The 66,025-nt window shown below is 47.1% G+C and overlaps 2 protein-coding genes, 1 long non-coding RNA gene and 1 pseudogene across 3 annotated transcripts in view; 1 reads left to right on the top strand and 3 right to left on the bottom strand.

Annotated features, from left to right (window-relative positions):
• Positions 1-263: 263 nt before the first annotated feature.
• On the bottom strand, positions 264-1,597 carry LOC118980778 (uncharacterized). The gene is made up of 2 exons (XR_005065219.1): positions 1,534-1,597; positions 264-583 (listed from the first exon to the last, which is right to left on the bottom strand). It is a non-coding gene; the product is annotated as an uncharacterized LOC118980778 (long non-coding RNA).
• Positions 1,598-20,026: 18,429 nt separating this feature from the next.
• TRIM25 (tripartite motif containing 25) lies at positions 20,027-38,710 on the bottom strand. The gene is made up of 9 exons (XM_037037427.1): positions 38,008-38,710; positions 33,835-33,930; positions 32,797-33,030; positions 30,164-30,326; positions 28,574-28,639; positions 25,924-25,950; positions 25,507-25,590; positions 25,330-25,428; positions 20,027-24,698 (listed from the first exon to the last, which is right to left on the bottom strand). The coding sequence occupies exons 1-9, from the start codon at positions 38,599-38,601 to the stop codon at positions 24,166-24,168; spliced, it is 1,896 nt and encodes a 631-aa protein (XP_036893322.1). The 5' UTR covers positions 38,602-38,710; the 3' UTR covers positions 20,027-24,165.
• A 13,002-nt stretch (positions 38,711-51,712) lies between these two features.
• LOC118980942 (60S ribosomal protein L29-like) lies at positions 51,713-52,158 on the top strand (annotated as a pseudogene).
• Positions 52,159-58,189: 6,031 nt separating this feature from the next.
• Positions 58,190-66,025, bottom strand: part of COIL (coilin) — a 14,581-nt gene continuing 6,745 nt past the window's right edge. The window contains exons 3-7 of the mRNA XM_037037436.1: positions 65,861-65,947; positions 65,378-65,425; positions 63,285-63,354; positions 60,689-60,777; positions 58,190-59,136 (exon numbers count right to left, since the gene is read on the bottom strand). Of these exons, the coding sequence (XP_036893331.1) occupies positions 59,053-59,136; positions 60,689-60,777; positions 63,285-63,354; positions 65,378-65,425; positions 65,861-65,947 (378 nt within the window). The 3' untranslated portion in view covers positions 58,190-59,052. The remainder of the gene's footprint in view (positions 59,137-60,688; positions 60,778-63,284; positions 63,355-65,377; positions 65,426-65,860; positions 65,948-66,025) is intronic.

The raw sequence follows: 66,025 nt of genomic DNA on the forward strand, positions 1-66,025 counted from the left end.
ATGCTGGTACACATAAGACTTCAGTAGATAAAATTCTTCTTTTCAAAAAAAAATGACAAAAAAGAAATTCCACTCATTCCCCAAGGGTTCGGCGGCCACCACCCGAAGGACACTGTCACATGAACAATTTTCCCCTGATTTTTACATGAATTCAGAAAACTCGTGTTCTTTGGTAAAAAGAGTATTTTGGAGGTCTCTATGGCTGCTTGCCCTATGGACACTTGGCTATTTCACGACTTTTAACGGCCTTTTTTCGGCCTGTGTTTCTCCTCTTAGTTAAGCATAGAGATGGCCAAAAAGAATAACCAATTACTGTTACCCAGAGGCAACCTGAATGAAGGTGATTTCTCAGCAAGGAGACCGAAAAAGTTGTTTGGGGTTTGCTATGAAATGTGTGTCTCTGCCTGTCCCACATTGTCCCTTTAAGGCCTATCCCTTGTTTCTCAAAGTCCAATGTGCAGGCTGTCTGGGACATCGGAACCAGAAGCAGCAAACTAAGGGTTCTAAACATAGGCCAACAGCCCCTGACTTGATGTATCAGTGTACATGGGACAGAGGCATCTCCAACTTCACTTCTAAGCACCTGGGGTACTTCTGATTCACACTGAAATTGTAAAAGCCATGGTCTACCACTGTTTGCCCAGGACTCTCTCCAGATGGACATGATGAAGAAAAGTGGAGTTAGTTGGATGTGCTTAAAGCTGTTTTTTCTTCAGTATACTAAATGCCCCCTTCCCCACAAACCTGGTTTCATGCAACTGTATTGAAAAACTTGCTCCTGGCCTAGCCCAATTGACATGTTTCGCTCAACTCTATCACATGGGATCGCCTGCTTCAGATTCTTTGGTTGCTGACCATCACGTACCAGGCTCTGAGGGGACAAGCAGCACTCCAGGGGCCTGTGGAGTAGACAGAGCGGCGCCTCCACCCTCACTTCAGTCATTGCGGCCCCCTGCTGGTGCACATAAGACTTCAGTAGATAAAATTCTTTTTTTCAAAAAAAATGACAAAAAAGAAATTCCACTCATTTCCCAAGGGTTCAGTGGCCACCACCCAAAGGACACTGTCACATGGACAGTTTACCCCTGATTTTACATGAATTCAGAAAACTCATGTGCTTTGGTAAAAAGTATTTTGGAGGTCTCTGTTTCTGCTTCATATATGGACACTTGGCTACTTCAGAACTTTTAACGGCCACTTTTGGGCCTGTGTTTCTCCTCTTAGTAAGGCATAGAGATGGCTAAGAAGAATAACCAATTATCTTAACCAAAGGCAACGTGAATGAAGGTCATTTGTCAGCAAGGAGATCGAAATAGTTGTTTGGGGTTTGCTTTGAAATGTGTGCCCCTGTCATTCCCACATTGTCACTTTAAGGCCTATCCCCTGTTTCTCAAAGTCTGATCTGAAGGCTCTCTGGGACATCAGAACCACTAGCAGTAAAGCCAAAAGTTCAAGCACATAGCCAATAGCCCCTGACTTCATGTATCAGTGTCTACATGGGACACAGGTATCTCCAAGTTCACTTCTATGCACCTGGGGTGCTTCTGATTCTCACTGAAATTGTAAAGGCCGTGGACTACCACTGTTTGCCAGGACTCTCTCCAGATGGACATGATGAAGAAAAGTGGAGTTAGTTGGATGTGCCTAAAGCTGTTTTTTCTTCAATATACTAAGTGCCCTCTTCCCCACTTACCGTGTTTCAAGCAACTCAATGGAAAAACTTTCTTTTGGCCTAGCCCAATTGACCTGTTCGGCTCAACTCTATCACATGAGATCGCCTGCTTCAGATTCTTTGGTAGCTGACCATCAGGTACCAGGCTCAGAGGGGACTAGCAGTGCTCCAGGGGCCTGTGGAGTAGACAGAGCGGCGCCTCCACCCTCACTTCAGTCAGCACCGCCCCCTGCTGGTGCAGATAGGACTTCAGTAGATAAAATTCTTTTTTTCAAAGAAAATGACAAAAAAGAAATTCCACTCATTTTGCATGGGTTCGTTGTCTGCTACCCAAAGGACTCTGTCACATGGTCAATTTTCCTCTGATTTTTATGTAATTTCCTAAAATCACATGCTTTTGTAAAAATAATTTGGAGGTCTCTTTTTCCCCTTGCAATATGGACAGTTACCTTTTTTCCACGTTTTTTTGCAAATTTGTTGGGCTTCTTCTATTTGCACTTTTAATGTTACTATTCGGAGATAGGCTGTGTTTATTTCATTTTTGTCTTGTGGATTCTCACACAGGAGTGCATCCAGGTTTATCCCCCGGCCTTCTTTTGTAATTTTTGCTCAAGTCTTACAATTCTTATAAAGGGTACATTCCAGGTTGCAAAGAAAGCATCAAGAAGCATGTCACCGTCTAATACAGGAGATCAAGTGTATCTGAGTCCTGACACTTCCTCAGTCTTTGCAAGCACACCCTGGGCTACCTCACCTTTGAAGGACAGTGTCAAAGGCAAATCCACTTAACAGAAGAGTGCATATAATGTAGGAAATTTCCACCAGGTGGTGCTTTTTGATGACTAATGTAGAATGAAGAGAGAGATGTCAAGTTAGGTTGCATTTCCTGTTCCCCTGGCATAGTCCAGGGAAGCTGGCGTGGAGAACAATGGAGCAGACTTTGCTGTCAGGAAAAGATCCCTGGAGGAAGGAAGGGCCCGTGTGTGGTTGGATGACTATGATGCAAGGATGTTTGCTCTGATTACTCTAGTTCTGGGCTCTGCCCACAGTCTTTCTCTTGACACTGATGTGCTTAAATCAGCTTTGCAGGCAAACTAGCATCTGACTTGGAATTCTATTTTATGCAAGTTCAGAGTAGCCTGTGTCCTTGGCCCTGAGCACCCTTGCAGGTGAACTGGCGGAGTCAGTTCTCTGAATCCATAATGCGGAGGACACCTGTAGATCTGCACATAAGCAGCCCTCTGGCCTCGAACTTTCAACCCCTCTGGCCGCCAGGCTCATACCTACCACTTAATTACCTGTGTTTATTGCTTTTATCATATTGGGTTTGTGTTGTGGTCATTGCCTATAGACAGAGATGGAAACTAAAGCATTTGATATGTTGAAGGTATTTGCTTGTTTTTGAATAAAATTAAAAACGGAGCACTTAAAAAGTAGGATTCAGTGTTTTGGGATGCAACAACAAGAAAATAAGTGGCTTTGAGTTAGTTTCACAGTATATAGTCCTTGAACAAACATACAATGTGTGGCAAATCCCAAACCAGATACCTTTAGACAAAAAGGAGAATATAACTCATTTTGTACGGCTTTTGTAGCCTAGGGTCATAGAGTACATACCCACTTGACACATAGGCGAAACATACATTCATTCCCACACTTAAAGACTAGCTCATGTCACAGCAGAGAAGTGGAATGATACAGATGAGGTGAATTCATCTCATTTTCAGTCAGTACAGAGAAAAGAGTATAGAACTTATTTGAATTATCCAGGTTGAAAACCCAGCCTCTGCCACTGTTTAATGTTGGGCAAGTTACTTGTTCTTTCTGAACCTCAATTTTCTCTGTAAACTGGTAGTGAATGCCCACCTATGGGTTGCAAACTCAGGTGCTCAGAGGAACTGGGTTGGAGTGTGAGGGACGGCAGTGAACTAGGGAGACGTGGTGACAGGAAGCAGGGCCAGTGTGAACAGAACTAATCCTTCTAGAAAAGGCAGAAACTTAGACTTTCATCATCTGATTTTTATCTGCTGATTGTCAACAACTGATCACCTGTAGTCTCCCACGGGGTTGCATGAAAATTATAGTACGGGGTGGCAGGGAGAAATGAAGGCATCTTAAGATACCCAGCAAAAATGTGCATCTCCTTCCATTTAAATTTTTATACGTCATGATGGTTTTATCCGCTGCGATCAGGATTTCGTGTAACATTTTGCAGCATGTAAATGTTTCGATTCATTTCATTAGTGTGGAGTAAATGGAGGCAGTCTGGCTTCCTCACCCAGATATCTGGGCACCTGAGGGAAGCAGTTCCCCACAGCCTTGAGTGGGCTCACATGCATAGAATCTCACTACATTGCACAACTTGTGTTGGCTCCCTGCCGGCTTTGCTGGTCTCGAGCATGTAAGGGAGCACGGGCTTCCTGCTAGACTCCACACTGGGGAGTCCACCTGGGGGACAGGCGACATGCAAAGGCACGTAGGGTCATGCAGGGAGACACGCAGCTTGCAGCATGCATGAGCCACCCACTCACGAATAAAGGCACATCGACTATCCCCACGGCTCCGTGAATATTCTTCATCTTCCTGAACACCGTGAACCCATCCAGCCCCGCACGGTCACCACACGATTAGGTATTACAGGAAGGAGACTCTGTGGTCCAGCTTCATTCTGTCATCTTTACTCAGAAGTCCATTTCTATAATTTTTTTCAAGTAACTTAAAGTTCATTGCTCACGTTCCTGCTTTATTTTTTAAATGATGCCGGGTATAATACACCTTTTCTTGGTCAATAATTGTAAACATGAATCTTCATGCTTGGCTGTGAGGCCCACTGAAGTTCACCAAAAAAGCTCTCTCGTTGTGTAAGCAGCCCCTGACAGCTCTGTGTTCCGACTTCTTGAGCAGCTTTGCCACACACTTAGTGAGCACTCGGGTGTCTGCCAGATGCTTTTACTTACTTTAATCTCTTGGAGTGCACAGTTCGGGGAGAGAAGTGTTATTAACTCCATCTCATAGATCGGTCACTAGGAGCTAAATGTCAGCCCCAAGACCTCATCGCTGCTGCGTTTTCATCATCAACACAACCACCATCCACAGTATAAAAAAATAATGTTGAGCTCTGGCTGGTGTGGCCCAGGGGATTGAGTGCCAACCTACAAACCAAAAGGTTGCTGGTTCAATTCCCGGTCAGGGCACATGCCTGGGTAGTGGGCCAGGTCCCCCAGTTGGGGGCGTGCAGGAGGTAACCGACAGATGTATCTCTCACACATCGGTGTTTCTCTCCCTCTCTTGCTTCCTCCCTTCCCCTCTTTCTAAATAAATAAATAAAATGTTTTAAAAAATCATGTTGAATCAGGCAGGCATGCTATTGAGCTGGGTAGTAGGGGTGCTGGGGTTTATTATATAGCCCTCAAAGAGACGCCCCACACAAGGAAACTGATCATGCAAAGTTAAATTACTTGTGGAAGAAATTCAGACATTTTTGAGGGGCTGAAAGTGTTACACATTGCCTATAAAGAGTTTAATTTCTCGGTAGGGTTTGGGACTGGGAAATACAAACAGCCTTCTTCTCGTGTGAGTAGATAGAAAGGTAAATCAGTCTATGAAAAAGCTCTGAGTACTGAACTCTTGGGGACAAACAACTTTCCCTCGCGCAGCTTTGCTTTCACTCACGAGCGCTGCAGATTTTCGTGTGAAGATCCTGTTCTGTGTGTCTCGGAACATTAGCTCTGTAATATTTACTTTCAGCCTCCGCTTTCCAGACTGTGGGGATGGGGTGGGGACACTCTTGTTACCAGCTGAACAAATCAAGCGGCCGAGGCACTAACATCCATAGGGCAGAGCCGCACAGGGCCGAGCGGCATGCTCCTAGCGTGTGCCTGGCTGTATCTCATGCCTCAGTCTCGGGAAAGTGCCCCCCGCCAAAGACGCTGACAAAGGGGCCAGTTCCTACCACATGATCATTCCTCTCTTGTAGCTGACTGGTCCCAGGGAGCCCATCGATTGACCAGCAACCCACCAGAGACCCCCGCTGGGCTTCATTTTTTCGGGTACCCTTTATGTCTGCAGTACTCAAACTATGGCCCAGGAGCTGTTTGCTTTCCATCCACCCAGAAATCAGTGCAGAAATTGAGCGTAAGAGTTTAGAAACGTCTACCGCTATTCCGATAGTCAACTATTGAATCTAATACTAGTAAAATGTGACTTGTCTTTTGTATGTCTTTCTCATGTCATTTTCTTCTATTGCATTTTAAAAAATATCAATAAGTGTGTTGGAAATTTTTAGAAAAATAAAACAAAACACCCAACTCTTCGCCACAGAGAGTTTGACACGCTGTGAAGGAGAGAGTGTTCCATGAGGTGGCCGCTGCTGGACCGGAGCCAGAACAGAGACTGCTTGCTGGTAAAGCCGCTGGTAGAGACTATCTGGTCCTAACGTTCATTCCAACGACAGTGCCCTTCCCCGGCTTCCCACCGCATGCTGGCTCCTGGGAGAAGCTGTTGCCTTGACCTGGCTGAGCATGTCGTTCCCCATATGCACCTGGTACACTCACAAATGACTTAACCTGCGACGATTCCCTCCCTGGACCCTACAAGTAATTCTTTGGCACCTGCAAGGAAGACGGGGATCCATGTTATCTTCTAACCGCCCAAGACATGCCTTAAATGTAAGTTTCTATTTAAAAACTCTGTAATTACCAGAGTAGAGTGGCCAGCCTCTGTCTTGAGTCTTTCCCTGTCCTCCACTTACAGAGGTATATTTGTAGTCCTGGGACCCTTCCCGGGGTCTACATGTACTGACACTGCGGGGCAAGGCAGAGAGGACAAGGTACACAGCAGCGAAGTCATCCTAAGTGGATCAACGGAAGGTGACCTATGACCTGAGGAGGCAGAACCTTGGGCTACGCCAGATTAAGCAAGCTGGTGAGGTTTCGGGTTTGTTTGTTTTTGAATTAAATATTGTTACTTTGTTAAGGAAAACAGGGGCATCATTGGTGGCACAGGAGAAAGGAACTACCCCACAGAAAGGGGAAGATCAAAAAGACGAGAGAAGGGACAGCTGCGGAACACAGCTCCAGCATCTACTCTGCACCTTCTTTTAGCCGCCACCTGGCCATTAGGCGAGGCGTGGTCGCTTTGAGTGTTCTCTCCTCTTGCCCACAGCAAAGGTGCTCTTCCCCAAAAGCGAGCAACAGCGCCCGGTACTACCACACCTCCTTTCTGGTCATTGGCTCCCTTCTGGAGCGTGACAGATGAAAGGTCAGTCACTGTGCGTCATTCTTAGAATGGGCTGCAGGAACCCTACTGGAGGCCTATTGAACAGTCAGACACAGTCAGCAGCGTCTCATTTTGAATCATTACAGAGTAACAAAGCAAAACAGAAACCACCCCGCCTCCTAGGTGGGGCTTCTGTTAACAGAGCAAAAGGCTTTTCCTAGAACAGCCCTTCCCAGACACGGGCAGAGCCCACCACGGGGAAAGAAATGCAGAAGCTCGAGGCTTATGTTTCATAGAATTCTTGTAAGATGACATTGCTGGCACTGACTCCTAAGATAGTGTAGGAGTAAGTGTAGTCGGCACTTCCCACCTCTTTGTACATTTAGATTTGCGTTTTAAAACTTCCCAGAGAGGAAGCACAGCACAGATTGCATTCAGAGCCTTTTCTTTGGGTGGGGGAGAAAGAGATACCACTCCTCCGAGAAGCAAGGAAAGCTTTATAAAGTGGGAGTAAGTTTCTGAGATGTTTTTTTTTTTTTTTTAAGAAACCACTTATGTTAAAACAGCACCAAAATGGTTTAGCATTTGAAGAATTTCATTTCTGGGCCCTAATCAAGTCACACCGCTCTTTGTGTCTTTTCATGGGTTCTTGTACCTGAGAGTGGTTAACAATCCAACACCATTCATGGATATTGGTCCTGAAGTGCAAATGCTATTTCTGTATGCCCGTGAATCTTTTACACACACACACACACACAGATGAATGTTAAATTGAGCAAACTGAGTAGTTTTTTCTTATGAATATTCTCCTAACCAAGAGTAAAACAACAGTAATTTCACAGAATAACAGTAAATTAACACAGATGCTGGCCAACCTGAAATCGGTATGTAAGTGTTCAAAGGGGAAATAAAAAAGACTGGAGAGAATTATGGCTTATTGTTTTCCAGATATTACTACAGTGTCATTTCCTATTGTACATGCTTAGTTATGTGGGAGAGGGAGAAACTGTCCTCTGCCCTCTTAGGTTTTTTCAGCTGGTCTAATAATCAAATTGACATGAGACTGATCAACAGGAGGAAATAACCCAATTTAATGACACATGTAATATGGGAACATCACACACATGAGAATCAGAGGCCCCCACATTTACAACAGGTTCAGAGATTAGAAAGTCAAAATGACTTATACATGGCAATCAGAGGTAAGGATGAGGCAAGATGCCTTGGCACTTCAAAGGCAGGAATATAAGACAAGCAAATGTTGAGTAATTAGTTGTTTGCTCTGTCTTATAGCTAGATCATAGAAAGTTATTATGGGCAAGGCCCCCAATTTAAATTCTTTAAGGGAGCAATGAAAGTTTCTCATGAGCCTGCAGGCTATCAATTGCCTTCAGTTCAAAATAATACACATGCCAACTTCCCGTTGAGATGGCAGTGGAGGCAGACATGGTTTATCTCTTTGCACACACAACCGCATCAAGATTACAACCGAAACATAGAACAACCATCAGTCAGGACCAAGCTGAAGGAAGTCTGGTAACTATGGAATTAAAGAAACCACATCCATCCAGACTGGTAGGAGGGGCGCAGATGCGGAATGTGTTTGCCCCTCACTTAACATGTGATGGATAACATTTGGGAGGGGTATCTCAGGAGAGAGCAGTCCCAGTCCCACACCAGGCCCCCAGCCCAGGGTCCAGTGCCAGGAAGATAAGTCTCCACAATTTCTGGCTGCAAAAGCCAGCAGGGATTAAGCCGATGGAAGAAATTCCTGGAGCCCCAGTAGTTCCTCTTAAAGAACCCACACACGGAGTCACCTACTCAGACTCACTCCCTCTGAGCTCCAGCACCAGGGTAGCAGCTTGAAAGGCACCAGTGCAATACGAGGAGAAACTGAAGTGGCTGACATCAAGGCCAGCAGAGGCCATTGTCCCTTTTCTAATAACGCCCCCCCACCCCCCACACACACACAGAGCTGGCAAGCTGGTGCCACATCTGAGACTCCGTCAACCTGGTTAACACTGTTTGACCCACCTTAGAGATCTCAGGAGACTCTGCCCAACCCAAATTATGGGCCCACTCAAGCTGCTTTTCCACATGAATGGCTGGTCTTGGCTCTAGCTTCACAACGTCCCAAGTCCTATCAAACAATCAACAGCTGGCCTCAGTGAGTCACAGCATTGCATTAGCATGGCCTCCGGCCCAGCACTAGCAGTAGCCAGCCTAGATTCACAGCTGGGCTTTGCCTGAGAATCTCCAAGCCCAGCACAAGTAGCAGCCATCTGAGATCGCTTTATAGCTCGGGCAGGGTGAATGGGGCAAAACACAGGTAGGGACTGAACTTGGCCTGCAACACTCAGGAAACCCCAGGACCAGCACACCCAGTGGACAGCTACAGACCACACTGGAACATCACCATGCTGCCCCTGCACAGCTGATACTCCACGGCGGGTGGAGGGTGGTGATAAGTGGTCACAGCCAATCGTTGCAGCTGACTGGCCTGGGTGAATCCCTCCCATTGACCTGCCAGAGGCAACCAAGACTCAACTACAAGAGGTGGGTGTACCCAGCTTGGGTGATAGGGGCAGCTGTGCCACTGGACCGTACAGGACACCCACTACATTAGGCCACACTACCAAGACATGAAGTCAGAGCAGCTCTTCCTAATACATAGAAACAAACACAGGGAGGCTGCCAAAATGAGGAGACAACCAAACACAGCCCAAATGAAAGAACATATCAAAACTCCAGAAAAAGAGCTAAATGAAATCGAGATAAATAATCTCTCACAAGCAGAGTTCAAAACATTGATTATAAAGATGCTCAGGGAAATTAGTGAGGACCTCAACAGCATAAAAAAGATCCAGTCAGAAACGAAGGATGCACTAATTGAAATAACAATTTACAGGGAAACAACAGTAAAGTGGATGAAGCCAAGGTTCAAATCAATGATATGAAGCATAAGGAAGCAAAAAACAACCAATCAGAAAAATAAGAAGGAAAAAGAATTTTAAAAAATGAGGATAGTGTAAGGAGCCTCTAGGACAACTTCAAGCAATCCAACATTCGCATCTAGGGGTGCCAGAGGGAGAAGAGAAATCAAGAAATTGGAAATCTATTTGAAATATAATGAAACAAAACTCGCCTAATTTGGTGAAGGAAATAGATATACAAGTCCAGGAAGCACAGAATCCCAAACAAAATGGATGCAAAGAGGCCCACTCCAAGACACATCAAAATTAAAATGCCAAAGGTTAAAGATAAAGAGAATCTTAAAAGCAACAAGAGAAAAGCAGTCAGTTACCTATAGGGGAGTTCCCATAGGACTGTCAGCTTATTTCTCAAAAGAAAGTTTGCAGGCTAGGAGGGATGGGCAAGAAGTATTCAAAGTCGTGAGAAGCACAGACTTAGAGCCAAGATTGCTCTACCCAGCAAAGCTATCATTTAGAATCAAAGAGGGCAGATAAAGACCTTCCCAGACAAGAAAAAAACTAATGGAGTTCATCACCACCAAACCACTATTATATGAAATGTTAAAGGGACTTATTTAAGAAAAAGAAGGTCAAAACTATGAACAATTGAATGGCAACAAATAAATATCTATCAACAATTGAATCTAAAAAACAAACTAAGCAAACAAAAACAGAGACAGAATCATGGATACAGAGAGCGTTTTGATGGTTGCCAGATGGGAAGCAGGGTATGGAGAAATGGGTAAAGAGGTGAGGGGATTAAGAAGTACAAATAGGTAGTCACCGAATAGCCATGGGGACATAAAGTACAGTGTAAGAAATGAAGTAGACAAGGAACCTATACACATGACCCATGGACATGAACAGAGGTAGAGAGAATTGCCTAAGGGAGTGAGGGATGCTGGGTAGAGGCGAGGCAAAGGGAAAAATTAGAGCAATTGTAATAGCATAATCAATAAAATATAATTTTAAAAAATAATACACATGCCAATGTAGCACATCTTGGGGAGGTGTCTTCCCACCCCTCCAGTTACATGAAATGTAAAGGTCTAATCAGATTTGAAATAGATCATTAAATTGCATAAGGAAGCAAGACCCAAATATATGCTATCTATAAGAAATACCACACATTTTAGCCCTGGCTGGTGTAGCTCAGTGGATTGAGTGCGGGCCTGCGAACCACACGATCCCAGTTCGATTCCCGGTCAGGGCACATGCCTGGGTTGCAGGCCAGTTCCCGGCAAGGGGACACACCAGAAGCAACCATACATTGATATTTCTCTCCTTCTCACCTTCCCTTCCCCTCTAAAGATAAATAAATAAAATCTTTTAAAAAAATAAATTTAAAACCAACGACAGGAAGATATCGGGAAAACCCCCCAAATGTGGGAAACTAAACACTTCTAAAAAACCGACAGGTGAGGGTGTCGAGTACTGTGTCGGAAACACAGTCAGTAATACTGTAATGACTATGCGAGATGCCACCTGGGCACTAAAATGATTGGCCGGGCCACTTGGTAAGTTATATAATTATCTAACCACTATGCTGCACACCTGAAATTAACACAAAGTAAAACGGAATGTAAACTGTCATCGAATAATAAATAAATAAATAAATCACCACTAGGTCAAAATAGAAATAAAGGAAATGAAGAGAAGTTTGAATGGCATGAAAAATGAAGTCATGGGTAGCCAGTGCCCAGTTGAGCATGTAAGAAGCTTGGAAGTTGCCATTCCATCCAAACAATAAGTAAAAAGCTGGACAGACTGAAAATTCAACAACTCTTCACGGTTTTGTAGGAAAGAAGAGGACACGGCAAACTGCTGCCCCCAAGGCTGGAGAAGGAGACAGACGAACACGGGGAGTCGGAGTTTTCTAGAGCGGAGACTCACCAGAGACAAGAGCTGAAACCATTTCTGGGGCCACGGCCAGGGTCGAACACCTGAGGGGTGCCCAGCGATGGGGGACCCCCACCATAGTGTGAGATTTACCTCCAAGAGCTCAGCTAGTTTCCCATAGTAAATATCTGGGGGAAATCGCCTCCGGCTTCCGGCAGTGGGAGGGGGAAAGAAGCCTTTTTTAAACACCCCAGAGCACTGTGTTCTTCAGGAGGCCCGCTTTCAGGAGAAGCTAATTAACCAGAGCCTGGCCTGCGGGAGGCTTTTTCTCCATTGCTCTTTGGAGAGAGAGAAACATTGATTGGTTGCCTCCCGGATGTGCCTGGACACTGGGATCATAGGTGCCCTGATTGGGGACCCAGCCCGCAACCTGGTTGATGTGCTCCCCCAGGGAATCAAACCTGCAAACTTTTGCTTATGGGATGACACCCCAACCAAGCGAGACACACTGGCAGGCCTGCTGGGGTTTTATCAGAGCCCAACGGACCGGGGGGAAGGAAATACCCAGTTCCGGCCCACTCGAGCCACCCTGTCCCACTTGGGGGAGGGGAGGAAAAACACTGGGAAACACTGTGAAAGTCACCCTCCAGAAGCGTGGCATCACTGAAGGACCGAGACCTAACCATAGGGCTGTAGAGAGCACCCGTCCCACACACGCCTCACAACCACGTTACCGGAAGCCTATTTACAGGTCCTTTTGCCCAGTACATCATGTCTGACTAGCAAGAAAAAATTATAAGGCATACCGAAAGGCAAAAAAAAACCCAATATGAAGAGACAGAGCAAGCATCAGAACCAGCTGTGGCAGGAAAGTTGGAATTATCAGCCTGGGACTTTAAAGCAGCTCTGATTTCTACGCTAAGGGCTTTAATGGATAAAGTAGACAGCATGTAGGAACAGACAGGAAATGTAAGCAGCGAAATGGAAATCCAAAGAAAGAATCGAAAAGGAATGCCGGAGATTAAACACACTGTAACAGAAATAAAGAATGACTTTGGTGGGCTTATTCGTACACAGGACATGGCTGAGGAAAAAATCTCTGAGCTAGACGATGTATCAGTGGATCCCCAAAAAGTGAAAAGCAAAGACAACAAAGGAAAAAAAAAAACAGAACAGAATTTCCAAGGACTGTGGGACAGCTACAAAACATATAGCATACACATAACGGGAAAAACAGGAACAGAAGAACCGTTTGTTTGAAAGAATAATGGTGGAGAATTTTTCCTAAATTAATACCAGAAACCAAACCAGACCCAGGAAGCTCCGAGAACTTCTAGCAACATCAATGCCCCGCAAAGCTACACCTAGGCCTATCATTTTAAAACTACAAAAAAAATAAAATAAAATAAAAGGTAAAATAAAATTCCAGAAAGAAGCCACAGTAAAATGACATTTTCTCTACAGAGGAACAAAGATAAGAATAGCATCCAATTTCTCCTTGAGAAACCATACAGTGAAGAAAAGGAGTGAAATATTTAGCATTGCAAGAAAGGAAACACCATCTTAGAATTCTGTGCCCTGTGAAATTGTACTTCAAAGTAAGGAAGAGAGGCTTTCTCAGACTAAAAAAAAAAGGTAAATTGCTGCCAGTAGACCTACGTTGCAAGAAATGTTTTCAAAATTCTTTAGAGAGAAGGAAAATAATATGGTCAGAAGCTCAGAATTACAGAAAGTAAGGAAGAACAAAGAAGGAATAAATGATGTCCTGGCTGGCGTAGCTCAGTGGATTGAGCGTGGGCCTGCGAGCCACACGATCGCGGTTCGATTCCCAGTCAGGGCACATGCCTGGGTTGCAGGCTAGTTCCCAGCAGGGGACTCACGAGAGGCAACCATACATTGATACTTCTCTCCTTCTCTCCTTCCCTTCCCCTCTAAAAGATAAATAAATAAAATATTTTTAAAAAAGAAGGAATAAGTGAGATAAAATATTTTCATCTTTATTCTTTTTTTAAAATACTAAGTATTTATTTATTTTTTTAATATTTTATTTATTTATTTTAGAGAGGAAGGGAAGGAGAGAAAGAGAGAAATATCAATGTATGGTTGCCTCTCGTGCGTCCCCTGCTGGGAACTGGCCTGCAACCCAGGCATGTGCCCTGACTGGGAATCGAACCGCGATCGTGTGGTTTGCAGGCCCGCGCTCAGTCCACTGAGATACACCAACCAGGGCCATCTTTCTTTATTCTTAGTTGTTCTAACAGAGTAGTTTGTCCAAAATAATATCAATGATGTATTTGATTATGTATGCTTATGTATATATAATATGTATACCATATATATGTGTGCTTCTATAGGCTTGTGAAACACACGACAGCAGTGATTCGAGTGATGAGAGGAAAAACGTTAGGATCATTTGTTATTATGAGGTATTCACACTGCCTGTGAAGTGGCCTGGTGCTATTTGAAAGTGAACTTGGATTAGCTATAGATGTACAGGGTCCAGCACAAATAATGCCCCCCCACTTTATTACAAAATTTTTTATTACAAAATCATAAGCATGTAATTCTGTAACATAACAGTATCACACTCAGGCAGACCACATGACACTTTAGGTGAAATATTCAAGTTAAAACTATAAGTTATTACACCCATATTATTACCCCACCAACCACACTCAAGCAGGGGTGAGTTCTGCCAGACCCCACATTTTGTAAACTCTAGGGCGACCACTAATAAAGTTTTCAAAATAGAAACAATAAACTCAGAAAGGAGAGAAAACGAAACCGTATAAATTAAAACCACAAAAAGCAGAAAAATAACGGAAAGCAAAAATAGAAGCAAAGAACAAGAGTGACAAATAGAAAATAAAAGTGGATATGGTAGATGTTTTTCATAATGAATAATATTGATGAAATGCATGAAGAGGAATAATACATGATGAACATTATTCCATGATGAATAATACTGGTGGAATACATCAGTAATCACACTGAACATCAGTGGTCTAAATGTACCAATTCAAATACAGAGATTGTCAGAGTGAATCAAAGGACAAGACCCAAGTATATGTTCTTTACAAGAAACCCACTTTAAATGTAAAGTTGTGCATAAATTAAAAGTAAACAGGTAGAAAAATTACCATCCTAACATTCATCAAAAGAAAGCTAGAGAAGCTATGTTAATTTCCGAGAAAACAGGCTTCAAAACAAGGAAAGTTATCAGGGATAAAAAAGCATTGCATAGTGATTAAGTAGTCCGTTCTATGAGAAGATATACCTCCCTTAATGTGTTTGCATCTAATAGTGGAGTGTTAAATTGCGTGAGGCAAAACTAATAGAAATGCAAAGAAAAATACATTAGTCCACTATCATCGTTGGGGACTCCAACATCCCTCTTTCAGAAATGGACGTGGTCGCCAGGACCCAGCGGAACTCAATGCCATCATCTAGAGAGCAGGTCCATTGACATCTACGCACTACTTCATCCAAGCTGCACTCTTCCTGGACTCCCATGAAACATTCACCCAGATGGACCATATTCCAGGGCACAAAACACATCTTACCAAATTTCAAAAAATAGAAATCATGCAATGCCTGCTCTCAGAACACAGTGGAATTAAACTAGAAATCAGTAACAGAGAAATAACTAGAAAATCCACCATCCACCAAAAATGTGGAGGTTAAACAGCACCCATAGGTCAAAGAAGAAATCTCAAAAGACATTTTGTAATAGTTTGAACTAAATGAAAATTAAAACCCAGTTCATCAAAATTTGTGGGATACAGTGAAAACAGGGCTTAGAGGGAAATTTACACTGAATGCATATTTTGAAAAAGAAGAAAGATCTAAAATCCGTAGTCTAAGTTCCCATTTTAGGAAACTAATAAAAGGAGGCAAATTAAATCGACAGGATGCAACAAGAAGCAGACCAGAGCCCTGGCTGGTTGGGGCAACATCCTATAAAACCAAAAGGCCGTGGTTTCAATTCCTAGGCAGGGCACAGACCTAGTCTGTGGTTTGGGTTCCTGGTTGGGAGCGTGGGAGAGGCAAGCAGTTAATGTCTCTCCCTTTCTTTGCCCCCTTTCACCTCTCTCTAGAATCAGTGGGCATGTCCTCAGGTGAGGGGAGAAAAAAGGAGAGCAGAGATCAGGAAATTTGTAAAGAGAAAATCTATAGAGAAAATAGATGAAACCAAAACCTGGTTCTTTGAAACAAATAAATACAACGTGGCACCCCTGCCCCCCCCAAAATGGAATTATCTTCTGGAGGCAGGCCCCTTGTAGTACAGGTTTCCCCTGCAAAATGAGTGTTCTAGGAACTCATGTGCATCAGCATACCAGATGGTGTTGTTGTGAGAGGCTGCATTCAGCTTCAGTGATTTTTTTAAAGATTTTATTTATTTTCAGAGAGAAAGAGAGAAACATCAATGTGCAAGAGACATGTCTATAGATTGCCTCTCACATGCCCCAATTGGGGACCTGGCCTGCAACCAAGGCATATGCCCTGACTGGGAATCGAACCAGCAACCTTTCAGTTCGTAGGCCGGCACTCAGTCCATGGAGCCACACCAGCCAGGGCTTTTTTTTTTTAAGGCTCTTTCAGCATGTTTGCTCATTTTACAATGGGTGATTTATGAGTGCACCCATCTACAACGCACTGAGTGTTCAGCAGTTTTTGACCAAAAATGGCATGACCACTGTGCCCCACCCACCCTATTCACCCAATCTCACCCCCGGTGACTTTTTGTTTGTTTGTTTATCTAGATAAAGAGGAAAAAACATTTTCCTTAAAGAAAAATGTTTTGTTGATATGGCAAAGGTGAAACAAAAACTGGCAGAAATGCCCAGACTGGTATAGCTTAGTGGACTGGGCATTGTCCTACAGACTGAAAGGTCGCTGGTTCGATTCCCAGTCAGGGCACATGATTGGGTTGCAAGCCAAGTGTCTACTTGTGGGTGTTCGAGTGGCAACCAGTCAACGTTTCTCTCCCTATCTTTCTTCCCCCCCAAAAAAAAAATAAGTTAACTAATTATTTTAAAAACAGCAGAAACACTAAAAGATGTCAAAATCAAAAAGTTCAAAAAACTGGATTTAGCAGTGGAAAAACTGTCTCGATAGATATAGTGCATCAAATGGAGAGTGCTTTCAAGGTGACTAGTTTAAACATGTAAGAATCAATACACAATTTTTAAAAAATAAACTCTGGATTTTTTGGTTCCCCTCTTGTAAAATCAATTAGCCCCTAGCCAGGCTAAGGAGAGAGAGAGAGAGAGGGAACACAAATTACTAATATCAGAAATAAAGGAAGGAGCATCACCCCTGAGCCTATGGATTTAAAGTGTAAGTTATGAAACACAGGGAACAACTCCATGCCCACACATTTTGATAACCATCTAGCAGCCCGGCCTGAAGGGTTTGCACTTGGATTAGTTCATCCGTGATCAAAGTTCACGCAGGCTCTCTGGCTCCAGGCAAAGCATGTATCTGCCCAGAGAAAAATTCCATGACTCCACTCTTAGACGTCAGAGCTGTATCTCAGGTGACTTTAGAATAGGTACTTTGGCCCTGCTTCCAGCCAGGCACTGAGGTCCAGTCCCAGGGTGGGCCAATCCAGCCAGCAAGGGGTGGATCCTGGTGGTGAGCAAAAACTCAGGAGTCCGACAGAAGTGCCTTTGAAATCCTGGTCATCTGTCCACTGGGACCCAGGGCCCTGGAGGACTGGTCTGGGCAAGACCTACCTGGAAGAACTGGCTGGTGTCAAGGCTGGGGGAGCCGTTACTGACTTCCAGCAGATGGCTTAGCTTTGGACTTGACACCATTGATGTAGCGCGGCTGCAAAGGTCCTGTGTACTTTTCCTGGAATAGCCCATGCCCATCGGGCAAAGGCCTGCTTTATGCACATGACCCCGGAGGACTCGGCTGAGTGTGGGCACAGTGGTTTTGCTGCCAGGGACCCAGTGAAGACGAGCTGAGGGCCAGGGCAAGAGAAGAGGGAGAGATCTCTCTTGTCATGGAGACACCTGAGAAAGCTGGATTGGGACAGGATCCTCTAAGGCCCATGTGGCAAACACAAGGCCTGCGGGCTGAATCCGGCCCTCCACCTTGTTTTATCCCGCTTTGAACCTTGTTTCTACCTGGTGGCAGCACCACCTTGACCCTAGTTACATTTACACAGTTCTAGAATTGCATTCGGCCCTTTAAAGGCAACTGCAAGGCTGATGTGGCCCCAGGTGACAACGAGTTTGACATCCCTGCTTTAAGGCCATAGGACCCTTGTGGAAAACACAGGTGAGAGGAGTCCAGAAGGGGGCGCTCAAGGGTGTTTTTTTGAGCAGAACTGATGCATCGGTGGTGCCATCCTCAGTCACTAATGGAAAAGGTTTGGAAACCGTGTGGTTGAGAGCCAGTCAGCAGTGAAGCAGGTTCCCAAATCCTAGACTCACATCCCAGCTGTAGATGAGAAGGCATGAACCTTCAGGGGAGCCCCTCCAGAGCCAGTCCCCTGAAAGACCCAGAATCACACGACACGTGTGTCTGCCCACCACGTCAGTCATGGGGACCCCACAGAAATCTTATCCCCTGGGGTGAGATGCAAAAATCCAGGCTCTGGGACTCCTCAGACGCCAAAGAGCCCGGCATCTCATGTGACTGCCAGTCTCCCACGCTGTCCACTCAGGATGTGAACACGGCAGCTGAGCCCGTCCCATGCGCCAGCCCCTCACCGGCAAAGGTCTGAGGGCAGGGCCCGCGGTGCCCAGCGGGAGAGCCTGTGGACACCCCATCGGGACCTTTCCAAAATCCAACTGGGAGGAGATGTGCCCCGACCTACACGTTTTCAACCAAGAAAATCCAGGAGCACAGGGTGAAAAGGGAAAACACTCAGGTGCCTGAGCTCCTGAGACGAAACCACTGTTCAGAAAGGAAACCTTCTCAGTAAAGGTAGGCAGGGGAAACCACCGGTCAGGGGGCATTTCCACCCACACTACCCGCTTCCCACCAGCCTTTCTTATTAGATTAGCACTGCCTTTTATTAGAGGCTGCTCATAGTTGACTATTAAGACTGTTCAATAATAAAATACAGGCATACAACTGCCCCACGGTCCATAAAGACTGTGAATCCACCCATTTTTCCAAATGCAGTGGCATTTCAAGGCCTCCTGGGGACTGGGAAGAAAACAGACGTAAGGCCCATGGGAGAATCCAGTACCAGTGAGTGGGCCCCTCTGGCAGGACACAAGTTCCACTTTAAAACTAGCCCCTCACACACACACACACACACACACACACACACTCACGGCTTTCTTGTCCTTTTACTGAGGAGCCCTAAGTTGCTGTCCTGAACTTTTTACTGGAACAGAAGTGTCTCATGAGAATGTAAGTGGCATCTCTGAACGGGAGGACATGCCTGTAACTGAGTGTTTTTGTGGGAACCGTGATAGTGAGGGAGAGAGACCACAAGGGGCGGGGGTGAAAGGAATAGAGGCCACGACTTTGAACCTGGAGATGGGACCCCGGAGAGAAAACACTGGGGAAGCTCCTTTGAAGAACCGTGCATTTTATCTTGACAGGCAGGTCAAGAAGGGCTTCTTCAGAGTTGGCAACCGCCCACCCCTGACCTCTGTCCTGACACAGAGGGCCACACAGCCCTGGAGCTAATCTCCTAGAGTCAGGGTCATACTCTGCAGGCTACGGGGTGTACCCCCCGACAAGACTGGCTTCACTTCAGTCACCAGCCACACCTCAGTGGCCTCCAGGCCACCTGCACTTCTGAGCGACAGGTGTCAGACCCAGAAGGTTCCCATGGTTTCTTAAGTCAGGGCTGCTATAACAAAAACACCGTAAACTGGGTAGCTCAAACATTTATTTCTCACAATTCTTACAGCTGGAAGTCCAAGATACAGGTGCTGGCAGATTCGGTAACTGGTGAGGAGCCATCTTCTTGCTGTGTCCTCACACGGCAGGAGGGACAAGCGAGCTCTGTGGGGTCTGTTATAAAGGCACTAACCCCAATTCATGAGGGCCCCATGACCTGATCCCTTCCAATACCATCACACTACCAACAGATGGATTTGGGGGCTACACAAACATCCATTCTGCAGCACACAATCTCCTTCAGGTTCAACAATTCACTAGAACTCACAGGACTCAGAAGTGGTACAATTGTGATTAGTTTTCTCGTAAAGGATGCAGAACAAGACCTGCCAGTTGAAGAGACACATGGAGCGAAGTGTCGGAGGGACCCAGATGCAGAGCTTCTGTCCCTGCCCTCTGGAACCAGGGCACACCGCCCTCCTCCACATCAGTGTGTTCTGTGTCCAGACAGGGGTTTTTTTTTGGGGGGGGGGTCATTACAAAGAAGTAACTGACTGAACCGACCTCTAGCCCCTCTCACCTCCTGGAGGTCAGTCTGGCTCAGAGTCCCAACCTCTAATCTCACGGTTGGTCTTTCTGATGACTGGCCCCCATCCCGGGTCATCTCAAGCCCGAGCATGGACTCAGGCAGGGTCCAAGAGGCTCATGAAGGCCAAGCATGCACCTCTTGCTGAGGCGATGCCCTGGATTTAGAATCACCCCTCTGGAAACCAAAGGTCAGTCCAATTCTTTGTGGATGGGTTGCCCCTCACACGCCCCGAACTAGGAACCTGGCCTGCAATCCAGGCAGGTGCCCTGACTGGGAATTGAACCAGCAACCCTTTGCTTCACAGGCTGGCGCTCAACCACTGAGACACACCCACCAGGGCCATTATCAGATATTTTCAGAGAAAGAGAGAACATTTACATAACTTTTATTACCGTATACTGTTATAACTGTTCTATTTTATCATTAGTTATTACTGCTAACCTCTTACTGTGTCTACTTTTATAAATTAAACTTTATCATAAGTATGTATGTATAGGAAGAAACATACTATCCATAAGGTTTGGTACTGCCCTTGGTTTCGAGTCCACCAGGGTGGTGGAACACACTCCCCACAGACCAGGGGGGATGACTTGATGTAACCACCTCAATCCCACACCCCCTACCCAATGCAGACAGTGGTGGAACCCACCTTTCAGGGCCCATCTCAGGCCTGGACTGTGCTTTGTTTCATTTTAAAACTTCTTACTGTGGAACTTTTCGAAACATGCACCAGAAGAAAGGGCATTTCCGTGGACTCTGACATCCCCTCACTGTTTCACTGATCACCCACCCACCCTCTGGTTCACGCCCCACCCCTTCTCCCACCACCTGTCTTTGGATGATCCCGAAGCAAAGCCCAGAGGGACATCCTATCAGTCCCAGAATTCTTTATCGAGAATCCTCAGGCCAGTCTCAAATGGGCTCTAGGTCTGCTGAAATCTCAACTCCCAGAAGCAGCTGGCTGGGCACCTCCTTCGCCCACCCCAGCGTGACAGGTCAGTAACACTGTCCATAGGTCCTGAGATGCAAGAAAGAATACCAAACACTGTTTTACTACGTTCTAAGCCTCTAAGGCGAGTCGGCCAGCTTTGGTACTCGTATTTCTCACAGGTTTCCAAAGATCCTTGTCTACAGCCCTGATTATCTCCTAGAGAACCAACTCTAAAGTAAATCAGCTCAAGAAATAACAGCTCCAATTAATTAAAATCAATGGGGGGCAGAGCAAGGTGAGGGATATCACATCAGTTATAGATCAGAAATCCATTACAGACAGGAGATCGTGCAAACAGAAGAAACCAGCCAACCAGTGTTGAGTAACACAAAAACTTGACCCTGGTCTTGGCTCTATTGCGCCAGACTGGCTGAGACAGGCCCTGACACCCAGGTCTGGGATTGGTATTTCTGTGTTTGCATTTCTGGGAATTTCTGACACTTCTCCAGGGCAACGGGGGGCATGCGGGAGGCATCTCCTCCATGATGGGCTGGCAAGAGCTTAGGTAAGCAAGCTACCCATACCTCCCCATTCGACTTCCCCTGCGGAGCGAGAAGTCAGATGAACACGAAGGCTCCTCCAGCCCTGGGGCTCCAGGTCGGGCAGCAGCTCTGCAAGGCAAGAGAACGTAAGGCAGAGACACAAGGCTGTGCACCTCAGTCTGCATCTCCGAAGCACCTTGCACAGGTTACCTACTTGCCTCTCTTATAAACAGAGGGACTTGTGCCGCCCTCTCCGGAGCTGTAGATCACCAGGGAAGGGCCCTGTCTGCCACCTCCATTTCTGCAGAAGAGCCACAAGAGGACCCCTGGGTCCATCTTTGGTGTTATCCTCTAAGCCCAGCTATTTCCCAAGCAGCCCTTGGCTTCAGACAAGGCTCTTGTTTCAGAAGGTCAATGAAGATGCTTTTGGCCATCTCTGAAAGCAGAGAAAAATCACCAGAGAACTTTTCTTCCCAGCAGCAAAGTAAGAAGATGTTTAAAAGCCATACTTCAACTATTGCAGGAGGGTCTTCCCGATAGACATGGCCTCTCTCCCCCAAGGAAGTGAGAGTCCTTGTCGGGAGATGGCATGGATCAACATGTCTGTCGGGAGGATGACACGCTCCGGGCCAGGCCAGAGGGTCCTCGAATTCCACCACAAAGCCAGGGATGCTTTAAATAAGGTCTGGAGTTCCCCACCTCCCCGGTGGTGGCCGCTTTTCCAAACCACAAGAAGCCTGGCCTGAGCTCCTCTTTTGGGCAAACCCAGAGCAGGACTCATTTCACCACAAGAGGTGGAATTTCTTCCCCTTACATCCTGACACCAGGACCCAGCAAACGTGGGAAACTTCAGCTGTCCATTCACTCCCGCCCCTTAGTGGACCAGAGTTATTTTCACTGTGCAGAAACACGGCAGGAAAAATAGCTCCTTGTGCTAGAGTAATTATAGTTCCTTCCCTCGCTAATCCTTAAAAGTCTTCCTGACCCCTCGTCTGGTCAATCCCGGCACCTGGAGTTGGCGCAAACAAAGAAGACAGCAAAGGGGACGAGGGCCAGCGACAGGCCTCTGACACACCCAAGAGCCAGTGGTGCATCTGCCGCCTGGGGCGGGGACAAACGGGAATGTGGTTGTGTTCCCACGGCATCTGCTAGGAGGTCCTTTTGGCTGTAGGCAGTCACCCTAGCAGGTGACCCAGCATGGTCCCTGAGGCAGCCACACACAACCTGTCTCATGACACCAGGGTTCAGATGTGAGGGATCAGCTATCCGCTCAAGTGTGCCGATCAGAGCAGTGTCCACTCCAGCCAGCCCGGCCTCCCACAGTCCTGGGAAGAGGCAGTTGTCACTGCAGAGAGTTGCCAATAAGAAGGCAAGACACTCTAACAGGAGGAAAACCACCACACGTCCGGCAGCCCTGGTCAGCCCTTGCCCAGCACGGTCCCTCGACCCAAAGCCTAGTCCTATGGGAAGAAGCCTCCAGCAAGGTCCCTCGGCTGCAGCCAACGAGTCTCCCTTGAGATCCCTTTCCTAATACTTGGGAGTGAGAGGGGTTTCCAATCACATAGGACCTCGGTCACCTTAACCTTGAATCAGAAATTCAGCATGGGCTGATTCAGACCATGGTTTGAAGCCGGAGACAGAAAAAGGTCCTGTTGGATTAAACATCGTAACGTTCTCACTGGGGTGATGAAAATGGAAAGGAGGCGAGGCTATTTTCCGGTGAAGGAAGAGACTGACTTCTTTGGGAAACTCTGGTCTCAGTGGAGACCCACCTTGGGTGTTTGCCCTCCAGCACAGAATATAACCGGGATCCGAGCGTCCTTCCCCAAATCTTCACATGTGGGAACTGGCATGGAGGGCGGGGGAGTAATAGTGAAACTCAACAGCTTGCATTTTTTTTTCTAAATCTACAGCAGCAGCTGTGGCTGGGGAGCTCCGTCGGTTAGAGCGTCGTCCCAATACATCACGGTTGAGGGTTTGATTCTTGGTCAGGGCACAGACAGGAACCAACCAACGAACGCATGAATGCACAGAACAACAAATCTGTAGCATCAACGTTCAACCAGTGTGCTGCAGAATCTCAGTAATTAGTTTATGCGTGCCCTGAGATGAAAAAGGTTGAAAATGGCCGATCTACAGAGCTGAACAGCCCTACACAGAGTAATCAAAACACCAAGATCAGAAGAGCGCACAGAGGCACACACCAAACGGCCTGAGAAAGAACCTGTAGGGGCTAGAGATTTTCTCCAAGAGGAAAGGGGCGGTAATGACTTTACCCACAGAGCCTTACCCAGCCACCCAGCAGTCCAGGGACCTACCAGAGCAAGCGGAGAGGCCTCTCCTACTTTGAAGGGCAATAGGAGAAGGGAATGCTTCCTTGCCCACAGTACAATCACCGCCCCGTCCTGCCTTTCCCTGGCAAAATGCGTCCCTTGTCCCATCTGCCCACCCTCTCACCTTCCATCAGCTCCCCTCCCACCCTGCCACCCACTGGGGACTCCCAGAGAAGACCTCTGAGACAGTCCCCTGCAGCATTTTCACCAGAGTCCTGGGGGCTCCAAAGGCAGTCGGCCGGCGTGTCCGTGGCCTGCCTACTTGCTGGAACAGACGGAGAGCGTGGCACCCGCGGAGAACACCCAGAAGGCCGGGTACAGGGCTTCCGTAAAGTTCTCCTTGTACTTATACATCACGTGCACCTTGTCAGCAGAGACGGCAAAGAAGATGACGAAGCCGTGGTCACAGTTGACAAGCACACCCACACGCGTGGCCTTGGTGGCGGGCAGGGTCTTCTCCACGTTGTTGTGCCAGGCGGAGATCTTGGTGTTGAACCACTCCACGCACCAGGAGGCGCTGTTGCGGCCGAGCCGGCTCTCGGGGCCCTGCCGCGCCATGCTGCCGTAGCAGACGCCCATGCCACAGAAGTTGTTCTTCTGCAGCTCCACCTCCCAGTAGTGGATCCCCTTCTTGTAGCAGTGCAGGCCCAGCACCTGAGAACAGTACGTGAACCTCTGGGGGTGGGGCCGGTAGTTCTGGTGCGTGTCGGCCACCGAGGCCACGGTGTAGTTCTCCGACAGAACCACCTTGCTGTAGGCAGTGTTGTAGTCCAGGATGACTTTCACGGCGTCTAAAACAGCATTGTGCCGAGAAATCAATTACAAGGAGCCCAGGGTGCTCTTACTTTTAAACCTTCCCTCAGCTAGTGTGTTACTCACTGGTTTTATCCATTCCCCCCAATCCATCCACCTACCCATCCATCCATCATCTAGTTACCTGTGTGTCCACATGTGCATCCACCCATCCACCCGTCAGTCCATCCTCCTCCCACACATCTGTCCATGCATCTATCCATCATTCGTGCCACCCATCCATGGAGCCACCCATCTATCCATCCATCCATCCATTTACCCATCCATCCATAACTAAGGCCTAACGGAGAACACAAGATTCCAGAGAGAGTAAGAGGGGTAAGATCCAGAGCTCTAGCCAAGGAACTGGCCTTGGGGAATCAGAGGAATGGAAGCAGAGAGAGGGCATAGAGTCAGGTGAGAGGCCCATGAGAGGGTGAGTGCGTGCCCTCCTGGAGCATCTCTTCTCTGTGCACAGCACAGACTGGGTGGGACAGGGAGAAGACAAAAGTTAGGGCACGCGGGAAGGTTCTGGAATGGCAGGGAGTCGGCCGGAAACCCCGAGTGGGAGAGCTGCCAGGGGGACCAGTGGCGTTTAGGTAGCAGCTGCCGGCTGCCGGCGCTACTCACACTCCAGGAGCTCCGGTCTGGACTTGGATAAGAAGTTCTCCAGCACCTTGGCCTGGAGCAACACCGCGTTTGGCTGCAAGGTGGTAGGTTTGGCTGCAGCTGGGTGAGGAAACAGAGAGCCATTTTCAGAACAAACTCAGAGTGGACGCCCTACTGCCCCTTGCCCATAATACTCACCCTCCAAGCCAGCTTGTTTTAAATCCACTAACTGTTCCAGGGCTCCGAAGGTGGGAAGCTTGCTGGGCGAGACACTGGTGGTGGCTGGAACGAGGAAAGAGGACATGTGTTGGGGACATGACACAAACTGACCTTAGGGCCTCTACTTACTCCCTCCCAAGCCAATTTGCACGAGTGCCTTCTGCAGACACACGCCAGGACAGCCAGGGCAACACAGGTGAGTCCAGACAGCACTGTGCTCATCCCACCCAGCTTAGTCACTTACCCTTGTCCTCACCTCCACCCTCAGGCCTGCCTGCTGCTACAGAACACACCCCTAGGACTGAGGCCCCATCACAGAGCCCTGACGCGACAGGTCACTGTCCACCATGCTCAGGCAGTCCCAAGGAACTAACAGAGCAGAAATGCACAACTTACGAAGTTTCTTGGGTTTCTTTTCTTCCTCTGAAAAAAAAAAGTTCCAGAATTAAGATACTGTAAATCACAATATAAGGACACTTTCAAAAGACCACAGAAACAATCATTTGCATGAATGTGACCTGTACCAATAAAGCCAGAATTTCTTTTTTTTTTTTAAGCCAGAATTTCTTAACTCAAAAAAGATAAGCCGTCAGCAGGCAAATAGCTCTACGGTGACAAAACCCCCATCTGTGATTGGTGGGGTCGGGGAGGGACTGACTAATAAGGAACACGAAGGAATTCTCTGGGGTAATGGAAATTCTGTATCTTGATGCGGGTCACGTATGTATGCACTTGTCAAAATTTATCTAATGAGCCCTGGCCGGTGTGGCTCAGTGGATTGAGTGCCAGCCCATGAACTTAAAGATCACCAGCTCAATTCCCAGTCAGGGCACACGCCCGGGTTGCAGGCCAGGTCCCCAGTTGGGGAAATGGGAGAGGCGACTGATCAATGTTTCTCTCCTTCTTTCCTCCTCCCTTCCTTCTCTCTAATAATAAATAAAGAAAACCTTTTTTTAAAACCTGATCTAACTGGCCCTGCCCAGTGTGGCTTGGTTGGGCATCATTCCAAAAAGCGAGAGGTTACCAGTTCAATTCCTGGTCAAGGCACGGGCCTTGGTTGCAGGTTCGGTCCCTGGTCAGGGCACGTACCAGAGGCAACCGATAGATATTCCTCTCTCACACTGATGTTTCTCTCTCTATCTTTCTCCTTCCCTTTTCCTTCTGTAAAAATGAATGATCTTTTAAAAAATGTGATCTAACTATACATTTAAGATCTGTGCATTTTACTGGAGGTAAATGCTATCTCCAAAAGAGGGAAAATAAAAAAAAAATAGAGTCAGCAGCAACCGCATGCCGACTAAGTAGCAGAACAGTCTGGAAGAACTGTCTGGAGTGTGTGCCCCTGAAACCGCCTCCGCTGAAACGCTGGTTCTCGAACTGCTGGACCGAAACTAGCGGCTCCTCTCGGTTTATTAGTGTCTCTGAAACTGGCTTCTGAAGAGCCCGTTTATGCCTAAAATGTTACCCATTTCTCATGCCTTGCAAATGAAATATCATGTTTTTGTTATTTTACTATGCTGTTTTATTTTTTGGTGGTAAAAAAAGTTGTGTGTTGAAATATAATCATGTTCTGTTTAAAAAAAAAACGATAGCAGCATCAGCATCACCCATCAGAAATGCAAATTCTCGGGGCCCACCCCAGACCTCCTTCAGCTGCAGACAGCTCGCTCTTCCTCCCCCATCAGATTCACAATCCTCAGGAGTGGTCTTCACTCCCCACCCCATTTCCTCACCTTCCACTCCTCTCCCACCCGCAGCCACTGGCCCACTGGCCCAGCATCTTGGGAGGACCCACAGGCAGCCGAGGTCACAGGCCCCCCTCCCTGGTCACCGCAATTCTTAGGAGCCTCATCTACACGGTGACCAGCCCGGCCCTCCTTGCCCGCTCCCCAACCTCAGCCTGACAGCTGCACCCACGGTTCGCTTGTGCTGAGAGTGAACCTTGTGACCCGGGGGGGGGGGGGGGGGCCAGCGGTGAGCTAACTTACAGGAAGAGGGTGACTCGAGAAGGACCCAGGCTGACAGCACTTTTTCACCCACTTTCACTTCCCTTTTCACACCAAGGGCGCCCCCCCATGTTCCGGCTTAGTTGGGGGCTCCTCCCTCAGCCGCACCAGGCACCCCAACTCCCCGACTCTGCTCCAGGCAGGGATGGACTCCAAACCTTTGCCCGCCACAGACAACCTAAACACCAAAACTGAACGAACGACCCACTACACCAGAAGTTCTCTCACCCACAGCCACCCTGGGGCAAAGTCACAGTTCCTGCTGACTTTTCGGGGAGACACACAGCCAACAGCTCAGTGGCAAACTCCAGGCCCTGAGGGAGCTTTCTCGACCTGTGTGCCGTGTGACCCTCCCTCGTCGTCATCATCCTGTGAGGTCGGTGTCGTTCTAGTCCCAATCTGACACAGGGGGAAACTGAGGGCCATCCCTCCCTCGGCTCCCACCAAAACTCTCACTCTTTTTACGTATAAAAGTTCAGTATATAAACATATGCCCTGTTTATGTGTGGAAGCAACAGGAGAAACGTTTTCTGAATGGCTGGGGTGATGGGCGAGGAGGGCAATGATGTAAAGACGGCTGGGAAGCCCTGTGACAGCACAGACACAGGACAGCTGAGCGAGGCCCAGCTCCTGCTCCTCCAGCACTTCTGCCAGTCTCCTCCAGGGGGCTCCACCCAAAGGCCAGGGGGCTCCTCCCAAGTGCCAGAACATGGGTGTCGGGACATGTTTCCCAAGACAAACCAGCTTTGGCAACCCTGCCGTTCCAGGAAACTCGAATATCTACAACCCTGCCATTCCAGGAAACTCGAATAACTAACCCTGCTGTTCCAGGCAGCTCGACTAGCTGACACTCGGGGCCAGATCACACAGGTGCCCCAGCAGAGCTCCTGCCACAGCCCCTTCAACTTCCACTCTGGGAGCGCAGTGACTTGGGAGGGGCTGTGCCCACCTGGCAGGGGCAGCGACATCTGCAAGTGTGGCAGCCAGAGCCCTGGCAAGCCACCGCCATGCCGCTGCCACGGGGACGTGGGGTTACTTACTCAGGACCTTCTTCCCAGGGCGGGAGGGTTTTGGCGTGGGCTGCGTGACATGCTCTGCAGGGTCCCCTGTGCCGAAGAAGAAAGGGTTTGTTTATGGTGGCTCCTCTGAGCCACGCCAGGAGCCAGCTTTGCCACAGGCAGGCAGGCGGCGGGTTTACAAAGACAGCTGTGTGCACATCCCACCCACTCCGTCGCCTCGCACCGTCCCATCACTGTAAGAGCAGAACTCCAGAACGGGGTGTTTGCTCTTTCCTTGACTTCAAATGTAGCTGGGATCAAGCCTTTTTTTCTACCAGCACCCAACTTCTTGACCTCTTAGCCCTCTCTCAGCTTCAGTTTCTTCCAGCACCCAATGGGGATGAGGCCCTTGCTCATGAGCTGTGAGACAGGTGTGTGGGAGGTTCCTCCCCTCTGGGCTTTCGCTCACACCTCGATCCCCCAGATGGGGGACCACTGCGGGAACAGGGTAGCAAATTCAACAGCTTTGCCCTCTTGTGTGGGGCCGAGCCACACCTGTTTCAGAGGCCCTGCTGCAGAGATTCCTGGCTGGCCAAGCTGAAACTCAAACCCACCCCCGGGTTCTATAGCCAAGATGTGCACTGAGCCAGGCTCTGAGCTAGGCACTAGAGTGGTGGATGAAATCAGACCCAGCCCTGCCCATACCAAGACCAGAGTCTGGTAAGAAGATGGCTGGGAATGGCCAGGAAGAGAAAAAGGGTAGATATGCAAAGGGTCCCAAAGGATGAGGAGGATCCCAGGACTGTCTGAGGAGTGGGAATGGTGACAGGGAGGTGTGCTGAGAAATGCAATGTTTAGACTGATCTCCAAAGAGTGAGAGGAGTTAACTGGTGAAGGTGGTGGGTGCTGAGCCTTCCTGGCAGTGGGAAGAGCATGTACAAAGGCCCAGTGACAGGAAGCTTAGCGTATTTGAGGAACGGAACACAGAGAGATGCATCAAAGGAGAGGGCTGGAGAGAGAGGGCCTGACCAGGCAAGGGCTTGTAGGCCAGGGTTAAGAGTCTAGTCTGTGATCTAGAAGCAACGGAAACCCCTGAAGGAGGTGAGGAGGGAAGGCCCAGGACATCAGGTTCGCATCCTGAAAACCTCTTGCTCACTGCAGCGGGAACAGAGGCAAACAGTCTATTTGGGAAGTTACCAAGCACTGGCGGCAACAGAGGTCAGGCAGGTGGTGGCTGGCAGTGTGGCAGGCAGACTGAGTCAGGAGACATTTGGACATGGGGGGGGGGAAGAGGGAGTGTCGGGGAGGAATTCCAGGTTTCTCTGACCCCCAAACTAGCCATTCCCCCATCAAAAACACTGACAACCCACAGTCCATTCAAAACCCATCTCAGTCAGCCTCAAGATCACATGAGGCCCCCAAAAATGTTTTAGGAAAAATGGCTGACATCCCAAGACATGAAGCAGAGACCCCCCAGTACCTCCGAATGGAGGGCAGATGTGTCAGGGCCCCCCGAAACTAGCCTCCAGTGCTCGGGATCCAGGCTTGCACTCCATAATGCTAAGGGGACCCATCCAGACTCAAGGGTCCCAGTGCAGGGACAGGGACGCGGGGGCGGGTTGCTAATGTTACCCGAGTCGGAGGGCTCCTTGTCCTGGGCCTGCCTGAGGCACCGTTTCAGCTCGGCCTTGACGTCTGCGGTGCCTTGGCAGATGCTCTTGATCAGCTCGTGGTTCAGCTCCACCTTGGGGATGTAGACTGGCTTCGTTGAGATTGACTGCAGCTTTGCCCCTTTCTGGAACAGGCCAAGGGGTTAGCGCACGCAGCTCCAGGAAGCCAGGGCCAGGGTTCGGGCCTCCTGAACCCCAGGGGGAGCTTCCCTGTGCCTGCAGGTGGGCAGTCCCATCAGCCTTCTCCATCACAGGCCAGAGGCCACTGGGGGTTAAAGTGCCACTTTAAAGCAGCAATCTGGAACTCGAAGGACCCACAGAGGTCGCTCCTCTCACAGATGGGGAAACTAAAGTCTAGAAAGGACAAGTGATCTGCCAGGAACTCTGCCAATTCGTGGCTAGAACAAAGCTGGGGCCCCATGAATAATGCTCTTTCCACTCCTCCAATGGTGGCGGAGACATACGGGGGACTCAGCACCAGCCCCATCCCTCGAGGACCGACTCTGAACACACGGTCTGGATAAGGACAGGGGAGTCTCGATGGTGCGGGACTCAGCGAGGGGCACATCCGATGAAAACGAAGGGTCTCAAGGAATGTCCCAAACTTTGAGGCACAAACCGGGTCACACAGATGTAGAGGCACAATCGTTCTGAGAGCTCGAGGCAGCTACCCCGACACGCAGGAATGAGCACGTGAGAAGAAAGTCAATGCCATCCAGCCTAGGATGGACCGACCAGGCACTCCTGTGCTCTCCCCAGGACCTGAACAGGGAGTACGGGCCTTTGAGGGGTCACAGCCCATCACCCAATCCACGGGCTCCCTGGAACAACTGCTGCATGCCAGGCACTCTGCTAGGCACTGGACATGCCAGGGTTGTTGGTCATAAGGGATGGGCCACACCCAAAAGGAGCTGACTGCCCAAACAGACGTGAAAACAAGCACACCTGCCCTGGCTGGTGTGGCTCAGTGGATCGAGTGCCAGCCTGTAAACCAAGAGGTCGCCAGTTCGATTCCCAGTCAGGGCACATGACTGGGTTGCAGGCTAGGTCCTCAGTTGGGGGCGTATGAGAGGCAACCGATCTATGTATCTCTTGCACACAGATGTTTCTGCCCCTCTCTTTCTCCCTGTCTTCCCTTCTCTCTAAACCAAATAAAATCTTAAAAACGAAAGAAAGAAAACAAACACACCTAACACAATGCCACTGAGTGCTTCAGCAGTGGCAGTGTCACAGGCCCTAGACTGTCAATAACGGGATGCAGGGAAGATGGAGGAAACTGGAGTTACCCTGGAAAAAGGCCAGGACTCAGTAGGCAGAGCAAGTCAGCCGCGACATTCCCACCCAGTGCCCGGTGTGCCCAGGGGCCCGGCGAGTGCTCTGCTGTGGTCGGAGCACGGACCATGGGCTGCGGGTGGATGGCAAGACAGGCCCGGTCATCAGGGGCCTGTGGGCCATGCTAAGGGTGTGAGGTCAGGAAGGGCAGGGGCGGGGAGGCGGGCCTGTGCTTTTAGAAAGACCCTTCCAGGGGCAGTGAGAAGGAGGGATGGGGACGAGAGCACAGGTGTGTGCAGTGGGCAACATTCTACCGTGGCCCCCGAGACTTCAACCCCTCCCCTAGGGCACACATCCTGTATGAGAATAAGCAAGATGGTGGATGCGACAGGATGTCACTCCATCCATTACATGGCAAAACAAGAAATTTTTCAGATGCAGTTAAGATCCCCAATTTGTTGATTTTGAGTTCATCCAAAAGATGAGTGTCCTGTGTGGACCAGAGTTAATCAGGTAAAAGCCCTGGAAAGGGAGGCTGGGCCTTCCCAGAGAAACCCCCTCACACTGGCTTGGAAGGCATGAGCTGCCACGCTGGGAGGGGGCCGGAGGGCGAGGTGCTGCACAACCTCTAGGAACGGAGAGTGGACGCCAGCAGGGAGGGGGTCTTGGTGCTGCACCGCGAGGCACTGGACCTCACCAACAACCGAGTGAGCTGGAAAGGCAGCCCTGAGCTCCAAAAGGAACACAGCCCCACCAGCGCGCTCAGAGCACAGCCTGTGAGAGGCCCCAAGAAGGCAACCCCCTAAGCCATGCTCAGACGCCTGAGCCACAGAAAGTGCGAGACAGGAAATGTATGTGCTAAGCCACTACATTTGCACATGTATGTGCTAAGCCACTATATTGTGATAAGCTGTCACAATATATAAAAAACAAACAGTGTGTGGCTCAGGGATGCTTTCAAGGACCTCTCACAGACCCCACTCCTTAAGGCCCTGCTCCCCTATGTCAACAGCATCGCACTAGGCAGGAAGAGTGTTCAACAATGTCCTCATCAAGACCCACCTCCAGCCCTGACCGGTGAGCTCAACTGGTTGGGCACCATCCCCCAGAGCAAAAGGTCGGCAGCTCGATTGGGCACAGCACGTCAGACAAGGCCCGGGCCCGGGGTTGTGGGACTGGTCCCCATTTGGGGTACATATGAGAGGCAGCTGATCAATGCTTCTCTTGCACATCAATGTTTCTCTCCCTCTCTTCCTCCCTCCCTCCCTCCCTTCCCCACTCTCTCTAAAAATAAGTCAATAAAATCTTCAAGAAAAAACCCACCTCCAGAAACTCAAACTCATCCCCCTTCTTCAGGGCAAGTTCAATCTCCTCCTTCACGGTCTGGATCTCACTCTTCTTCTTGAGGAGGATCTGGTAAATAGTGTCGAACTTGCTGCTGACCCTCTTCTCCTCTTCCTTTATCTTTTGTGTGGAGCTGGCCTCGGAGGCGTCCACGAGAGCCTTCATCTCCAAGTATTCTTGTCTAAGGTGTTCCATCTTCCTTTGTGCAGCCTCCTAGGGAGCCAGAACAAGAGGGCACCCATCAGACGGGCCAAAGGCGAAGCCCGTGGGACCAAGCACTGCCGAGATGCGGAGCACAGAGCGACATGACCGCTTTGGAGACCAGTCTGGCAACATCTAGTGAATTCGAAGGTGCTCCCACCCTGGGACCCAACAACTCAACTCCAGGAACGTACACTAGAAAAATTCTCAGACACCCATCCCAGAGACACCCACAGGAATGCTCACAAGCAACACTGTCTGAATTAGCAAAACCCTAGACACAGGAGACTGCATACACAGACTGCATATTTGTAGGATGGAATATTATACAGAGATGAAAATTAAGCAACGGTGGTGACACATGGATAAATCCCAAGGAAAAACAACCTGTAGGAGACACACAGTGTTGACACCCTTTACATAAGGCTTCAATACAGAGAGGATGGTCATGTTTATGGCTAAAGGGAGGCACACATACATAATGGAAGTAGAGAGAAATCCATGGAAATAAGCGAACACATTCAGGAAAACAGTTACTTCTGGAAGAAAAAAAAGGGAGATATAAAAAAGGAGGGGAGTAGAGTGAGAATTTCATCTGCATTGGTGATATTTTCTTTCCTAAGCTGGGATGCAGTTCATGGGTTGTTTGCTTTTTTTTAAATAAAGGGTATGAAGCTGCTCTAGAAAACTTCTAGAGAATACCACCCATGGGAACTGCACCATCCAATACGTAGCCACTTGCTATACATGGTTACGGAGCACTTGAGATGTGTCTGGTCCCAGTTAAGATGCGCTGGGAAGTGCCCTGCCACTCACCTGCACATCCTGCTGCCTGGCTCTCACATCCTCCAGCGCTCTCGATGCACCGTTGATCTGACCGTATATGACCGTCAGTTTGTGCTTCAGCTTGGCCTGTGGAGAAAACAAACGGGGGTCAGACAGACCTCGGCCCAACCCCCACCAGCACCCAACACCTGGACCTCTCCGGCAGGTGTTTCCGCCACCTCTGGTCTTGCCTGCTTATAGCTTTTTAAAGGACTCTCATTTTCACCACCCTCTTTGTCCCTTTAGGGAGGCAGTACCGCAAAGAAGTTAGTAACCAGTCCAGGATCCGGAGCCGGTCGGGCCAGGGGTCCAGGCCCGGTTCTCAGCGTCCAGTGGTCTCTCACCTACTGCCTCCTTGGCCACCAAACAGATACAACTGTTTCCACTTCACAGAGCCCTCAGGAGGATTAACTGAAACATATGAAGTCCTCAGCACAGTACCTGGATCCGAGTCAGCTTGCAGGATTATGAGTTTTTTCCTAGCACCCATTTTACAGGGGATGAAACCGAGACCAGGAGATGGCAAGGCAGCCACGCTCACAGAGACAGAACGAGCTGGGACAGCTGCTTCAGCAAAGGCTGGTGAGGCCACTCTCACCAACCTTCCCACTGCAAACAACCAGAAACGCAGACAAAACATCGGGGGTGGGGGGGAGGGGGACTCTACTGAAAGACAGTGGGGAGTTAACAATGCAGGGAAGGATCACGAAGCCAAAATCCAGGAGGAGGAAACCAGAGGCAGGCCTGGGTTCTCCCAGAGCCACCTGCCAATTCTGAGGACAGCTGGGAGAGCCTCAGCTCAGGGGGGCAGAGGGCCAAAAATCTGAGTCCAAGGCTCACTCAGCCAGCCCCACAGGTGGAGACGTCTAAGGGCCATTCCCAAGGAATTAAGAATAAATCAGCAGGCCCTGGCTGACCTGGCTCAGGGGATCGAACATCGTCCCACAGACCTAAAGGTCGCCAGTTCAATTCCCAGTCAGGGCGCATGCCTAGGTTGCGGGCCAGGTCCCCAGTTGGGGAGGGGTGTGAGAGATGCACCTGATTGATGTATCTCTCTTCCTCTCTTTCCCCTTCCCTTCCTCTCTCTCTAAAAATAATCTTGAAAAGAATAAACCAGCGACAGACCAGCCCACCATCAGCTCAATCCCTGAAAGTGAGTTAAGGCGATCCGGAATTGCGAGGTCCCCGGCCACATCCAGAAACAAAGGTAAACTGTGCATGAAGGAAGACAGTCTCTTCTAAGGCCTCTTAGTAGTTCTATAAATTTCCATAATCAATCCCTGCTCAGGTGAAATGTCAGGGGCACAGAAATGAGAAGGAAAAGAGCCACCACCACCTTAATATTCACAGCTAGTGTTTATGATATGTTTGCTGCAAGCCAGGTGTTGCTCTAGTGCTTTGCTTGTATTAACTTATTTAAAGCTGAGAACAAAACCAGGAGGTCAGAGTTACCCACTCTCCAGAGGTAAGGACATTGAAGCCCAGACTAATTCAGTGAATTTTGACCTAGGATTCACCACCATTGACTTATGTTACAACATCCTGGTGTCACAGTTCCAGACAAGCGTCCAAAACTGAGCACACCAGGAGTTTCTAGAAAAGTTTTAATTCCCCTATCTAGCTGGCTCAACGTACTCTGGCCCTCCCTTCCTCTTTCCTGCCTCTTTTCCTGCCTCTCCCACTCCACTGGAGACATTCAGGGCTGAACCTGACCTTGCATCAACCCTGTGATAGTCACTTGTGTGAAGAGAAGCAGAGCTCAAGGCCACACTAAGTGACCCCGAAAGCCCAAGTCACTGACGATGTTTCAGATTCGAACTCTGTGACAATGCTCTTTGACCTGACCGGTAAGAGTGGCCAAGACAAAGTAGGCCAAAGGCTGAAGGCCAGGCCCAGGCAGGTCCAACTTAGAAGGCCTCAGAGCTAGAAGAAACTTCCAAACACAGAGTGGGAGGGCGGGGGCAGGGGGGGGTTACCAACTGCTTTGCCTCCAAGAGCCACTCTCAGTAGTGAATTCCCAAACTCTGTAATTTGAAAGATTTTTATCCACCATTATCAAACATACATGACAGTCCCCTGACCGGGAGAAAAAAGGGAAGTGGTCCCAGGACTTTAGAAGCCACAACAATTCCCTAGTTGAGGGCAGAGAACTTTTTGAAGTTCTGAGGAGCCCTGAACAGACTGGGGACCCGTGTCCTCTGCATGGGCGGTACAGAATCCTGAGTCTGCCCCGGACCAGTGATGGGGAGACAGGCCAGCCGCCCAAGGCTGGGGCCCGGTCCAGCTGGGGCTGGCTCTGCCACCAGCAGTGAGCAGCAGCAGGGCTAAAGGACTCAGCCAGGACAACGGGGAAAGGGGAGAGAAGGTGGCAGAAGGCCTGTCACACAAATTAAAGAGCGAAACGTGTGTGGCACACAAACAACCAGGGCGCAGACTCCAGCTGCGGGCCCTGGAGGCTGAGAGAGCTGTGGCTCTGGGACAGGCTAAGAAGGGCCCTCCTGCCCCTACTTGCCTTCTGCCTCCATGGATAAGAACTTCTGGGAAGGCCTCTGGGCAGGAGCCAGGCTGCCTCAGTCTTCGAGGGCAGGCCCAGACACCCTCCCGAGGCAAAGAGCTGCGCAGCCTGACACCCTCTGCCCAGCATGCTCTCCTCTCCCCAGGGTGGGGTAACAGAAATGAAAAACACTGCTGGTAGGTTGCCCCAGACAACCTTCTGAGATAAGTAACTGTCCTTATCCTCTCCTAGGATTTCCTGGCTAGGAAGCGGGGCCAGGATTCCAATGCAGGTCTCAACATCCAGCTCTGGCTAGAGGCCCTGTCAACCAACCAGCCCGTCTACCTACTACTCTGGGGCCTGTCTGCCTGCCAGGCCCTTTGCACACAGCAAGTCTCTCCGCAGCCTCCCCACCTCCAGGGCAGGTGGCAAGGGGATGCCACTAATCCCATTGTACAGAGGAAGCTCCCAAAGCGACTAGAAACCACAGCTGATACCGGGGCAGAGCAGGGCTCCTGGCTCCAAAACCTAGGCAGGTTCTTTCCTATCACAGGTGAAGAAGACCCAGGTGGCTGCTGCACTTCAGAGGTCAGGCTGAGCCAGGAGGTCTGGCTTCCCAGGCTCAGACTGGGAGAAGCAGGCCCGGGGCGGGAGGGGCGGTGGCTGGAAAAAAGCAAGGCCTGACCCAAAGTCCAGGCGCCACTAACACCACCTCCACCCCCATCCCCATCCCAGGCCTCAGCTCTGCTCTGCCAACACGAGGGCAGTCCAGTCCTGTTCTCCAGGACAGTGCTGAGGGAATGAAAGGATTTCAGGGCACACTTTGGAGCTTAGGCTGATAAAACAAAAGGCAGTTTGACTACACCTTTTCTTCCTCTGCCTTAAGTCCACAGGTGGAAGCTACGGTCCTCCAAACTACCACAACCATCACAGGCCTGGAAGGCCCCTTAAGACGCAACCGGGTCCCACCTCCTCACTTTACTGGTGAGGACCCAGGCCAAGGGGCCGAATCCTGGCTCACAGCCACACAGCCGTGAGGGAGGGTACTGTGGTGCCAGGGTGCTGGCTCTCCCCACAGGTCAAGTCCAAGAATTCCTAGGACTCAGCCAGCCAGCCAGTCAAGTCCAAGGATTCCTAGGATCCTCTCGTAAGGATCCTCCCTAGTCCTGGAGCTCTCCAGCTCTTCAAAGGCTCTTGCTCACATGACTTCGAACCTCCAAGAGCATCCCAAACTCTGACTCAGGGATGAGGCCGGTTCCTGCGGAGACACAGGGAGCTGGGGAGTCAAATCCACAAGTCCCAATGCCTCCCTGGCCGCTTAATTGTCACCTGGGCTAAATTAACTTCTCTGAACTGCATCTCCTCCACTGAGACATGGAGCAAATTATATCCACCCCCTGGGTGCCGCCAGGATTTAATGAGGGATCAGAGGTAACCTCCAGGGTTCATATTTGACGTTCAAAACCCTCTATTATCACCATCAGACAAATGCTAGGCTTCAGGCAAGCCACATCACCTATGTCTTCTGCCCCATCTCAGGTCCAGCAAGGCCCATCTTCCCCTACCACGGGTGATGCAGAATTCGCTGACGTGCCCATGGTGGCGCCCTCTGTACAACCCAAGAGGCCCAGGCTGCCCCTCTGCGCCTTCCACAGCCACCCCCCCCTTACCTCCAGGTCTGCACTGGCCTGACTCAAGGGCACAGGAGAACAGGTCTTATGCTCCACCAGGCAGACATGGCAGATGCATTCGCCGTGCTCGGGGCAGAAGAAGTCGCGCAGCCGGTTGTGCTGGGGACACTTTCGGTTCAACAAGTCGTGGACGGGCGGCTGCAGCGGGTGGTCCTTGAAGGCAGGGCTGTCGAGGTGCGGCCGCAGGTGCTCCTGGCAGAAGGAGGCCATGCACACGAGGCACGTCTTGATGGCAGCCTCCTTCAGGCAGTGGTCGCAGGACACCTGGCGGGTGGACTTCGGGGCATCGGCGCGGGAGGGCAGCGTCCAGCCGTCGGGCACTGTTTCGCGGGCCAGTTCGGCTTTCGAGAACTGCTCCACCACGGCGCACAGCACCGTGTTCTTGTGGAGCTGCGGCCGCACCTGGTAGGTCCTGCGGCATTGGGGACACTGGTACGCCGCGCCCGGGACGGCCCACGTCTCATTCAGGCACTGTCCGCAGAAGTTGTGGCCGCATGGGGTGGTGACCGGCATCTTGAAGAGATCCAGGCAGATGGAGCACGTCAGCTCCTCGGCCAGGGACAGGTCCGCCATGGCGCTCCTCGGGGGACCGGACTGGTGGCGCTGGGACGGGTCGTGCTGGGACTGGTGGCGCTGGGACGGGCCGGGCCGCGCGGTCTCCGGGAGGCTGGCGAGGAAACGAAACTAAGCGCGGCGGGGCCTCGCGGGAAGTCACGTGGGGCGCGGGGGTGGGGCCGGTGCTCGGGCGCCCCCGGGAGCCTGCGGGCTGACCCGGGAGCCAACCCGGCGGGGGGCTTCCCCACCTCACCCACCCCCCGGCCTCCGCTCAGCCGGGGAGGAAGCCGAGATGTCAGGTGGGGATCCCCGGATCCCGGGAGTCAGAGCCGAGATATGGTTGGGCTTCTGCACGAACGCGCGTGGCGCGACTTCTTTCCTCGGAGAACTCACCTGGACCGGCAATGTCTCCAGCGCTTGGCGAGCGAGGGAGCCCTGTCAGGACAGGACTTTAAAAAATAACTGTAGGAACAGTTCAACAACTGCCCCATTTCCTTATTTTTTTTAAACCTTACTTCCTCCTCCTTACCCTGCGCTTTGCATCTCGGCGCTCGATCCCTGAGGGCTGCAGCCCACGGTCACTCCCGCGTGCTTTACCTGGGCGCTCTCTTTCCATAGCGCCGATCTAACATGATTTTTTTTAAATTTCCAGTTCTGTTTCCCTGGGGTTTGAAGACACCCCAGTTTAACAGAGGTTTCTCTCTCACACATATACTCAGACAAAAATAATGTTAGCACTTAAGCACTGTTCTCACAACTGTTTATTGTGGTTTACACCCATTCTTCTAGCTCTGTTCCCCCCTCTGGGCGGAGAGCAGGGAAAGTGGGTGTTAGAGGAGGCGAGAGGGGGGCGGGGATGGGAGGGGCAAAGGGAAAGACGGTGTTTACAGAGGATGTGGCTGGAGTTGGCCCAGGGGACAAGCTAAACTGCAAAAATGAGAAAAAGGTCAAAGTGTGGACTACTGCTAAAAAAAAGTAAAAGCTATCCTTATGGGGTACCTACTGTGTGCTAGACAAGCCACATACGTCATCTCTTACAATCTTTATAACCTCTTCTATGTACACCTTCCAACAGCAGTCCCCAGCCTTCTTGGCACAAGGGTTTCTGGAAGACAGTGTTTCCACTGTTCCTAACAGGCCAGGGACCAGAGCCAGCCCTGTTGTTTGGGGAGGAGAAAGACAGAGGATGAGGTGGGTAGGAATGAAGATTTATAGATAGTATCTCATTTAATGTCTCACAATAAATCTTTAGGGTAGGTATAATGATCTAATTATATATGAGAAAACTTAGATACACTGAATACCTTGCCTAACACAGTGGATACTAGCATCCAGGAAATCAACACCACAAAATCCCTTATGACCTAGCTCTCATGGGTGAGATGGCCTGGTGACTCACGCAGAGTGTTTGCAGGATTCTTTTTCCAGGGCCAGTTAGACAGTAGAAATGACTAGGAGGGGCCTAGATCATGTTTTTCAAATTCCATGAAGTAGGTATTGACTAAAACCTAGCAGGCCAAATTCATTCCTTCGTAGTTAAAGTATATGCTTTGTATTATTTCAACCTTTTAAAATCCATGGAGACTTGTTTTCTTACCTGGATGTGGCCTGTCTTGTTGATTGCTCCTTGCATGACATCTCTTTTTCCAACCTTTCACCTTCCACCTGTCCGTGGCTTTGAATCTAAAGTGTGGCTCGTAGGGACAGCATGTGGTCGGACCATGTTTTTCATGCATTCTCCAGGTCTCTGCCTTTTCATGGGAACGTTTAATTACATTTAATTACTGATAAGGTAGGATTTACATCAGCCATTTGCTATATATTTTTGTGTTACATCCCTCTTACTTCTCTCTCTCTCTCTGTTACTGCCTTCTTACTATTTTTCTTCCTTTGTTATTTCTCTAAATAGTTCCTTCTGTCCTCCCTCTCTCTCCTCCCGTTATGCGTATGTCAATATGCTTGTTGGTGTCCCCCAGGTCTCTGAGGCTCCGTTCATTTTTCTTTATTCTTTTCTCCCCCAGTCTGTTTCACAGACTGGATCGTCGCAGTTGACCGCCGAGCCAGATTCACCAGTTCTTCCTTCTGGCTACTCAAATCTGCTGCTGAACCCCTCTAGTGAATGTTTTTATTATTCTTTCAGTTATTGTACATGTCAACTCCAGAATTTATATCTGGTTCTTTTTAAAAATAATCATTTCTATCCTTACTGGTATTCTCTATTTAAAGAGACATCATTCTCCTACTTTCCTTTATTTCTTAAGAGATGATTTCCCAAGGTTCTTTGAACATAATGTGAAATAGCTGATTTGAAGTTTTTGTCTGTAGTTCCAACACGTATATGTCCTCAAGGATCATTTCTTTTGACTTGTTTTTCATATGGGCCATTCCTTCTTGTTTCTCGGTATACATAACTTTTCATTCAAAACCTGATATTTAAAATACTGCAGTGTGGCACTGTGGACAGCAGAGTCCCCCCTCCCAGGGGTCCCAGGGTCCCCTGGGACCCAGGATTTGTCGTGGCTGCGTGTTGTTCTTATTTGTTTGGTGACTTTCCTAACTTAATTCCTTGAAGTTGGTTTTCTTCGTCTGTGTAGCTGCTACAGTTTCTGCTCCAGTAGCCTAGTGGTCCAGTCAGTTAATGACCAGATAGAGATTTCCCTAAATGCGTAGAAATCAGTAAGTTTACCGGTATTTTCCAAGATCACAGAGTTGTTTGCAGGTTACTGGTTTTCAATCATGGAGCCAGTGTTGGAGTGATGGAAATTGAGCGAGTTAAAACAGCACAGAGTTTGCTGTTCTCACCAAGACTCAGCCAGGTTTTTTTAAAAAAATTTTTTGTGTAAGCATTCCCTGAATTCTTGCCAGATCTTTGCTAATTCCCACAGTTCTGAAAAAGTCGACCCTGACAATTTTTGTTAGTTTTCTTTCATGGAGGCAAAATGTTCAGAGGTACTCACTCTACCATTTTTGCTGTCTTTTTCCCGCTAGGATAACCTTTGATAATATCATGTTATTAAATCTGTAACATTAACAATAAAAAAGACATTATTAATAAATTTCCCAGTGAAAACGAAAAATTGCATCTGCCTGAGGTCTTTTGTTTTTGTAATCATTTTTAAATGCGTGTTTAAATTATAGTTGACATACATAGTCTATTAGTTCCAGCTATATAACACGGTGTTCAGACACTTCTATAACTTACGACGTGATCAGCACGGTAAGTCTAGGATACACCTGTCACCAGATGTCGTTATGACAACACTATTGACTGCGTTGCCTTGTGTACATTACATCCCTATGACTAATTTTATAACTGGAAACCTGTATTTCTTTATCTTCTTCACCTTCTCCACCTATCCCATTACCCTTTCCCATCAGTTGCCCTCAGTCTGTTTGTCGTGTCTAGGAGTCTGGTTCTGTTCTGTTCTCTCGGCTTACTGTCTTTAGATTCCAACATGTTTCTCTTTTCCTGTCAGTAGAATCTGTAGCAATAATGCTTTTTCAGTCTTTCTTTTCTTTTTAATATATTTTATTGATTATGCCATTACAATTGTCCCATTTCCCCCCTTTATTCCCCTCCACCCTGCACACCCCTCCCCCACTATTCCCCCCCTTTCATTTATGTCCATGTGTCACAAGTTCGTTAGATTTTATATTCCCCCTACTATTCTTGCCCTCCCCCATCTATTTCTCTTTTCTACCTATGTCTATGCTACCTATTCTCTGTACCTTCTCCCCCCTTCTCCTCCTCCCACTCCCCTGTTGCTAACCCTCCATGTGATCTCCATTTCTATGGTTCTGCTTCTCTTAGTTTGCTTTTGTTTTAGGTGTGGTTGTTAATAACTGTGAGTTTGCTGTTCTTTCACTGTTCATATTTTTCATCTTCTTTTTCTTAAATAAGTCCCTTTAACATTTCATATAATAAGGGCTTGATGATGATGAACTCCTTGAACTTGACCGTATCTAAGAAGCACTTTATCTGCCCTTCCATTCTAAATGAAAGCTTTGCTGGATAGAGCAATCTTGGCTGTAGGTCTTTGGATTTCATGACTTGGAATACTTCTTTCCAGCCCCTTCTTGCCTGTAAGTTCTCTTGAGAAATCCGCTGACAGTCTGATGGGAACTCCTTTGTAGGTGACTGTCCCCTTATCTCTTGCTGCTTCTAGGATTCTCTCCTGCATTTTCATCTTGGCTAATGTAATGATGATGTGCCTTGGTGTGTTCCTTCTTGGGTCCAACTTCTTTGGCACTCTCTGAGCTTCCTGGATTTCCTGGAAGTCTATTTCCTTTGCCAGACTGGGGAAGTTCTCCTTTATTATTTGTTCAATAAGTTTTCGACTCGTGGCTGTTTCTTTCCCCCTTCTGGTACCCCTATAATCCGGATGTTGGAACGTCTAAAGATGTCCTGGAGGTTCCTAAGCCTCTCCTCATTTTTTTGAATTCTTGTTTCTTCCTTCTTTTCTGTTTGGTTGTTTCTTTCTTCCTTCTGGTCCACTCCCTTGATTTGAGTCCCAGTTTCCTTTCCATCACTATTGGTTTCCTGTGCATTTCCCTTCATTTCAATTAGTTTAGCCTTCATTTGTTTCTCTAATTTGTGGCTAAAATCAGCCAGTTCTGTGAGCATCCTGATCACCAGTATTTTGAACTGTGCATCTGATAGGTTGGCCATCTCTTGGTCGCTTAAAAGTATTGGCTCTGGGGCTTTGATTTGTTCTTTTGTTTGGGCCATAATGTTTTGGTCTGTTCATGCCCATTATGTATGAGGGGCAGAGCAGGGCGACTCAGTCTCTGGGTTGTAATGCTGTATGTGGGGGCAGGGTCAGAGAGGGGCAATGGCGCTTGTTCCACACTCTGTCTGGAATTTTGGTCCCCTCTGCTGCTTCCCGAAAGCAAACCGGGCCCCCCTGCTGCCGGCTCCCGGGTGTGTGGGCCTGTGCACCCTCCAGGACCCTGTGGGTGTCTCCAACAAACTCTCTGTGAGCCTGGGAGCTTCTCCTGGCACCTCGACCCCGAGAGTTTTTCCAATCGGTGCTTTTAGACTTTAATTCCTGTAGCTGGGGCCCTGGGTTGCGCGGTCTGTCTCACTGCTCGCTGTTTTGCCTGGTTTATCTGCGCACAAATATGTGACCGTGGTCACCAGCCACCTTGCACCCTCAGTGGGTCTGCCCATGGCCACCCCACACCTGGGATCTGCCAACAGCTGCCTACGCACGTGGGTGGGTCCTGCTGCTTTTGCCCACCTGACTCCTCTCCGCCAGCTGGTGACTCTGCACCTCTTACCAGTTTGGATGAATGGTTCGTTGTTGTCAGACTTCCGTACAGTTCAATTTTCCACGTTTTGGTTGCGTTTTTGTTAGTAAAACATTGTTGTCTTTAAACTTGGTTGTGCGAGGAGGCACAGTGTTTCCACCTACGCCTCCATTTTCACCAGAAGTCCTGCTTTTCCTTTCTTGATATAAGTACTTTGTGTTTCCTTTCTTTTTCTCCTGATTAATCCACCTAATAGATTATTAATTTTGTTAATTTTTTCAAAGAACCAGCTTTTGACTTTCATCTTTGCTGTCATTTGTCTGCTTTCTTCATTGATTTCTTCTATTATTTATTACTTCCTTCTATTTACTTTTGGTTTCATTTGTTCCTTTTCAAGCAAAAAGAGTTGAAACTTATGAAGTTGGAATAGTAGATGACTTGTTAAACTTCCTTCTTTTCTAATATAGGTACATAAAAGTATAAATTTAAGCACTTCTTTACTTACATTCTACAACTTCTGATTTGTGGGGTTTTCATTATTTCACTCATTTTCTAATTTCCTTTGTAATTTCTTTGATATGTTAGGTACTTGTGAGGATATATATGCTTAATTTCCAAATATCTGGAGCTTTCCTGGGTACCTGGTTGTGATCGATGTCTGACTTAATTCCATTTTGGTTTACTGTTGAAGATGCTTGTCCATTGAACTGCGTCGAGACTTATTTTATGCCTCAGCATATGGTCTGTCTTAGTGACCACTCCTAGTGCACTTGAAAAAACAGTGTGCGTTGAAATCGTTGAATATATAAATGTCAATTACATTAATATTTGGAATTTCTGTATCCTTCCCAATTTTTTGTCTAGTTGTTCCACCAACTTCTGACCGGAGATGTTAAGTTCTCCAATATTATAATTAACTTTGTCTTTGTCCCATTTTTTCCTTCCTTTCTTGTGAAGCTTTGTTACTAGGTAGTGTCACGGGTTGATTAGGTGTACTCCCCTCCCCCACAACAAGATATCTGTGTAAGTCCTAACCCCCGGCATCTGGGAATACACCCTCTTCAGCTTCAGAGTCTTAGCAGATGTGATCAGTTGAGACGAGGTCATTAGGGTAGTCCCCAATTCAGTATGACTCAGGAAATTGCCGCATGAAGACAAACACACGTGAAGAAAGGACAGTGTGTGACAGTGGAGACAGAAATTAAAGTGCTGTAGCTGCAAGGCCACACCAAAGCCGGCTGGCACCCCAGGGCTAGGAAGAAGCAAGATGGGGTCCCTCCTGTGGGTCCCAGAGGGAGCCCTGTGCTTCCAATACCTCGATTTCAGACTTCTACCCACTGGAACTGTGAGGCATTACATTTTTTATTTTTTTGATTTTTTCACACCTGATTTGTCGTATTTTGTTATAGCAATCCTGGGAAACTAATACAGGTACATACACCTTAAGGACTTTTAATATTTTAAAATACTTCATCCCTTTATAGTTCTGAAAAGCCCCTCTTTATATCTCATAATAATTTTTCTCTTGAAATCTACTTAATCTCAATAGCAATGTTGTCACACTAGGTTCCCTATCTTTCTGTTGTGGGGTGACTTTCTATCCTATTGCTTTCAACTTCTCTCTGCTTTCCTGTATCAAATGTGTCTCTTGTAGACTGAATATAGTTGGGTCTTGCTTTTTTATCCCATGTGACAATCTCCACCTTTTAATTAGAGTGGTTAGTCTTTTTGCATTTAATGTACTTACTGATTTTAAGTCTACCAAATTGCTACTTGTTTTTCAATTGTCTCCTTGATTTTTGTTCCTATGTTCATCTTTTCCCACCTTCTTTTATTTAGTGAAATATACTTCACACTTGACTTTTATTTCCTTTTATTGGCCTTTTTACCTATACTTCTTTTTATTATACAGTATTTCTAGTGGTTCTAGGGATTACAGTATGCCTTCTAAACTTATCAGTCTATTTAGAATTAGATTAATTCTCATTAATAATTAGAATTAATAATTCTAATCACTGGATTAATAATTTATACAATATTGAGAATTTTATTACATTAACATTTTATTTACCACCTCCTGGGCTATTGTTATCATGTATTTTACATGTACATACATAATAAACCCTGTACTATTACGAAAGTCATTAAACAAGGAAGTTAGTAGACAGAGGTGGTTCTTACATTGGCAGCCAAGGTAAGTAGCCAAGATGTAAGCCAGAGTCAGTTCCTAGAAATAACTGGAGGAGAGGAAAGCAACGCTTGAGAACAACACTCACAAAGAGCAACCTAGGCTTTCCCACTCAGGGAAACTGCTTACACTACAGCCAGTGAACTAACACAGGACGCTGCCCTAACTCCGGCCCACAGTGCACCCCATCCACTTCCGACGTGGCACCGGCTGGTGTGAATCTATGTTTGCTTACATCAACGCTCCAAAAATTTAATGTGCCTCAGTCTGTCTTCTAACCACATTACTCTGTATAATTACATGTACTTTAAAGTCACCTCTCAAAGAAATGAAACAAGAAAATACAGTTGGGTATATAGAAAGAGCTACATTCTCCACATATTTACCACTCCCAGAGCCTTTCCCGCGGATACAAGCTTACTCCAACATGTTCCGTGACGCAGGCCTCCTGGCAATGCATTCTTCCATCTTTTATCCGAACATGCCTCTCTTTCGTCTTCCTTTGAATGGGTAATTTTGCGGAATATGTAATTCTACATCGACGTTGTTTCGACATTTTGGAGATGTTATTCTACGGGGTCCAGCAAAAGGAAGGCTTGCTTGAGTGTGGTTGGTGGGGTACGTGAGTGTCTCGCATGAGACGGGCAGCAGTTGGAACATTCCTCATAAAACGTCACATGGTGTGCTTGAGCGTGACATTGTTGTGTCACAGAAGGACATGCTTATGATTGTGTAATAAAAGATTTTGTCATAAAACAAAGGGGCGTTATCTGCGCCAGACCCTGCCTTACCATCTGTCCTCCGTTGTTTCTGGTGAGAACATGACTGTCATTTCTTTCGCTTTCCAAAGTTTCCGTCGCCTGCGGTCAGCGGAGGTCCAAACATGTAAGTGAAGAGTTTCAGAAATAGACAACTGGCAGGTTTTAAATTGTGTGCCGTTCTTAGCCGTGTGATGCATCCCCGCTGGGACACGAAGCATCCCTTTGCCCAGGATACCCACACTGTACGTGCTGCCTGATCAGTCACCTCGTCGCTGCCTGGGTAGTCGCTGCCTTGGTTGAGAGAGAGAGAGAAATACCATCTTCACGTAACTTTTAATAGAGCATATCATTTACATAACTTTTATTAGACTGTTGTCATTGTTCTATTTTATTATTGTCGTTAGTCTCTCACTTGCCTAGTTTATAAGTTAGACTTTATCATAGGTGTGTACACAGAGGAAGAAAATACAGTACGTATAAGGTCCGGTACTCTCTGTAATTTCAGGCATCCATGGGGCGTCTGGGGACATGTTGCTGAGGATCAGGCGGAACTACTGTGTTTCATCTGATGGGCTTCAAGACTCTTTCTTTGCGGTTTTCAGCATTTAACCGCGATGTGCCTACGTGTCTTTTGTTGCTGTCGTCCTGCTTGGGGTTTGCTGGGCTCCTTGGATTTGTAACTTGATGTTTTTCTCCAAATCTGGGTGATCCTTTGGCCTTTGTTTCTTTAATTTTTTTGTCCTAGTCTCTCGCTAATGAAATATGTTAGCTCACGTGATGTTGTCTCACAGGTTACCGAAGCCTTGTTCATCTTTTTAAACGTTTTTCTTTCTCTTCCTCAGATGGGATAGTTTCTGTTTATCTAATTTCAGGTTCACACATCCTTTCTTCTGGAGTCTCCAATTTCTACAGTTAAATTCCTACAGTGAAACTTCCACTTCAGGTATTTTACATTTCCATTAGAAAATTTCCACCTGTTTTTTTTTTTTATGATTGCCATTGCTTTGTTTAGATTTTCAATTCATTCACTCAATATGACTATAGTTTAAGTCCTTAAAAATATTCCTAACAGCTATTTTAATGTTCTTGTCTGTCGGTTCCAATATTTGGGTTTTCTTAGAGTCTGTTCTATAATTTTGTTTTTCTTGATCCAGGGTCAGATCTCTATGCTTTTCCATGTTAACTTCTTTATTGTAGGATGGGCAGTGTGAACAATACGTTTTAACAAGTCTAGAAGATACTGTCTTCCTTTAGAGGGTATTGATTTTTGTTCTGGTAAAGCAGTTAAATTACAGGCACATTGTTTTGGCCCTATCAGCCTTGGTTTTATTCTTTATTAGAGTGAGTATGTTTTAGTTTTTATTTAATCTTAGGACTTGGCCCTTGAACTAAGACACATTCCTGACGCCTGAATCATATCTTTCCTGGAGTACCACCTGAAAGTCCAAGGTGCTCGTGGAGGTTCCGCGCTCTGACTCTGGCCGTGCCAGAAAACCGACGTCTCGCAGATCTGTACAGCCTCTGCTGTCACCACTCAGCTCTCAGCTCCCGGACACATGGTCTCTGGGAGGCCTCACGGAGCCTCACCCTGCGCCTGTGCAGCCGGGCCCTCAACCAAGGGCCCGGTGAATCCCCGTGCAGACTCCTGTGGCCCTCCTCCTTCCGTGCAACCTCTGCTTTTTCATTTATCTGCCCCCGCCTCCAATTTTTACATGCTTCAGTAGCCCACTAATCCAGTCTCAGCCCCCCTCAGCTCAGCAAGACACCGTCCCACCTCCCACCAGAAATCCAGGGTGATGGTGAGGCTTACCGTGTGTGTTTGTTTCCCTTCTCTCCAGAATCACAGCCCTACATTACTTTTTACTCAAGATGGGGGGGAGGGGGAGTTACATTGTATATTCTGTTCAGTTATTCAGTGTGAGGACAAGGGTTGTACCGGTTACACTGTTATAACCAAAGGCAGATGTTATTATGTCTTCTGTGACAGCAGATACTTTCAAAACATGTTGTCTCGTATTTTTGATGCTTCTTTCTGCTGGTGCCCCGATCTTACGCCTAGTCCACCATTCAGAGAATTCTGCACCACTCCTGTCTCCTATTCCATTTTTGGTTTTCTTTTTGTTCACTCTGTCTCTCATGCCCCGCCCCCCACCAAAAAAAAAAAAATAGAATCAAGAGAATAAGAAGCTAGAAAATGGCAGAAAATATTTGGAAAAGACATATCTGACAAAAGATTGTTATTCAAAATATACAAAGAGCTTCAATAAGAGCCTGCCCTGGCTGGTGTGGCTCAAGTAGACTGAGCACCAGCCTGAAAACCAAAGTCCGCTGTTCGATTTCCAGTCGGGGCACAGGCCTGGGTTGTGAACCAGGTCCCCAGTAAGGGGCGTGCGAGAGGCAACCACGCATGGATGTTTCTTTTCTTCTCTTTCTCCCTGCCTTCTCCTCTGTCTAAAAATAAATAAATAAATAAATAAAATTTTTAAAAAGAAAGCAAAGGACCTGAATTAAAAAATGGACAAAAGATCTGAACAGACACCTCACCGAAAAAGATATACAGATAGCAAATAAGTATAGGAAATGATGCTCCATGTCATATGTCAATTGGGAAATGCAAATGAAAACAACAGTTACATAAGCTACATACCAATCAGAGTGACCAAAATGTGGGACACTGACAACACCAAAAGCTGACGAGGAACTGGAACAACAGGAGCTCTCGTTCATCATTGCTGGGAATACGAAATAGGGCAGCCACTTTGCAAGATGGCTTGGCAGTTTTTTAACAAAACTAAACATATTCTTACCATGTAATTCAGCAATCATGCTCCTTGCTATTTTACCTAAATGAGTTGAAAACTTCAATGTCCACACAAAAACCTTCACACAGTTCTTTATAGCCATTTTATTCACAACTGCCAAATCTTGGAAGCAACCGAGATGTCCTTCAGTAGATGAATGGATGAATAAACCATGCATGGTATATTCTGACAATGGAATATTATTCAGTGCTAAAAAACAAATGAACTATCCAGCCATGAAAAAGACGCAGAGGAACCTTAAGTTCATATTATTAAGTGAAGAAGCAAGTCTGAAAAGGCTACATGCTATGATTCCAGCTGTATGACATTCTGGAAATGGCAAAATACACAGAGACGGGAAGAAGCCCAGTGGTTGCCAGGGGCTATGGGGTGGAGAATAAATGCATAGGCAGAACACAGAGGAGTTTTAGGGCAATGGAGCTGTTCTGTATAACACTATAATGATGGCTATGTGTCATTATAAATGAGCAAAACCAACAGAATATACAACACCAAGAATGAACCCCAATGTGTACTGGGGCTTTGGGTGATAATGACGTGTCGATCAATACAGGTTCATGAACTGCAACAGCTGTACCTCTGGTGTTGATTGTCAACATCGGTGGAGGTTGTTGGGGGGATGCAGAGTCAAGGATATATGATGGGAACTGCCTGTATGTCTTGCTCCATGTTGCTGTGAAAACTGCTCTGGAAATAAAGTCTGTTTTTCAAAATGGATTAGGAGTCGCCAAACATGGAATTAAACTGTGTAGTTTAATTACACAGTTTATTATACTGTGTAATAAAAAGTAGAGGTAAGAAGTATGCTTTAATTTAACACAGAAATTAAATCTGTGCTGAAACGGTGAGAACTCATGCGGCCAATTCGCTGCATTATTATTACTGTCATTACTATGCTTAGGTGACAAGGGTTCTCGAGACTGTTCCCCAGAAGGAGGCCTAACGCAGGTTGCTGCACTGGTAACATTAATGGGATAAGTGTTTGGAAGTCTAAGGGAGGTACGAGGCTGCATTTGCTTTTTAAAAATGCGGGGAGGAAATGTTGTATATGTAGTGAAAAATCTTAATATAACTAGGCATGAAAAAACATACCGTATTTTGCTATGTATAATGCGCACCCATGTTTTTGGCCCAAACTTTCAGGGGAACATTTTTTGGTTTAATATTTTAATTCAATATTTTAAATTATTGATATTTAGATACTTGTTTTTGTAGAAGAAATATTATGTTACGAATAATTACAAAACACAAGAAGAGATACAAGTATAATTACTACCCATGTGTAATTCACATCCTTATTTTCCCTTGAATATTTGGACAAATAAGTGTGCACTACACATTAGTGCATAGGGGGGAAAAGTTTTTAAATACTATCCTAAAGATATTTTAAAGGTTCACCAAAACCCTTATTCATGTTGCATGGACAGAGCAGCAGGTTTTAATTGTCTGTCAAGGAGCCAAAGGCATATTCCTGTTCTCAATTGTGTTTGGCTTTTTCACATAAGGGCTTTACAAGAACGTATTCTTCAGGGATTCAGTTCCAAACCTCTTGCTCAGTTTCTAATGGTGGAATTCTGGGTTTGCTTCCTCTCGCTCCGTTACTAAACTGGGGACGAGGGGACAGGCACCTGGAGCGGACTAAGTCTCAGTTGGCAGGCTGGCCTCTGTGGGGTCTGGAGTCTTCGGAGGCCTGACCCCTGGGGCAGCCGCTGGCCCGGGGCTGTTCCTCCCCGAGGCTCCTTACCCCTTGCAGCTCTACGGAAGAGATACACTTTGGGAGTGTAAGCTGATCTCTCATTCTTTCCCCCCTGTGCCTCTGAAGAACTGTGAAGCCTCCGGAGGCGAGAAGCATCCATGATGGCCGGGGTCCGAGGTCCACTTATGGCTGGAATCCCATCGGGGCTGTTTCTGCGCCCTTTGCTCACCCCACCACCCAACCCTACAGCCTCTCCATTTCCTGTTGCCTCATGGTTCTGCTTTCTGATGTCTTCCTAAGTCACACTCCCACTGACACCATACCCCTTTTACAACATCCTACGAGTGATAAAAGTATATGATGTAACTCTTTGGTCCCAGGCGCTTCAGGAGCCACGGGCTTCGGTGCAGACATGGCCAAGTCCAAGAACCACACCATGCACAACTTGTGCTGAAAACAGCACAGAAGTGGTATCAAGAAACCCAAGTTTTCTTGAACAAGGGGGTGGGCCCCAAGTTCCAAAGGGGCATGTGCTTTGCCAAGAAGCACAAGAAGGGCCTAAAAGAGATGCAGGCCAACAACGCCAAGGCCATCAGCGCATGCGCCAAGGCCATCAAGTCCCTCCAAAAGCCCAAGGAGGTCAAGCCCAAGATCCCGACGTGCGGCAGTCGCAAGCTCCATCTACCTACTTACATTGCTTACCCCAAGGTCAGGAAACATACTCATGCCTGTATCACCCAAGGTCTCAGGCTCTGGTGGCTAAAGTCCAAGGCCAAGGCCCAAACCAAGCCCCAGGCTGCAGCTGTGGCTCAGGCTCAGGCTCCCAAAGAAGCCCAGGCCCCCACAAAGGTGCCATAATTGAGGCCTCTAACTGCTGGGTGAGACCCTTGGGCTTCTGCCTGCATGGGGCTGGTGTCCTCCTCTGCTATTTGTACAAATAAACCTGAGGCAGGATTTTCAAAAAAAAAAAAGAGAAAGAAAGAAAAAAATCCAGTAAACCATGCGTGTGGCAAGACATCTACAGAGAAGAACGATGTTAAGAAGGAAAGCTTCCTGTCCAGCAGTCCCTCTTCATAGAAGTGACTGCTGTTAAGTTTCACAGATGTCCTTCCAGAGCATTTTTACACATGTCCCATAGCAGGAGCCTTTTTAAAAAATGCAAATGGGCCCTGGCTGGTATAGCTCAGTGGATTGAGCGCGGGCCTGCGAACCACACGATCGCAGTTTGATTCTCAGTCAGGGCACATGCCTGGGTTGCAGGCCAGTTCCCGGCAGGGGACACACCAGAGGTAACCATACATTGATACTTCTCTCCTCTCCTTCCCTTCCCCTCTAAAGATAAACAAATAACTTTAAAAATCTTTAAAAAATAAAATTAAAATGCAAATGGGAAATACATTCTACAAATCTGTAGCATGCTACAATTTGCTTTTTCTTTTCTTCCCCAGAATCTGCTGCTGGAGCGGTGGTCAGGAGGACAGGCTCTGCAGCAGACGATGTGGATTCGGGCCCAGGCCCCTCCTTCACAGGCTGTGTGATCGAAGACAGGGAGCTTCCCCTCCTCCGCTCAGCCTCCTCTTCCTCTGTGCAGGGGAAACAATGAGAGGACCTACTGCGCAGGTTTGTTAGGTAAAGAAATTCACACACGTCAAGTGCTCAGAAAACAGCTGGCCCGTGGCTATGGTTAGCATTTCTGTTCTCTGACAGCGGTGGCCTCCCTGACGGTGACCAGGCCGGCGTGGTGGCAGAGCTGCTCAGGGCATGCCAGTCCATTCCCTGCTCCTGGACCAACCAGTGTGTCATACAACCCCAGCGTGCGCACTTGGCTCACACCACCTTTGTCCCCGGACTTGCAGCCAGAGCCCAGGCTGGGTTTGTTCTGTTTCGTTGTTTTTTTTTTTTAATTGAAATCAGACATTACCTTTGAGCCACATTTCAGGCAGAAAAAACCTGCAAAACCCTGTAAGTGGTGCTCCCAAATCTAGCCGTTCAACACGAGGGGTTGTCTTACTCACAGCCAAGTTCAAGTTTCAGAAAAGGGTCCTGCGGAGGACAAGAGCCACAGCCATTCCCATTATATCCCAAATTTTTCTGGAGTTTCATTGTATTCATTTTCCTGAATCCCTCACCAGTTCATTTCAGACTGACTTCTGTCTCCTGTTAACTGAAAAACAAAACAAAACTCTTCCCTTCAGTGAGGTATGGCCTTGACCTTCCAATGCAGTTTGCTCAGCAGCTCAGGGTGAGCTGTCCAGGGCTCTCTCAGCCCTGGGGGTGGCAGCTGATCCTTGTATCTGCTAGGCTTATATTTCTTAGAGTTCTCTTTATTGCTCACTAGCCACTTCCTCATTACTCCAACTGTTACACTTAGTAATTCTTTATCTTAAGCTTTTCCTGTTTGAATTACTGTGTGGTTTCTCTCTCCCAATTGGATGTAGGCTGACACAGTAAACCAACCAGTGAGGCCGTTCCTGGGACGGGGAGGGTGTCCCTGCCGCCCGCCTCCTCTTTGTGAATGGCAGGAGTGGTCTGCCTGATGAAGGAGGGAGGAGTGTACGGGTTAAAGGAGAAAGTCTGGAACAACTGCCTTTAGGTAGAAATGAAGTTGAAAATTAGAACCAAATAGTACTTACCTTCCGAGTGGATTAGTGCTTTCACCTGTTGAAAAGGTTCTGCGGCACCATCCGTTCAGAACAGAGGAGCAGGGAGCAGATGATCCAACCGGACCGGGCTTGGGAGTAGCTAAAGGGAAGTTAACCGCTAATGAAGGTACCACCACAGTGTCCAAGATGGAGACCTGTCCTGTCCATGCCAGGAAAGGAGGTGGAGAGCTGGCGGATCTCACAGGGAGGGGGAAAGGCCCAGTGGGGCGCTGCGCTGATCACGCACGTCAGGGTCAGAGCCTTCCTACAGAGCTGAGCATCTGGGGGGCAAAGCACTTGAGACCCTAATGGTAACCCTGGTCACTGTAGGATTGTTTACGATAGCCAGAGTGTGAACCCACCCATGGGCGAATGGGTTAAACAAACGTCGTACAGACATCCGATGAAATGTTACTCCGCCCTAAAAAAGAAAAAACTCCTGCAACAATATGGATGATGAACCAAAGAACATCACGTGAGCTGAAGGAAGCTGGCTGCAGAGGGACAAATGCAGCGTGGTCCCACCTACAGAAGGCAGCATCTAGAACACTCCACCTCAGAGAGTGTGGAGGGCTTCGGAGCCTGGAGGTGGGGGTGGGACCTGCAGTCGATGGACCCGAAACTTCAGATCTGGAGGTGTGCTGTGCAACACGGCCAGTACCCCAGTACCCTGTGCGTGGTGCACATGAGTTTATGGAGACAGTAGGTCTCACGTTAAGTCTTCACACCACAGAAACAAAACAGGGCCTGAGGAAACTTTTGGAGGGGATTACTCTTTATGTCCTCGATTGTGCTGATGTTTCATAAGTGTGTGCATACCGTATTTTTCAGACTACAAGACATGCCTCCAAATTTGGGAGGAAAATGGGGGGTGGGGCATCTTATAGTCTGAATGTGGCTTACCTGGCTTGCTGTTGGGGGGGGGGGCGGGCAGCGGTGGAGCTGGAGCACAGGTTATTAAATATTTTATCACATTTTTTGCTTCAAAAATTTTTTGCCTATTTTTGCCTATTTTGTCCTCTAAAATCTAGGTGTGTCTTATGGTCTGGTGTGTCTTTTTTTTTTTTTTTAAATATTTTATTCATTTATCTTTAGAGGGGAAGGGAAGGAGAGAGGAAGAGAAACATCAATGTATGGTTGCTTCTTGTGCATCCCCTGCTGGGAACTGGCCCCTGCGGGGAACTGGCCTGCAACCCAGGCATGTGCCCTGACTGGGAATCGAACTGTGATTGTCTGGTTCACAGGCCCGCGCTCAAGCGACTGAGCTACACCAGCCAGGGCTTGGTGTGTCTTATAGTCCTTAAAATACAGTATATCCAAACCCATCGGACTGAATACATTATGTACAGTTTTTGGTCTATTGGTTATAACTCAATAAAACTGTTTAAAATTTTTTAAATCCAAACAAAAAATAATAAAAATAAACATTCAATAAAAAAAACTTAGCCCAGCAATTCCACTGCTGGGATTATACCCTAAGAGCTCTGAAACACTAGTCCAAAAGAACCTATGCACCCCAATGTTCATAGTAGCACAATTTACAATAGCCAAGTGCTGGAAGCAACCGTGCCCATCAGTAAATGAATGGATCAAAAACTCTAGTACATTTACACAATGGAATTCTATGCAGCAGAAAGAAGAAACTCCTACCCTTCACAACAGCGTGGATGGAACTGGAGAGCATTATGCTAAGTGAAATAAGCCAGGCGGTGAGAGACAAATACTATGTTTCTCACCTTTAATTGGAACCTAATCAACAAAACAAACAAGGAAAATGTAACCAGAGACATTGAAATAAGGAACAAACTGACAGTAACCATAAGGGGGAGGAGGGAGGAGGGAAGGGTTACCTGGAAAGAAGGGGAAGGGTTGAGAAGGAACTTGGTTGGACAAAGCCAGAGAGGGGAAGGACCGAGGGTGAGAGGTGGGGATGGGGCAGGGGGGGGAGGGGTGGTGGTGGGAAAATGGAGACAACTGTACTTGAACAATAAAAAAAATACCCTTAATGGTGAGTAGACGACCTGCAGACGGACAACACTGACGCATGGGGGCAGAAAGGTAGTCAGAAGGTTCCCGTCCCCACGGAGAAAGGCTTCCTGGGAGAAATGGGAGGCAGCCCCGGCTGCTGCTCACCCTCTGGGCCAGCACAAAGCCACTGTCGGGACAGCCACCAGAACTTCTGGGGGGGGTGGGGCAGGAACACTGCTCTGAAATTACACTAGACTCTCCCTCTTCTAGCTGGGTGGTCTTCGGCAAGTTACTCAGTATGGAGTGGAGAAGAGGTTCGATTAGTTATCCCTTTATACCCACAGAGCAGAAATAATCGCGCTTGGACCTGAGTACTTGTTACCGTCTGGAACAGTGCTTTCAGACCACAGCCCAGAGCAGTGAGGCAAAGGTCGAGGGCCGGGGTGCACTTTCAGCCGATGTACTTTGCTCGTGTCTCCCCTCTTCTCTCGCACTTCCGGAATGAACGGTGTAGTTTGGGGTTTCCACACCTGACAGTTACGTCTCTGACTTCAAGCGGTAAGAGATACACTTAAGTTTTACGTGGTGATCTGGGGCGCACACGGTGATGTGCACTGTTCCACACAGCAAAACGGAGTTCCTGGAGGGGGTGCACGATTTGTTTTCCTACTCTTCTGTATTTAATCTCTCAAAAGGCAGGTTGTGACCTCCTAAAATGACCTTTCTAGTAGACTGCTCTTCATTGTTTAAAAAACAACACTGTGGAAGGGAAAGGTGACTCATAAACTAATTATAATGTGAGGAAAACACACCCTGAATCAACACTTCCCTTCGGTTGTGTCGATACCGACGAGTTAGCCGTTTTTCTTTCTGGTACTGCTGACACTTATCATGTGACCTTCAGGGGTATGACAGAATTGACACTTGTACACACTGTACACCGATCACCACAGAAGGTCTAGTGAACAGCTGTCACCATACTCAGTCACAAAACTTTTTACGATGAGAACTTTCCAGCTCCGTGCCCTCAGCAGCTCTCCACTACAGAACACAGTGCTGTCACCTGGAGTCACAGCACTTACATCCCACGACCTGCTTGCTGTCCAACTGGGGTTTGTGTTTTTGACCCCTTCACCCATCCAATCCAGCCCAGCACCCCACACCTCTGCCGACTACCAATCTAGTCTCTGTGGCTGTGAGTTTGGGCTGGTTTTTTGTGTTTTTTTTTTATTCCACACGTAAGTCAGATCCTATGGATTTGTCATTCTCAGACTTGTTGCTCCACCCATAATGTCGCAAAAGGCAAGAAGTTATTCTTTTTTTAATGGCTTAACTATATATATATATATATATATATATANACACCTCTGCCGACTACCAATCTAGTCTCTGTGGCTGTGAGTTTGGGCTGGTTTTTTGTGTTTTTTTTTTATTCCACACGTAAGTCAGATCCTATGGCATTTGTCATTCTCAGACTTGTTGCTCCACCCATAATGTCGCAAAAGGCAAGAAGTTATTCTTTTTTTAATGGCTTAACTATATATATATATATATATATATATATTCACTATTTTTTCACCCATTCACCCATCGATGGATACTTAACGATATTTGTCTTGGCTACTGTAAATAATTCTGCAATAAACATGGGAGTGCATGTCTATTTTCACGTTAAGTGTTTTCATTTTCTTCAAATAAACACCCCAAAGCAAAATTGCTGGATCACAGTTCACTATTTTGCAGAACCTTCACACTGGTTTCCACGGTGACTGTTCCAAGTTACATTCCCACCAAGAGTGCACAAGGGTTCCCTTTTCTCTGCATCACACTGTTTGCTATTTTTTGCCTTTTCAAGGAAAGCCATTGTAACAGGTGTGAGGTAATACCTCACTGAGGTTGCGATTTGCATTTCCCTGTCAGCTGGTGTTGTTGAGCATTTCTTCACATACCTGTTGGCACCCACTAGTTATCTCATTTCCCAAACCCTGGAGAGAGGGCAGCCCGAGAAGCCCAGCGCCAAGACCCCACCATTCTGGACTAACACGTCTCAGTACAAACCAATACATCCACGTTCTGATACGCATCGGGACATGCAAGTTCAAACTGGACAGCATCTCCACTGGCCCAGCTGTCCCCTGACCTACCAAATCCATGTGACCGAACTGTGCAATACCTTCCTGTTCTGGAAACGACTCTCCCACATTATTGTAAAATGGCAACAACAACAATGAATGCAGCGATTTGCAATACTCAACTAATATAATGACTCAGCATGGAAGTTTAGTTCAATATAATTTTATTTCAAAATCTGCAAAGCTTAAGGAGGGACCTGATCTTCTGTTAAAAGAAAGCGATTTTCACAGTATATATTTAATCATTTTAGCTTTGTATCAAATAATCACAGGAACGGAAGTTTCTGTTCAAGATCCTCACTCAAGCACACGCAGCCAGGTGCTTGCAACCTTCTAGCAAGATAACACATTCCTGGCCCGAACTCACAGTGAACCCACTCACCACTTGGAACAGGAGATCTCCCCCAGGTCCCCTGGCGCACACACCGGGTCTCCCGTTCACTGCTGTACGCGGGGCCCTAAGAGCCCTTTACTTTAAAGTTGAGAAATAAGTGAAAGGATTGTTTAACTTACTGCCTGCAACAAACCCCACTACTTGTTAGTTCTTGACAATTACAAGTATAAAATACTTGAAGTTTGTTCCACATTTAATAGAACAACTCAAATGTAAAAAATTAGGTCAAGTAACATGCATTCATGTTTTACAATGTTACTTAATAAACCTTACTGAGACAAGATATGCAGCACTTTCTTGTACATGGTATTTATAAACTGCTTCTGACAATGGCTATATGATGGTCAAAAAATAAAATAAAAAACACAAGAAACCATACGTACTGGTATATAAAATGCCTACAGGGAATGTCATATTTTAAATTTGTGTTACTGAAATTAAACCTGGCAAAGCAACACACCCATGTAGTTTAAATGATGAGGTAGATATTTTTTCCTATGCAGTAAAGAGAAGATAAGAAAAAATGCATACAACTTTCAGATCGTTTTTAAAAGTTCTGGTTATAGTCACTTTCACAAACGAAGTGTTTATAAACTATGAGGTGGAGACGTCACACTCAGGCAAGCTCCATACTTGATGTGTTATTCGAAGATTCAACAATCAGTCTTGGGTCAATCAACTCTCTCCAAAAAACAGTGATCTAAGGAAAAATACAAATATTCAGTTCAGAGATTTCATTTTGCGGTTGTATAAATTCTAGTCAGTTACAAATTTTAGTCAAGTAGATTTCCATTTGTGCAGAATGGTTGAAGACCTGAAATAATTTCAGTCCCAATAAACTAAGTTTAATTAGGGTACAAAAACTTGTTTCCTGCAGGTGCAGCTAAATTTTATACGGAGCATAGTCCATCCTTCCCTGGTTCAGAGCAGGGCTTGTGGGGGGCGGGGTGGAGGAAGGGGCAGCTGGTGCAAAGGCTCGGGAGGGTCTGCGGGACAAGCTTCTGCGGATGGGCAGCCTGCAGACCTCTGGGGAGGCGGATGTGGCCGGAAAAGATTATCACCAGACTGCCGACGCCTCGTGTGCAGCTCTGCAGTTCTTAGGCTGTGCTGCTGAAAACGGGAGGTAGCTCACAATTTACTGAGAGAAAGCGAACTCTAGCTCCTGGCCTTGTGGATGAATAAAGGCCATCTAGTGTCCAAAAAAGGTCATTACCAGCTCTGCTTCAGGCCTCTGTTTAAAAAGGCATAGATAGAGAGGAAAGCCTCCAAGGTTTAATTTTCCAGCAGTTTCCAAGAACACATTTCAGCAAAAACCAGTGAGGCTAAATATATTGCAGATAAAGAAGTAGAGAAGACTGGGACAATTCTGCTGATCCTACTACACACCCTAAAAATGTGTTTTGGGAATAAATCTCTAAGAGCATCATGTATCTTAGAGACAAATCAAAGCAAAAAGTCGTGTTAGGGTTTCCACATTTCGGATGAAATGTAAGTTTGCAATACTGAAACTTACAGGATAATACCCACAACGGTTCAGATATAAACACTGTAGCAGGACGCACTTTCTCACCTGTAAAGTGTATTTTCCCTGATGCTAGCAGAGCACAGAGACACCCACAGCCAGCAACTAGTCTGGCTGCCTAAAAAGCTCCAAAAAATACACTTCTTACAATGGTAACTTGGGAATTTAAACACAGTCTAAAGGCATAATCATCATCATTTTATGCCATCCTTTGAACTGTCCACGTGCCGTCTGAAGTGAGAATCGTGGTGGCAGTGGAGGGGCCGCAGTGACGACCAAGAGACCTGCTGGAGATTTCCAGAAGGGGATGTGAAGGTTCTTGACCCGGGTGCTAACTATGTAAGTACGTTGCTGTGTGGAAATCGTTCGGGCTATACTTATATTTCCTTTTCTGAATCAGTATGTCACTAAAAACCTTGTAAAATATGCTAGTCTATTCTGCTGAAACCCTTATATATAAATAACCTCATACACTGTGATTTTATGCAACTCTAGACTCTAAGAGCTTGTGATCTGTGCATCCTGTCATGTAGGCTCTTGAAGGCCCAAGATGGGGCCCTGACTTGCCACTCGGCACGGACATGCCACCCTGCAGGCAGGACAGACATCCTCTCTATGACTCTAACCTGGGCAGCTCGGGAAGCTGCAATGCCACCTTCCAGACAGACGCCAGTCCCCAGCCGAGAGGGAATGGGCGAGTCGGCAACCCCAAGGGGAGACGCACACCTACCCTTCTCTCCTGTGTCACAGCATACTCCACTACCTCGGTTCCGTTTTCATTGTGATAAACCAGATCGAACTTCCCCGGTTCTTTCACGGCTGAAAGCAGACAGCAGGGAGGAAAGGCAGTAAGTCATCCCCCAGGAATGAATCGTTCCTCCAAAGAGAATGTGTAACGTCAGAAACGCCACCACGAACAGACTGCCCACGGACATGGGGGCCTGGTTCGCATATGCAAGCACACACGCACGGAGCGTTCCGTGGCAGGAGACGCTGAGAGAGACCCACACCAGCAGACCGGAGCTCCTGGGCCAGCTACCAGAGATGCTCTGTCCTTCAGCAAAAGGAAGTGAACTTCATACACTACCACTACTACTCCCAGAGAGGAATGTACAACTACAAGATAATCCTAAAGGACAATGGGTATGTTTCAACAAGGGAAGATAATCTGAATTTTGCAAAATCTTCACGTCTTGCTTTGTCCTGAGAAATTACACATGCGTCCCGCTTGGTGACATAGCAGCCCTCACTTTGCATGGGGGTGTGGACCCCAAAATTGACCATGCAAGCTGAAGCCATGCAAAACAATCTTAACAATCAATGAGAAAAATTATGGTTGTTTCACAATCATTAAAATTTTTTATCAAAACATTAAAACCTTTCCTGCATAAGGAAATGAAAAGAAGTAAAACTAGTATTTACGGAGCACACAGTAACCGAAAACGTTAGAGACACCGAGAACGGAAGTGCTGCGTCGTCGTCAGACCCTCACCCAGGCTGTCTGAGCAGCACTCGCCTCCTGAGGCGGCAGCGGCGCAGAGCGAGCACCTTTTCTCTGCCTCGCAGAACCATGAACCGTCGCACTCATTTCTAAGTCTGGTCAGCTTTCAGTATTTTCCCCTTCCAGCTTTTAATGTCATGAAATAGCTCTGAGAGTTTGTCCACAATCCTGGGAAATTTTTTGCATCTCTTCTAGGACCCCTTCATCCCTCTCGCACAACCAGCCTTCTCACTTATGTCCCGACGTCCGTATAAACTGGTATCAACATGCCCAGAGTCAGTGATTTCTTCTGTAATGTCACTTCAACTTGATTTAGAGGTCACTCTTTCGCTTCTCTGTTGTGCTTTCATCTTTGTTGACCAATCCCCTATTTCAACGCCATCCACTTTGTACGCGTCATGTGGGTGTACCACCGAGGGACAAGGAAGCACAAAACTCCACAGTTTGCTGTGTGTGGGGGAACTGAACTGAGTGAGAGAAGCACAGTGACCGATCACCAAGACCCTGAAAGAAGTGACATGACTGGTCACTGATCACGATGGGCATCTGTTATTAGGGAACGATTTGCAGTCTACAGAGCTTGGGGACTCGATGTGCTTACTCTCAGGGGACACCCCCCGTCTGTGGGGAACTGTGTTATCGAGCTAAACCATGGTCCCTGAGGTACACGGACATCAGAACCCTGCAAAGCAAGTGCTACCTGTATTTCCAATAGAAAACAAAGAAAGCTATTCCTTGATGCCCCAAAGAAGAAAAGTTCTAATTCGATGTCATCACTGTCAATCACCTGACAAGCAGTGGTCAGGCCACGCCCACGGAATGTGACTATGGGCAAATTTCTCTGCTCACCATTCCTAAGGGGGATCTCTTCAAACAAGACTGATCAGAATGAGGCTGGAAAACCAGTGTAGGTTATATCTAATCATTTACTCAGTATCATAAAGTTGAAAAACCCTTTCCACTAAACTTCTGAGAACTGTGGTTTTGATTATTTTACTCACTATCTTATTTATACACAAACAGAAACTAATTGCCTAAGAGTCTGCTGAAAAAAGGGGGGATCTCCCCTGGTCTCTGGCCAGAGACCCATCCAGCACAACCCAAGTTAAGCCGCGTGCAGTAAAAGCCCTCCCATTCCAGGATTTCAGAACCAATAATAAGTGGGGTCAATCCAGGATAAAGCAGAATAATGTGGGAAGAGTGTATATACACAAATACTCTAGACACTTTATTTTGACTTAACACAAAAATATGTTCGTTTGTCAATCTTTGGAAATAGAGCTGAAGAGGTCTTACAAGTCCACCAACAAGAGCTGTCTTTCTTTTACAAATTATACCCTTAATGCACTTCTGCAATTTGCACAATTTCCAGTTTTGAGTTTTTTAAAGTGATGCAAGAACGCAAACACTGGCGAGGCAATTTCAGTGCAAAATCCTCCCCGATTCTTACCGAACTCCTCCCTTCATACAGCCGACCCACCCACAGGGAACCAGCGGCCCGGCAAGTTTTCTAGCAGCACATTCTCAAGTCAGCATCCAACTTAGGTTTCACACAAACAATTCTTTCTGGAATCAATTTTCATCAGCTGATATAATTTTTATGAAGTTGCATAGTTACAGTAACAAGAACAAGTTGCCTATCAGCTGTGGGAGCGAATCCAATAGCATGAGCAGGCACCGTTCTCCACGCTGCTCCAAGCTGAGAGCGGGGAGCCAGTGACTCACTGAGGCCGCCAAGGACAGCAGCCCCCGCAGCCACAGCTACTGAGAACCCAGTGCACATATGAAAAGACTGAATTCTGAAATTCTCTTTTAGAAGACTCACCAGGTAAGGATGAAAGGATTTCTATATCTACTTGCTGGGTCTCTGGATTCTGGCTTAGTATTCTTCCTTCCTTTCAAAAATAAAAGTCCAAGTCAAAAATCAACACACAGAACATAATGAATATACTAAAACTGTTGCATCAAACACGTTAAATTCGTGAAAATGGTGAATTTTATGTGATGTTAATTTTATCTCAATAAAGAAAAAACTTTAAAAAATAAGTCAGCATAGAGAGCAAATGGAACTCCCAGCCATTATTCAGCATTTCCCTTGATCTTAATCACCCCAGGGTCAGGTCCCACAGCTACCAGCCCCCCCGGACCAAAGCCTGCTCGTTACCGACACCAGCCAGTCCTAAACTGTCTCCTGCACCCTGCCTTGCCTACCCCCCTGGGACCCCAGGGAGGGCTCTGGCCCAGGCTTGCCCCTCACTGCTGCTCGGCCTCCTAACGGCTCTGTGGGACGGGACACTGGAAATGTAATGAATTCCTCTGTCATAGCACTGGCTTCTCTGTGTCGTCACTCAGTCACCTCCATAAATTAAAATCCCACAGGTACAAATGTGGCAGAGCCAGCTGAGCTGAGACTACACTCTTTGAAGAGATGGGACTTCTGAAGGCAAGCTGAGCGAGTAAAGCCCAACCGAGCAGGGTGACGGCGCTGTGGGCAAAGCAGGCGAGTGGGACCCATGTTCTCTCTCGAAATGGTTTGGAAAACAATTTCAAAAAAGGTCTAACACTATTGGGAAATCAGTAAGCAAATAGCTTTCCAAGGTAACAACTACGATGACCATCATTACCTTAATGTAATTTTTACAAAATTACTATTTTCTAGAATCACAGTTTGCAGAGGTTGTGGGATATATCAATTCTATATTTCCATTTCCTCACATATCACAGAATTAAATCAGTTACTTATGCAGGGCGACAAAATACTCTACACTTGCCCAGAACAGGCCCACTCGCATTTCATTCCAGTATAATCATCAATATAATATTGATCCTTTCCAATCACAAGTACCCTGACTCCGATGATAGATTACACGGTGATCTGCACTAAGGGGCCAAGAAGATGAAAATACGATAAAGCACCAAATACTCAGAAGCAACCTATCTACTCCCTTCATGAACTGATTCTTCTTCTCGCCCTTGTTTGAGGAAAACCTCTACTGAGATTTTAAAAGTCTTCCAAGGTACGAACTCAGATTAAATCAAATCTCCTTGTACTTTATCTTTAATACTGTATTAAAATGATCAAGTATTACCTTTAAAAAATGAACCTACATTCTGCATATTACACCAAAACAAGAAAGCATGGATTTTCACCAGGTCGTCAACAAAACGCTGAGTTGGGTGGGAAGAGAAGGCACACGCAGTTCCGCGCCCTCCCCCCACCGGCTGAGCCATTCTCACCGACCTGTGGTGACACTCAGATGCCAGCAGGAAGTCCCATATAGGCAGAAAGTGAGTACATTTCAAAGACAGTATTTGTGAATTACATGGTTAACCGATAATGCAAAAGAAACCATATCAGACAATACAAAGCAGCGGTAGTTTACAAACATATAAAATACATTTCAATGATGAAAACAATCACTTTTTCTGGCTAAGAGCTATTTATTATTTTCTCTCAAAGTGTAGGATGATGGGGAAAGGATCCTCAAATAAGTCTGTGTATCTAAGATGATTAGAAAAAAAGTGAGTAAAATAAAAATGAAACTTATCATTCCCCTTCCATATTCTTCCCAAGTGTAAGGAAATAACACTGGGAGACTTCACAATAATGCTATTAAAAAGTTTACAGTTTGGTAGACTTAAGCTTCTTTAATATACTGACAATTATTTATTTTATTTTTTTAAGTGCTGCTTTTTTTTTAAGACTTTCTTTTTAGAGAGAGGAGAAAGGAAGGAGAAAGAAAGGGAGAGAAACACTGAAACATTGATTGCACACCCCCAACCAGGAACCTGCCCCCAACCCAGGACTGTGCCCTGACCAGGAATCCAGCCCGGGGTCTTTTGGTTTGCAGGCCACATTCAATCCACTGAACCACACCAGCCAGGGCCAGACAATTATTTTTAAATGCAAAGTCTTACCTTGTAGTCAGAGACATCAGGAGAATAATCGGATGTTAGTTCTAAAAGCTAAAAAAAAAGAAAGAAAAAGAAAAAGAAAGTCCACAAATATACAAGCTCTGTGGCTCCTTCCCTCTATCTCTGTGAAAACACGTGGAGCCCAACCACGAACCTGCAGCTGAGCAGGGGTTCCAGTGGTTGGGGGAGGGGGGATGTGTGTAGCTTTCTTTTATTGAGCACTTGCTATGTTCCAGACACCAGGCTAAGCCATTTTTACTCACTTAGGAAACAACTCCTGGGCACCTCCTACATGCTAGGCAGGAGAACGTGAGAGAGATGATCTGGGCAGGAAGGGTGTGTGTAGGTGTATACGAGCCCACCTATATACACACATACGTGTACATACATATATACTTGTATATGTGTATATACACTGCTAATGAGTAAGTTTACTTAAAGGGGGGATAATCTTTATGTTGTAACTGCTGCTGTTTTAAAATATACCTTAAATGCGATCTTTTCTCCAACTTGGGGGGCAGCTGCTAACAGTGGTAACAGACTGTAATCCTTCTTGTGTGTTTCTACTGGATTCTGAAAAGCAATGTATATTAGTCACATGACTGTCACTGGCGAGAAGAGCACCTATGACATCAACAGCAGACACGCTAC

This window comes from Sturnira hondurensis, unplaced genomic scaffold, assembly GCF_014824575.4.
Source record: "Sturnira hondurensis isolate 20B ecotype Veracruz unplaced genomic scaffold, ASM1482457v3 Scaffold0001911, whole genome shotgun sequence".
Lineage (NCBI taxonomy): Eukaryota > Metazoa > Chordata > Mammalia > Chiroptera > Phyllostomidae > Sturnira > Sturnira hondurensis.

Bases quoted from the DNA above. Each gene is read 5' to 3' on its own strand.
- TRIM25 (XM_037037427.1), bottom strand. From the start codon at position 38,601: ATGGCGGACCTGTCCCTGGCCGAGGAGCTGACGTGCTCCATCTGCCTG. The intron at 30,327-32,796 runs GTGGGTTTTTTC...GGCCTGTTCCAG, and splicing joins ATGAGTTTGAGTTTCTGGAG to AAAGGGGCAAAGCTGCAGTC. The intron at 24,699-25,329 runs GTGAGTAGCGCC...ATGCTGTTTTAG, and splicing joins CAGACCGGAGCTCCTGGAGT to ACGCCGTGAAAGTCATCCTG.